Source organism: Lactuca sativa, chromosome 1 (genome assembly GCF_002870075.4).
Source record: "Lactuca sativa cultivar Salinas chromosome 1, Lsat_Salinas_v11, whole genome shotgun sequence".
Classification (NCBI taxonomy): Eukaryota; Viridiplantae; Streptophyta; class Magnoliopsida; order Asterales; family Asteraceae; genus Lactuca; species Lactuca sativa.
The window spans coordinates 55,121,010-55,181,957 of record NC_056623.2 but is presented as its reverse complement, the minus strand read 5'-3'; the positions used below and the strand labels follow the sequence as shown (position 1 = coordinate 55,181,957).

The following is a 60,948-nucleotide window of genomic DNA, read 5'->3' as shown; positions in this document are numbered from 1 at the left end:
GATTGATCTTAATGGTTTTAAATTCTATGAGAAACATTGGTTTCTGTTACTTAGATGTGTATTTCTCAAATCTCCTTTTATCTTTTCTTATTGGTTTTCGAAATCCTGCAGCCTATTTAGGAATCGTGGGAGCAGCGAAGAGGTGGACATATAGTAAAGGTTCATCTTATTTTTATTGATTATGCCCATTTCTTTTAATTAAATGCTTTATTATGTTGTTAATTGCTTATGATTTAGGGGTTGATGGCTTATATTTGATGATGCTCACCAAGTGTTTATTAAAATGCCCCATTATAGGGGTTTGTGAAAGCACACACCTACGATGTAAGACAAGTTTATGTTAGTGCAGCTTTGCTATAATATCAAAGTAAGTCGTTTTGTTTAGGGCTTAACTTTAATCGAATGTTGGTGTAGTTATTCTCTGATATGCAAACAAGGCGATTTGGAAGGTTTGGTGTGGTAAAAAATGTCTACCTCTACCCCCCTGATCCACCTACCTGTAGAACTTTAGATTTCTTGAGCAATGGATAATTGTGAAAGAAGTGGAAGTGGGTATCTTACACAATCATCTATTTAATATATTTTGATTTGCGTAGCCTTCTTAAGTTTTTTTCTTGTGATAATTTGTAGATTACACGAATTTATAGGATAATGTGTGTCGACTTTTAGTGCAAATATTGAGTTATCTTCAACGCTTGAGTGAATGCATAGGGAGGGTTTGAGGGAACGATTGTAGATAACTAATTGAATCATCTTGACACGTCACCTTGAAATGAATCATCGGCAGAAAAACGTTACACATGTATGTAACATTTATACGCCTATTTCGAAAAGGTTTGTGGGTTTGTTGAATAATTAGATTAATCACATTATGTAATACAATGAAATATATGTGTGTTCCAAAAAATCGTATGTCCTTAAACGTATGAAATATATATAAAAAATCTACATCAAATAAAACAAACGCAAACAAACACCTCCATACCATATGAAGCATGTGCTAACCATCTAGTTATAATATGTAATGGATTCACAAAGCAAACTGCAACCTTTCAATCTATTAAAAACATTAGATGACCTGGAATGATTTTGGGCTTATGTGTCATTTGAAAAACCATTTGCAGGAAGCAACTCGGAGCAACATATACTCTTATATATAATTAGAGTAACCAACATATACTCTTATATACAAATAGAGTGTAAAAACACCAAAAGATGAATCACAATGCTCCACCACAGAAAATGACATGATTACAAAATCTAAAGTGGACATGATGAACATGTCAATAACTAAAATTAAGGTTTCCTTATCATACTTCCATTACATTGATAAAATTTCAAAATTTCCAATTAAATATAATATCAAAAGAAATACATATTTTACTAATCGGGTAGCTAAAGCACGATGACAAAAATAAATGAAAACTTTCGGGGATAAAGAACGACTAATGTATAAAGAAGTAATCATGCATTTAATTTTTTTGTAGGTAGTTAATTACCTATTCAAACGTTTAGTAAATCTTTCTATACTAATAAAAGAATAGTTATTAGTGTCACTTGTCATTTTCATATAATTTATGTTTTCTTTTCAAACGCTCTATAAAAATGACATTTGTCAATTTCTCATCATTTTTTTTAAAATATTGATGTTGATAATAAGTTAAACAATTATTTATTTGATCTTTGATTTTCAGAAATTGATAAAACAATTATTTATTTTCATTTTCTCATCTTTTCAAATGCTTTGTAACACTGTAAGTTAGGAATTGATTGTTTTTTATAAAACATAGTGAATGGCATAATAACATAATATAAATTATTAGTAAATTAGATATAATTAAAGGTTTAATGACTAGGGTGTGTTCGGTAAAACTAACCGGTAGTGAGTAATGGGTAGTTGGTAACAGGTAGCGTTTTGTTAAACGCTATGAGATGTAGTTTTTATAGTTGGAGCGTTTTGTGTAAACTAAACGTTAAAAACATGTAGTGTTAAACGAGACTTTTTTTTGTTAAAAACAAACATTTTGGCAAATGCTAGAAACCAGAAGTTTTCAAACCCGGTCAAAAACACCCTAAAAACAAATAGAATGTTACTTGTAGCCATTTTATTACATTTCAGATACAATCTACATTGCTAAAAAAATATATTTTAAATTTCAAATTTCAAATTTCCAAAATGTATTTTAGTCAGTTTGAATATATCTAACTTCAAATAAATGCATTCATGATATTTAATAGATGTGACAATTAATGACACGATACAACAAAAATACATAATACAAAACGAAATTTGGACGAAACTAAAATTCGAATTTGTGTTTTTGTCGTGTTCGTGTCAAGTGTAAAAAACACGATGCCGTATAATTTCGTGTTCGTGCTCAAAGAAACGAAATTGACATGATTTAACATTTATTTTTCATATTTTCGTGTTTGTCGTGTTATATATGATTAAATATTAATTAACTAAATTAATTGTTATTTTATGTTATCTTTGTCATGTCGTGTTGTGTTTGCCGTCTTTTAATCGGTTCATTTTCGTGTTAGTTAAAAATGTGATAACTTAAATTTAAGGGGTAAAAATATATATATATATATATATATATATATATATATATATATATATGTAATTAGATTTTATCTTTATAATAAAATGATTAATGCAAGGAATAAAAAGGTAATTAGTAAAGAATTATGGAGATTAATGGCAAAAACTATCATATTCAATAGGACTGTAAATTCGAGCATATGAAAGGGGTTCCTCAATTATGGACATAGGCATTATATAAAGCTTGAGAAATCAAGTGAAAACCCCACTGGAATTGCAAGAAACGACTGAGATTCAAGGGAGAATTCAGAGATTGAAGGTTGCGAAAATATTTGAGATTTCTTTAGAAATTAAGGTAAGTTCTTCTAATTTTAGTTTAAATTAGTTGAAGATATCACTTTAGATTATATATGGTGTGGTCTAGATCGATCGTATGTCCTTGGTTTGGCTATGAAGATGTTGAATTTGATGGTTATTGAAAGAGTAAAACTTGATATAAAATGATATAAATAATCTTTGATTATATGATTCTACTTTAGATTAAAATGGATTTAACTTAGTTAGCAGCGGAGATAACTGTTTAGTAGGGGTGGCGATTATGGACACGACACGAAAAAAATACACGACACGAAACGAAATTGGGACGAAACTAAAATTCAAATTCGTGTTCGTGTCGTGTTCGTGTCAAGTGTAAAAAACACGATGTCGTGTCGTGTCGTGTTCGTGTTCAAAATTCGACACGATATTGACACGATTTAGCATTTATTTGTCGTGTTTTTCGTGTTTCTCATGTTTGTCGTGTTATGTATGATTAAATATTAATTAAATACACTAATTATTATATTATGTTATTTTTTCGTGTCGTGTCGTGTTTGTCGTTTTTTAATTAGTTCGTTTTCGTGTTAGTTAGAAAAAACACGACATCGTGTCATGTCGTGTCGTGTTATATAAAACCTTATCGTGTCGTGTCGTGTCAGAGAAAAACACGACACGATGGCCCGATTTGTCACCCCTACTGTTTAGGGGTTTCACCCAATAATTTGATGTTATTTGGACAAAATCAGAGCCGATAAAAGAAAAATAAGAATGGCAAAAATAGAAGAAAAAAAATAGCGGGTTAAGAAGGAGGACAATTCAGGTCAATTACTATGGGTGAGCTTACAAAACGTGTCATTTGATTTATAAATACAGTAAATTTTCTTAGTGGTCCAGTTATCAAAAGGACTACCTGTTTGATTGTTCCATCTATAGGCATTTACATTATTTTTGCAAATCCAACTGAAAAGGCCCTTATGGTTTAAATCACTTGTCATCTTTTTGGACTATTACATATTTAGTCGTTACAGTTTTGGCATCTTGCAGATTACTTTTATTGCTATTAAGAGTTGTATTCTAGCCCTTGAAGTTTTGGTAATTAAATATTTCTACCCAATTTATTTAATAAATAATTATTTTATTATATCCTTTATAAATTTTCCGCTTTAATATATATATTTTTTTAGCATGATAACTGAAATATTAACTAGCCAACCAAGGCGTACAAATAGTCGATGTAACACTGTAAATTTCAAAACAATTTTTTGCATTTTATAAAAACTTAATTCATTTAGTATTTATAAAAACATCAGTGTTTGAAACTCAAATCCATAACATATAAAAATCCCAAGATCTCATAACATAAAAATCTCGTGTGTGTACTGATCATGCCGACGCCTTCCCGCGATCCTCACTAGTACCTGAAACAAATAACACCAAACACTGTAAGCACAAAGCTTAGTGAGTTCCCCAAAATACCACACATAGCACATATTAGCCACTCGAGGCTATAACTCTGTGGGTCCGTGCACCCAAACTCTATGAACCCTCAGGTTCTAACTCTGTAAACATGCACAACATAAATCACATAGAATAATGCAGTGCAACACATAACACATAAATAGCATACAAGCACTGTATCACATAACTCTAGTTACCTACTCAAGGTAAAGTATAGTGAGAAGACTCACCTCGCGTATCTCGATAACTCGTAAATCCCTGAAATCACTAGTGCTCGATCTCCCGAGCTATAGCCCTCCTATAACACAATACATCTCTAATTAACACTTTCCCAACTAAGGTTGACTAACCCTATCAAGTCAACACCGGTCAACTCGGGTCAATGGTCAACGGTCAACTCAACTCGCCGAGTCTGGCGTGGACCCGCCGAGTCTCTACGGGGACCCGATTCCTCTGAGTCCCTTCCGACTCACCGAGTCACTCACCCGACTCGGTTACTCAAACCTTGGTTCGAAATCACTGAACAACCCGCACCAACTCGTCGAGTGCATTCCATGCACAACCCCAAACGACCTTCTGAGGTCAGATCTACTTCACTAACTCATAGATCCAGTCCTTCCAAGATTATTCATCACGTAAAGTTCATGTCTTGGCTCTCATAACACACCTAATGACTCATAAATGGTGTTTTGACCTCAAGCACAAAGACCCCAATCCAAAACCTTCATGGATTCATAAAAAGCTTGGACAAAGGGACACTCTGGACCTCCAAGGGTCCAGATCCAGAACCTAACTCGCTTAAGGGACCAAGGAAGCACTAGATCTAGCCACAAAAGGGCTCAATAAGCCCTAAATCAACATGAACATCACCATAACAGAAAATGGTTCGAAAATAGTACCTCAAACGTGATGTTCTGGACCTCAGATCTTCAGGAAGTTGATCCTCTTGTTTCCCCTTGGCTATAGCTTCCTTTCCCTTGCTAGATAACACCTCCAAGGTCAACAATGGCGCCTTATCTCACTCCAAACGCTCAAGCTCACTAGGGTTTCACTCTGGGGACTGGTGAGCACAAATGACGGCCATAAGGCCCTTTAAATAGGCCCCAAACCCGAGAAATTAGGGTTTATTTAAACAGCGCAGACTCGCCGAGTCCACCAATGTGACTCGTCGAGTCCAATCATTAATCCGGGTGAGAAATCGCGTCTCTACTCGGCGAGTCTTCGCACCAACTCGCCGAGTTCTTCCACAAAACTCAAAATAAAATGAATAAATATAATACCTGAAATTTCGGATGTTACAATTCTCCCCCACTTGAATCTGACTTCGCCCTCGAAGTCTCATTCCTGAAATAGCTCCGGATGCTACTCCCGCATCTCACGCTCTGGCTCCCAGGTCAACTCGGATCCCTTCCGATGTTGCCACTGAACCTGTACCAGAGGCACCTCCTTGTTCCTCAGAACCTTGATCTTTCGATCCACAATTGCAACTGGTCTCTCTGCGTAGTTCAGGATCGCATCCACCTGAATGTCCTCTAACGGCACTACCGCCGACTCGTCGGCTATACACTTCCTTAACTGAGACACATGGAAGGTATTATGAATCCGCTCTAATTCCGCAGGTAGCTCCAAGCGATACACTACCCTTCCCACCCTCGTGATCACTCTGAACGACCTAATGTACCTGGGCACTAGCTTGCCCCTCTTCCTGAATCGGATCACTCCTTTCCAAGGAGATACCTTCAGGAGAACATAATCACCGACCTGGAACTCGAGCTCGGATCGACGTCTATCCGCATAGCTCTTCTGGCGGCTCTGAGCGGTCAACAATCTCTGTCTGACCCGCTGTATTTGCTCTGTCGTCTGAAGCACAATCTATGTGCTACCCATAACACGCTGCCCGACCTCTCCCCAACAAATGGGGGTCCGACACCTCCTCCCATACAACAGATCAAAGGGTGGCATACCAATGCTCGAATGATGGATGTTGTTTTAGGAAAACTCTGCCAAGGGCAAATACGTGTCCCAACTCCCCCCCGAAGTCCAACACACATGCCCGGAGCATGTCCTCGAGCGTCTGAATCGTCCGCTCACTCTGTCCGTCAATCTGGGGGTGATATGCAGTACTAAAATGCAGCCTAGTACCCAACTCTTCGTGAAACTTCTTCCAGAATCTGGAAGTAAAACGCACATCCCGGTCTGAAACAATTGATATCGGCACTCCATGCCGTGATACCACTTCCCTCACGTACATCTCTGCTAACTTCTCTGCGGAAGAACTCTCACTGATAGCAAGGAAGTGGGCGCTCTTTGTCAACCTGTCCACAATCACCCAAATTGCATCGACTCCCCTAGCAGTCCTTGGCAATTTGGTGATAAAATCCATGGTAATCTGTTCCCACTTCCATCCGGGAACCTCCAACGGCTGCAACTTACCATGCGGTCTCTGGTGCTCGGCCTTAATCCTACGGCAGGTTAAGCACCTCTCCACAAACCACACAACATCCCTCTTCATACAGGGCCACCAATACTCTCTCCTCAGGTCTAAATACATCTTAGTGGCCCCAGGATGAATCGAGAATTTTGACCGATGAGCCTTTTCCATCAAAATGGTATGCGTCCCACCCACAAATAGTACCCATATACTCCCGTGAAATGTCATAAGCCCCCGACCATCGGTAACGAACTCCGATACCAATACAATAACTCGCTCTCTCTTCTGGTTCTCCGATCTCACAGCCTCAACCTGTGCTCCACGAATGGTGTCCAACATTGGAGCCATCACGGTCAACCGCAAACATACATCTCGCAATGGGGTGCTCTCCGCCCTGCGACTCAGGGCGTCGGCTACCACATTAGCCTTGCCCGGATGGTATAGGATCTCACAATCATAATCCTTGACCACATCCAACCACCTCCTATGCCGCATATTTAGGTTAGGCTAATCCATCAAATACTTCAGGCTCTTATGGTCTGTGTATATCGTACACCGAACCCCATACAGATAGTGACGCCAAATTTTGAGGGCGAACACCACTGCCCCCAACTCTAGATCATGGGTGGGATACCTCGTCTCATGAGGCTTCAGCTGCCTCGATGCGTATGCTATCACATGCCCTCTCTGCATCAGCACTACTCCCAACTCGAAGATCGACGCATCACAGTATACCAAAGTGTCCTCCATCCCCTCTGGGAGGGCTAACACTGGGGCTTCGCATAACCTTTGGCGAAGTGTCTCAAAGGAGGCCTGCTGCTCGGGGCCCCATGAAAAAGCGACACCCTTCCGGGTCAACCTGGTGAGTGGCACTGCGATCTTAGAGAAATCCTTGATAAATCTCCGATAATAACCTGCCAACCCTAAGAAACTCTAGATCTAGGAGGGTGACCTCGGCACCTCCCAACTCATCACTGCCTCAACTTTGGCCGGGTCGACCAATATCCCTTTCTGGTTAATGAGATGCCCTAGGAACTGGACCTCTCGCAACCATAAATCACACTTGGAGAATTTGGCATAAAGCCTCTCCGATCTCAGAACTCCGAGGATCTCCCTCAAATGCTCCTCATGCTGCTCTCTATATCTCGAATATACCAAAATGTCGTCGATGAATACAATCACCGACCGATCCAACATGGGCCTGCACACTCGGTTCATGAGATCCATGAACACTGCCGGGGCATTGGTGAGCCCGAAAGGCATCACCACAAACTCGTAATGCCCATAACGCGTCCTGAACGCTGTCTTCTGGATGTCCTTATCTCTCACCCTCACCTAATGATATCCAGACCTCAAATCGATCTTGGAGAACCAAGATGCTCCCCGTAACTGATCGAACAAATCGTCGATCCTCGGCAACGGGTAACGGTTCTTGACCGTCAGCTTGTTCAACTCCCAGTAATCAATACACATCCGGTGTGAACCATCCTTCTTCTTGACAAAAAGGATAGGCGCTCCCCACGGCGAGCTGCTCGGCCGAATAAATCCCTTTCCCAGCAGCTCCTGAAGCTGTGAGGATAACTATTGCATCTCTGGAGGTGCAAGGCGAAAAGGCACCTTGGCAATAGGCGCGGCCCCCGGAACCAAATCGATACTGAACTCCACTTGCCTCACGGGAGGAACACCCGACAACTCCTCTGGAAATACATCCGGGAACTCACGCACTATCAGAACCTCCTCAACTGACCTTGGCCTCTCTGAATCAACCCGCGTATCCATCACATACGCCACAAAGCCCTTACAGCCCTGCTGTAGACACTGCCTCGCCCTAGCGGCCGAACAAAACACTGACCCAGAACGTGTACCCTCGCCATATACCGTAAGAACTCCCCCACTAGGGTCTCGTATGGTCACCAGCTTCCTCTCGCAGTCGATAACCACACCGAATCTGCTCAACCAGTCCATGCCCACAATGACACAGACATCACCCATCGCAATAGGAACCAAATCAATCGGGAACTCAACACCAAAAATCTCGCATACGCACCCACGGATCACCTTCGTGGCATATATCACCCTCTCGTCAGCTATGGAAACTCTTAGAGGCCGACTCAACGCCTCACGACTAATACTGAAATGCTGACTAAAAGCCAAAGATACAAAAGACCGACTCGCACCCGAGTCAAATAACACCAAGGCAAGTACAGAATTCACAAGAAAAGTACCTACGCGTAACATAATATAAGCATAATATCTCAACATCAAAATAAATACATGAAAGAATACATACCAGCCACGACATCGGGCGCTGCGCGGACCTCCTCCGCGGTCAACTGAAAGGCTCTCCCTCGTGCCCTCGGCGTCTCGGCCTTCACTGGCCGACTCTCGGTAGCTCAAATGGCGGCAGGGGCAGATCCCTGAGGTGCTCCCTGAGCTGATCCCCGCAACTGCGGACACTCTGCCTTCCGATGTCCGGTCTGGTTGCAGTGAAAACACACTGCAAACCCCTTGGGGCAGTCCTTGGTCATATGTGCCTCCTTGCCACACTTGTAGCAAGATCCAGCTCTACAAACTCCATCATGACCCTTGCCGCACTTTCCACAAGTGCGGCCCTTCTGGCTCCCTGATTTGGGATCAGCGGGCTTGGCCCGCTTGGCTGCCGGTTGGGACTGTGCCGGTCGCCGATCCCTCCCCTGAGACTCCGCCTCCTCCCTAGCCTGAGTCTCTAGCTCAATCTCCCTCTTCCGGGCATTTGCCTGAAGCTCGGAAAATGTCCGGTACGAGGAGTTCGCCACGAACTCCCGAATGTCTCTCCTCAAGATACTCAAATATCGGCTCATACGTGCCTGCTCGGTAGACACGTGCTCAGGGCAGAACATCGCCCTTTCATGGAACATCCTGGTAATCACCGTAACAGACTCAGTACCCTGTTTGAGGGTCAGAAACTCCTGAGCTAAACGCTCCCTCTCCACCTGGGGAACGTACTCATCTCGGAACATGGCAGTGAACCTCTCCCAGGTCACTGCCGCAAGCTCAGTAGGCGTAAAGTGCGCCGTCACAAACTTCCACCGGTCCTTCGCTCCCAAGCGAAGCTGGTTCAGCGCGAACCGGACTCTCAAATGCTCAGGGGATGAGCAAGTAAAGAAACACCCCTCTATGTCTGAAATCCATCTCATAGCCGCCACCGGGTCCTGGGTCCCGTTAAACTCCGACGGTTTTGTGTTGCTTAACTCTCGAAACAGCAACGCATCACCACCCTACGACCTCGCGACAACAATAGTTGCGGTGGCCGCTGCAACAGTAGCCTCAGAAAGAGCAGCATAACGCTCGTCGAAAGTCTCAATCAACGTGGTCTTAATAGACCCGAACATCTCTGGTATCTCTGCCCTGATGGCCGCAGCCACCTCCTCATGGATGATCCGGCGGATCTCCTTATCACTGGCCCCACTGCTCTCTGGCATAAGATGTGTCCTCACCATGATCAACCGCTGAAATACAACATACAATATATTAGAACCCATTCGAGCATACTCACACTTGACAACTGATCCCTCCTTGATCTTTGGCATTCCGAAGATTCTTACTTGGGCTGTACACCGCCCCGGTGCTTTCAGTAGTACGGGCCCAATACTACTGTCCACACCATATCAGTATACACCCCAAGTCCTCCGCTTCGGATCCCAACTTCCAAGTGATCTATTATGCATAATCCATTCTCTAACAAATCTCTCATAAGCTCCTCGCTGCTACCTACTCACTCTCAAGCATCTCATAGCAGCTCACCTCTCCCTAGGCTAAGGCATCACAAATCAGACCACTCTAGTCCTAATAGGAGTACCTAGTCTACTCTAGCATGAGAATACATCATATCAATATCATAACACATAATGTAAGGGTATCTTGGGAAATCACCGTTCGGGCGCGGACTGATCGTACACACGACTCTGCTCTGCGTTTTCCAAAAATCTTTTACTCTTTTTGAAAATATTTCTCAAATCCTCAGTTTGAGTTCAAATACGCCCGAAGGTGTACTCGAATCCCTCAAACCAAGGCTTTGATACCAACTTGTAACATCGTAAATTTCAAAACAATTTTTCGCATTTTATAAAAAATTAATTCATTTAGTATTTATAAAAACATCAGTGTTTGAAACTCAAATCCATAACATATAAAAATCCCAAGATCTCAAAACATAAAAATCCCGTGTGTGTACTGATCATGCCGACGCCTTCCCGCGATCCTCACTAGTACCTGAAACAAATAACACCAAACATTGTAAGCACAAAACTTAGTGAGTTCCCCAAAATACCACACATAGCACATATTAGCCACTCGAGGCTATAACTCTGTGGGTCCGTGCACCCAAACTCTGTGAACCCTCAAGTTCTAACTCTGTAAACATGCACAACATAAATCACATAGAATAATGCAGCGTAACACATAACACATAAATAGCATACAAGCACTGTATCACATAACTCTAGTTACCTACTCAAGGTAAAGTATAGTGAGAAGACTCACCTCGCGTATCTCGATAACTCGTAAATCCCTGAAATCACTAGTGCTCGATCTCCCGAGCTATAGCCCTCCTATAACACAATACATCTCTAATTAACACTTTCCCAACTAAGGTTGACTAACCCTATCAAGTCAACACCGGTCAACTCGGGTCAATGGTCAATGGTCAACTCAACTCGCCGAGTCTGGCGTGGACCCGCCGAGTCTCTACGGGGACCCGATTCCTCTGAGTCCCTTCTGACTCACCGAGTCACTCACCCGACTCGGTTACTCAAACCTTGGTTCGAAATCACTGAACAACCCGCACCAACTCGTCGAGTGCATTCCATGCACAACCCCAAACGACCTTCTGAGGTCAGATCTGTTTCACTAACTCATAGATCCAGTCCTTCCAAGCTTATTCATCACGTAAAGTTCATGTCTTGGCTCTCATAACACACCTAATGACTCATAAATGGTGTTTTGACCTCAAGCACAAAGACCCCAATCCAAAACCTTCATGGATTCATAAAAAGCTTGGACAAAGGGACACTCTGGACCTCCAAGGGTCCAGATCCAGAACCTAACTCGCTTAAGGGACCAAGGAAGCACTAGATCTAGCCACAAAAGGGCTCAATAAGCCCTAAATCAACATGAACATCACCATAACAGAAAATGGTTCGAAAATAGTACCTCAAACGTGATGTTCTGGACCTCAGATCTTCAGGAAGTTGATCCTCTTGTTTCCCCTTGGCTATAGCTTCCTTTCCCTTGCTAGATAACACCTCCAAGGTCAACAATGGCTCCTTATCTCACTCCAAACGCTCAAGCTCACTAGGGTTTCACTCTGGGGACTGGTGAGCACAAATGACGGCCATAAGGCCCTTTAAATAGGCCCCAAACCCGAGAAATTAGGGTTTATTTAAACAGCGCAGACTCGCCGAGTCCACCAATGTGACTCGTCGAGTCCGGTCATTAATCCGGGTGAGAAATTGCGTCTCTACTCGGCGAGTCTTCGCACCAACTCGCCGAGTTCTTCCACAAAACTCAAAATAAAATGAATAAATATAATACCTGAAATTCCGGATGTTACAGTCGAACCCTACACCATGAGTTCATAAGATGTTTTTAGGATTATGGCCTCAGAAAAGTATGTTGGTTAAATGTAGGGTGGGTATAGCATAGCAAGTTTTGGTTAAGACCTAACGCTAATAAGGTGAGTTTCGTGTGAATTTTGTGGTTGCTTGCATGAAAGTTGATTCTAATTTATTTGCAAATTACATGTTATCGTTGTTATTGATATGAATATTCATGTGAATTTTATGAACTGGTACATGTAAAAGGGTGAAAAGGGTGGGTGACATACAAATAGGGAACATGTGTATTAACTACACAGTCTTATTATTAGTCGTCGTACAGGGTGTCAGTATGCGGCGGAGAGCTTACGCTCTGATTAATTAGTCGTAAGCATATTTGTTGTTCCCGATGGAGGGATTTGTTCTCTGAAAATGAGAGTAGTTCCCTAATGTGTCACCAATGGTGGAAAGAAATGGAAAAAAAAAATTATATTTGATTGATTGTTGCATTGTTTTCATTAGATTGACGTCAATATGCATGAAAACCACGAACTCACTAGGCCCTAGGCTTACCCGTTAGAATCTTTGAATGCACGCAACCGAGGAAATAACGTAGCGAGTGGCAGCGGAAATATGAAGGATAAAGCTCAGACTTGAAGATGGTGACAAACCTTGAGGAGGACGTAACACACCAATTGTTTATTTAAAATTCTATTCGCTTCCGCAATTATTATTAATAATGATACTAGTATTTGAATTTTCGAATTTTAGAAGTTTTGAGACCATGTTAAGTTAATATTGGTATTTGAATTTTTTGGGCGTTACAAAAAAACACGATATCGTGTTGTGTCGTGTTCGTGTTACATAAAATCTTATCGTATCGTGTCGTGATGATTTGCTACCTCTAATATTTAATTTCTACAAAAGTATTTTTTGTGTAACATATGTATATGGGGTAGTGCACTACCGCAATTATGGTATGTAATTAATTATGCTTTGTAATTTTTGTTTTCAATATAAATATAACTACCGAATTGGAGTTTAATATCACAAAAATAGAAAAAAGAAATCGAACTTTTATTTTACAAAGAGATAACCCATTATGTTGCTTTTATAAGTGGGCCAATTTGTTGGATCAAATAATCACAAAGAACGATAGAAATGGTTCATATTCGGTTAGATTTCATTTAAACCCAGTCAGTTAATAGACCCGATATAGAGTTTCTTTATTTAAAGGATAAAACAAATCCACTATATCCTACTTTTAAATCTATATATTCTATATAGTCTTAAACTAGAATTAAACACTTAATTTTTAGCTGGTGAACATCTTCAACTTATGATACCATTAGACTGTAAATCATTTGGTATAGACAACCTGAAAAGAATATATAATAACAGTGACTTCAAAAATTTAAAAGAAGTTATTGACTTCCTAAAATCATTATTATTTGTCATGTGCTTGTATGAATCCTTTTTATAATAAAAATGTGAAAAATGATAAAAAAAATATCACAAAAATGATCTAACTACATAATGATAATTTATATTTTCAATCATTTGTTTAGAACAAATCATACCTCTTGTAAACATTGATTTCGTATGACAAAACCAATTTTATAAAAATTAATAATAAACCATACGTATAAGATTTTCATAATTCTTACTTTTATGAACAAATCCTAATGAATTTAATAAGTTTTTAATTTTTTATTTATTCATTATTTTATAACCTATGAAAACCACAATGTATGTTTAAAATTATTATATAGACAAAAAAAAAAATTGGAAGAATATATCTATGATTTCTTGAGATATATTAAAAATATGAGAGATTTAATAGAATTTTAAAAAAAAAATAGATTTAGTATATTTCAAAAATATTATTAAGATAAGATTTTTTTATTTTTGACACTTTTAGATTAATATTTAATAGATAGGTAGATAAGGCTGAATTGGGTAGATAGATACCCTGAACCCTAGGTAGATTCGTTTGAATTAGCCAAGCCCATAAATTTTGCGGCTAATTATGTATTTTTTAAATTAAGCCCAATAACGATTGCTTTTATAACTCTATTCAACAATCTACATTCTACATAAGGTACATTTAATGTCAAAATGAACCCCATTTGATCTTTATTTGTATAGATAAATTCCACGAACGTTAGGTTCCTAATTTTATTATTATTATTAATTCAGATCATACTTATGATTTATGATTTAGTGTTGTTTTGATTTTTGGCCCTGATCAATTGATCAATTTAAAATACGAACACACCATTATTGATTATTTTAATTTTATTTTTTTTGTCTTTTCTTAACTTATTATAAGTAATTGTTAAATAAATATAACTCCACCAACCTCTTTATCCCTCCTCATCATGTGAACATTGGTCTCGGTCCTCACCTCATCATACACCTTTATCATCGACCATTTTATCTACTATGCATCCCTCTTCGCTTACCGAAATGCGCCATTGACAACCATCCACGACCACCACTTTTCTCTTACTCCCTCTAACACATTGAAGAATCCAACATCACATTGTCGTATATTCATAACCTTTGCCTTAGGAAGTGGCTTTGATACTGTTAAACTCCAACCACAACTAGAAATTCTCCAACCCCACACTGTCGTCACCACCACTCTATAAATCGATAAGAAAGAGATTAAGATCTATGATTGCGACATTAATGGTTGTTTTTATTTATGGTGATTCAGTTGACTAGTTTTTTTAGGGAATAAAAAGTTTGTAGTTATAGTAGGGGAGTGTTGGTCATTAATAATAAAAATCATAAAAAAAGAAATTGGTTATGGTCGCCGCTGGAGACGCCTATTTGGTTTTGTTTGAGTTTGATTTCAAAGAGATTATTGGAGTGGAAACTTTCATAAATATCAAATTTCCAACGAGTTTTAAAGGAATTCGAGTTTGGAAAAGGACGGTGGAGAAGGAGATGAGAAATGGGTCGATGGTGACCATGGCTAGGATAGTGATCGAGTGTTGGATTTTAATCTTGACAACTTGTTTTTAGTAGTAATTTAGTATTTATTTTATTTTAGTGAGTTAAATAAATGGTAGTAGAATGTGAGTTGAATGATTCATGTAGGACCGAGTATTAGGGAGTAGTAGAGAGTTGGATTTCACATGGAAAAGTGGGAACATGGGTTTACTGTTTCCTACTAGAGTTAACATGTATTGACTATATAAATAGTCACCTATTACTTGAATGAAATAAGAAGCTTTGAGTGCAGTTTTTGAGTTACTTTTACTTCTTCCTTCCTCCATATACCTCTCACATATTAAATACAAGGAGTTTCTTTGGTTTGTAAAATAGTATTGAAGGATTGTGTTCCAACATTTGGTATTAGAGCCTAGGCTCGTGGGAATGTGAAAAATAGAGATTAAAGAAAGTAGACGCTCTGTGTGAGCCGAACAAATTTCCGTGTGAGCCGAGTTCAAAACTAGAAATCTGTGCGATTCAAACTGCATCTATGTGATGTGTGATTGTGTTTTTTTTTTATTGAAGATTAATCTGTGTGAGAGGAAAGGTTGTGTGCTGAACAAGTTTAAAAGCAGAAAAATCTGTGTGATAGAGTTTTAGAGATCAACCTGTGTGAATTGAAGGGAAACTGTGTGCTGAATTGGAGTTTTGGGTGAACCAAGAAGATTAGCAACATGCGTGGTGAAACTATCCTTTGTAGAGAAGCTAGTCAAAGTGAGAAAGAAGATCAAAAGAAAAGAAGAAGATTGGAAATAAATCAGATTTGTGTGATCGTTATTGGTTATTCCAATATGAAACAAATGGTTATTCATGTTCGCTTTTCAGTCTTGATGAAGGAGGTTGTCGAGTTTTTTTGCAGAATCTAGCGTAGGTGATGGATGTGTTGGCGAGGAATCCAATGGTGATGAAACTTGGCTAAAGAAAGAAGAGAAGGGGAAGAAGAAAATTGCCAAGGTGATGATTGGTAGAGGTTACTCTAACTGTGTTAACTGTGAGGAAGATGATGCACAAGGTCGAGAATGATTTTAATCTTGACAACTTGTTTTTAGTAGTAATTTTGTACTACCTCCGTCCCATATTTATTGTCCACTTTTGACTTTTGAAGTCATTATTCTTCAATTTTGACCTTAAATATTTCTATTTTTTATACATAATATTTGATGCAAAATATATGAATGAATTGTATTTTAAATGTATTTTCATTGATATAAGTTTCATAAGTTAATATATAACACAAATAAAAATATTTAAGGTCAAAGTTGACGAATAAAGACTTCAAAAGTCAAAAGTGGACAATAATTATGGGACGGAGGGAGTATTTAATTTATTTTAGTGAGTTAAATAAATGGTATTAGATTGTGAAGTCATGTAGGACCGAGTACTAGGGAGTAGTAGAGAGTTGGATTTCACCTGGAAAAGAGGGAACGTGGGTTTACTGTTTCGTACTAAAGTTAATATGTATTGGCTATATAAATAAATAGTCACCTATTACTTGAATGAAATAAGAAGCTTTAAGTGCAGTTTTTTAGTTACTGTTACTTCTTCCTTCCTATATATACTTCTCACATATTAAATATAAGGAGTTTCTTTGGTTTGTGAAGGAGTATTGAAGGCTTGTGTTCCAACACGAAGGTGGGTGGAAAGTAAAACTTTAATCGTAATCACACAAAGAATATCAAAACATGGGGTCGGAGCATGGAAGTGGGTAGCCTTCATTGGTAGTGAAGGGAAATGGATTTCAAATGGTATTAGATTGTGAAGTCATGTAGGACCGAGTACTAGGGAGTAGTAGAGAGTTGGATTTCACCTGGAAAAGAGGGAACGTGGGTTTACTGTTTCGTACTAAAGTTAATATGTATTGGCTATATAAATAAATAGTCACCTATTACTTGAATGAAATAAGAAGCTTTAAGTGCAGTTTTTTAGTTACTGTTACTTCTTCCTTCCTATATATACTTCTCACATATTAAATATAAGGAGTTTCTTTGGTTTGTGAAGGAGTATTGAAGGCTTGTGTTCCAACACGAAGGTGGGTGGAAAGTAAAACTTTAATCGTAATCACACAAAAAATATCAAAACATGGGGTCGGAGCATGGAAGTGGGTAGCCTTCATTGGTAGTGAAGGGAAATGGATTTCAAAAGGTTGAGGTGGGTGGGCCCATTCAGTTTTTGAAGATTATTAATTTTAAACTAATAATAAATAAATTGAAAAAAAACAAACAAAGATAATATGGTCATTTTAGGAATTGTCGGAATTGATGTGCACAAATTATACCTATCTAGTTTTCAATTTATAACCTAACGATCTTAACTAGCTAGAATGCACCTAGGCAGTGTACCTATTCGAATTATAGAATAGTTTAGGTAAGTCGGGTGTCGATCACAGGGAACGGTATTTAATTAATAAAATAACTACTAAAAAATAAACTAAGAAAAACAACTAAAATGGGGGTTTTATATAATTTTACAAGTTCAGAAAAACTTAAATTAAAATAACAAACTAATTACTAAAGTAAACAACTAGAAAGACGATTTCAAATCAAGACAATGGATTAATTCCGCTAGCTACTAAATAATAGTTACTCGTCATCATGGTTAGACTAACTACCATAAGTCAATTTAACAACTTTAATCCCAATGGTCATATAAGTTAAGGACACTAAATTGATTTTAAAGGTAATTTGGACTCTGAATGATATAATCTACAAACTACTATTCTTTGGTCAAGTCTAGTAATCGAGCAAATATTATGATCAAATACTGCTCTCTAACACAGTTAAGCAACTAACTTATCACCTATAGTAGGATATGGTCATTCTCTAGCTCTAGCAATTTGATGGTCATAAACAACTAGGTAAACCAAGTTCATGCAGCCAACTGCAATTTAACTACACAAAAATTGAGACAAGGCAATAAGGATAGAAACTTTAACAAGCTAGGTTTAGATTTATCAAACAATATTTAAAGCAAAAATCAACTTCATCAATCCATAAAACTAGAAATCAGCACATAGTATTCAGGAGTTCATCTAATCTAAACGAAAGAAAATTTTTTAGTCTATAATCACAGTTGATGAACACATAAATAAAAGGTAAACTAAACTAAACATCATTAAACTAAGCAAACTGAATGTGTAGATGCAAATCCTTGCTCCAATCGACTTCCTATCTTCAAAATCGATCCCAAAGGGTTCTTAGAAGGGTTTTTGTCGTAATACTTCTCCATAAAGTCACCTCCAAGTCCCCCAATTCGTCATAATATTCGAATATATATACTTGCCTAAAATATGGCCACCACGACGTGGTAAAAGTACCCCTTCGTGGTCCTCGTGTTTATCCCGTATTCCCCAAGCCAGCGTCAAGAATCGCGAAGATTCCATTCACCACGTCGTGGTTATCAAGAATCAACATTTTCTTAAAACATCAACGTTGTCTGAAATTGTGTCTAGTTTTCAGATCATTTTGAATCACGTCAATCGGTTTTTTTGTTACGAGTCATGAGATATGGCCAAAATACTAACAAGGGGTCAAGCTGTCAAACAACATTCTTTTTGTGTCTTCTTCTTGCCTAAGCTCTTCATTCCTGCTTCCAGCTTCCATATTGCTTCCGAGAATGTCTTTTACGCTACATAACATATATTAAAGATAATAAGTACCTTTTGTTCTATAATAAAGATAAATATAGCTAATAATATTAAGATATGATGGAATATATATATATATATATATATATATATATATATATATATATATATATATATATATATATATATATATATATATGTAGATATGCAAATATCTAATTACCCCACACTTATCTTTTGCTTGCCCTCAAGCAGAACTAATTTTTTAAGTCTAAATTTCATCACCAATATCACATAAGACAATCCATTTTGAACTCATCCATTATACCAAGACCTCAATGCGCATATTTGTGTTTAAGGTTCCTAAAAACTTCCCCAATCCTAGCTACTCACAATCCGTATGAACCTTCACCCCTTAGATTATACGACACTCATTTCTGCAACCCTCCGAATCAATCCTCAGAAATATTTCTTAACCTCAAGGTATTTTTTGTTAAGCTACCAAAGCATACATAATCTTGACAAATTACAACTATAGATACCACAATGGAGCTCTCAGAATTCTTCACTTATTTGAATAACTAGTCTTTGATTTCTTTGAATTCACCACATTTTTGTTTGATTTTTGGTATCTTCAACTTTTGATTCTTCAGAATTTTTGATCTTTTGATCTTCATACTTTGATAGCTCCAAAATTCTTCAACTTTTAGGTAATTTCTCTCTCTCTCCCTCTCTCTCTCTCTATTTTTTAGTTTCCCACTTTTTCGCTCAAATCCTACATGCTTAAGCAATGAAGCTTAACTTCAACCTTTATTGGTTAAAGGTATTAGTCTAAGTGCAATGACTGCATAAGCTCTCCTGGATAGATTTTAGGTTTAGGCTGCAAAACGTATTATGCCATATAAACTACCAGATTACCTTTCATATATCATGACTTTTCACTAAGACTTGGGAAGTCACAAATATACTATAACATATATTGGCTTAGTTAAATATTTGAGCTTCATCGCATCATCCCACGCAACACTAAAAACTTAAGTTTAAACTAATACTAGATTCAATTTTTCGATTATTATTTCAAATCTATTTCTAATTTTTTAAATTTTCTAGCAATTTACTTTTTTGACCCTCTACCCCACACTTAAATGATGCAATGTCCCCATTGCATACTAAAAAAAAAATTAAAGAACATAAAAAAATAAAATGGAAGAATTGGAATAGACTCCCCTTGGGTAATAGTGGCGAGATCGAACTCTGAGACTTGTGTGGAAAGCTTAGACTTCTCGTATAATTGCTGGAAACAATACTTCTGGACCTTCATCTTGTGAATGCAAATGTGCCGGATCGAATGAAATCAAAGAACCATTCTTGAAAAATGTGCTGAACCGCTGCCACGACATGGGAAAGCAACGCCACGTTGTGGTGTCAAGCAAATGGTCATCAAGGTCGAACAAAATAATGTCGTCATAGCATGGATTAAGGATGCCACGTCGTGGTGTCTTCTCAGAGAATCTTTTAAGATTGAAATAGGTGGGCATCGACTCTTTGTAATGTGTAAAACCATTCCCACTTTTCTTTTTAGTAAATATGCTTCAGAATGTTTTTCTCTTCATTATGTGGGAACCCCACACTTATTCAAAAACTTGTTATTCAATTATGATCTTCAAAAATTGCACGACTTCTTCAAATTAAAGCTTCTTCACTGATTTACTTTCGTTCAACACTACAAAATGAGATCAAGAACTTGAGAAACACATCATTTCATTCAGTAAAACTAAAAAAACTAAGAATTAAAAATAAAAAACTTAAACAAATCAAAAGGAAACGAAAATGCAAACTCATAAAAATCGGGTTGCCTCCCGACAAGCGCTTCTTTTTGAGGAGTCGTGAGCCGGATTCCTTTTCACTCTACGTTGCGTCGGGTGGAAGTGTAACCTCCCCGTTCTCCATCATCTTGAACCTTACTCATTTGTAAGCAACCCTTCTATTGAATGCCTTTCCTGAACTTTCTTTTGTTGTTGTGTTGACATCTTCTTTATGTTTCTGCTTGGGTTATTTCCTCATTCTCATGTCTTTAGCTTTTTTCTTGTATCTTTTTGGGTTTTTCTTTTCAAAATGAGACTCATCACTCTCGACTTCTTTTTCTTCAATCGCCTCTGTTATTGGATTTGGTGGTCTTGTAAAAGCAAACACCTCAAACATCATTGGCGTTGCCACTAGAGGTTTTGAATAATTCACTTCTTTTTTCAGTTGTTCTTTTGGTAAAGGTTCCTCCCATTCCTCCCACTCTTCTTCCTTCATGCGTTCAAATTCATCATGCTTAAGGAACTTCATGTTTTCATGTTTCACCAAATTTGCATTGGCATGCGATGGGAAAGGAAGAGGTGATCGATAAAACTCAACAACTAAGAAATCATAATTTTCTTTTATCACCCACAACATGGCACTATTGTCTCCACGTCGTGGCGACTGGGAAGCTTCACAATGCTCTTCTTCTTTTTTCTTTTTTACTTCGAGTGACTAATTAGACTCCTCTTCAAGGTCCTTCATATGCTCCAATTCGTCTTCTTCTATATCAACGACCATGACTTGATCCATAGGGGTTGACTCGGTTTTTCTTGAAGGTAGATTCGATAGATTTTCTTGTAAAAGTTTTGTTAATTTCCCAACTTGTGTGTGGATGCTCAAAATAGATTCTTCTTGAACTCTAAGTGTTGCATCAGTTGCATCATATCTTTTTTCGCTAGCTTCCATGAATCTGAATAGCATTGACTCGAGAGCATCTATCTTCTCGGATTGGACTCGTTCTAGTTGGTAGAGATTATTCTCTAGTTGTTGATATTTTTTCGTGTCTTGAGCTCTCTTGTACACCAACTCACAATCCTTAGTAGAATGGGGTCCTCCACAAGCTCCGCATCTATCTTGAATTTGTTCACCCAATTTTGTGATCTTTTCTTCCATTGCATCGAGCTTTGCAATAACTGCACTAATAGCATCTTGAACTCTATCTTTACTTGACTTTCCTCTAATGAAATCCTCCTTTGAGTTGTGGTACTCTCTTGAATGCTTAGCGAATTCTTCAATCAAAGCTTTATTTGTTGTCGGATTCTTCTTTGTCATGGGCCCTTGCGAGTCTAGAAATTGACGAGTGCACACATTGACTCCATCATAAAATATCGAGATTTATTGTTGCACATTGAAGTCATGTTGAGGGTAATGTCGTAACAATCTCTTGTAACGTTCCCAAGCTTCGTATAACGACTCCCCTTCTAATTGTTGAAAATTTTGGATATTTCTCTTAAGCTTTGCCACTTTTGAAGGTGGGGTAAACTGGTTGATGAACTCGGTCTTAAAATCAGCCCATGTCGTGATTGCTCCAAAAGGAAGTGATTTTAACCATTCTTTTGCTTCACCCTTCAACGTGACCGGTAAAATTCGAAGCATTACCGCATATTTACTCACATTAGGTGCATTAAAATAATGTGAAATCTCCACCACCTCTTCTATATGTTCATAAGCGTCCTCGTGCTTCTTCCCATAAAAAGGTAGTTCCCTTAACATATTAATAATGTGCCCCGGAAGTTCAAAATTTGTCGTGGTTGGGATTTTTGGTGGATCAAGACCCCATCTGTTTTCATTCCTCATATGTCGCTTGTACTCTTCCATTAACATTGTCGTGATGTCCCCCATATTTCCTGCTAAAAAAACTACAAAACACACGCATAAAAAGGAATAAAAAACGAAAAAACTAACTGAAACGGGACCACGACGTGGTTGCGTTTCAGAGTAAAAAACTAAAATAAACAAATGAAACCGAAGTAACTTTTTGTGGTTTTTACCCCACAAAAAGGATTGAATAATTAAAATCAATTAAACTAATAATCAAATAAGCCGTTCCCCGACAACGGCGCCAAAAACTTGATGTGCACGAATTATACCTATCTAGTTTTGAATTTATAACCTAACGACTTTAACTAGCTAGAATGCACCTAGTCAGTGTACCTAGTCGAATTATAAAATAGTTTAGGTAAGTCGGATGTCGATCACAGGGAACAATATTTAGTTAATAAAATAACTACTAAAAGCTAAACTAATAAAAACAACTAAAATGGGGGTTTTATCTGATTTTACAAATTCAAAAAAAGCTAAATTAAAATAACAAACTAATTACTAAAGTAAACAACTAGAAAGACAATTTCAAATCAAGAATAATGGATACTTTCGTTTAGTTTCGAATTGCTCCTGTTTCCTATGGTTGATTTCATGACAATGGATTAATTCCGCTAGCTACCAAATAATAGTTACTAGTCATCATGGTAAGACTAACTAGCATAAGTCAATTTAACAACTTTAACCCCAATGATCATGCAAGTTAAGGACACTAAATTGATTTTAAAGGTAATTTGGACTCTGAATGATATAATATATAGACCACTATTCTTTGGTCAAGTCTAGTAAGCGAGAAAATATTATGATCAAATACTGCTCTTTAACACAGTTAAGCAACTAACTTATCACTTATACTAGGATATTGTCAATATCTAGCTCTAGCAATTTAATGGTCATAAACAACTAGGTAAACCAAGTTCATGCGGCCAACTGCAATTTAACTACAAAAAACTTGAGACAAGACAATAAAGATAGAAACTTTAACAAGCTAGGTTTAGATTTATCAAACAATATTTAAAGCAAAAATCAACTTCATCAATCCATAAAACAAGAAATCAACACATAGTATTCAGGAGTTCATCTAATCTAAACGAAAGAAAAAGTTTTAGCCTATAATCACAGTTGATGAACACATAAATAAAAGGTAAACTAAGCTAAACATCATTAAACTAAGCAAACTGAATGTGTAGATGCAAATCCTTGCTCCAATCGACTTCCTATCTTCAAAATCGATCTCAAAGGGTTCTTAGAAGGGTTTTTGTCGTAATACTTCTCCATAAAGTCACATCCAAGTCCCCCAATTCGTCATAATGTTCGAATATATATACTTGCCTAAAATCTGGCCACCATGACGTAGTAAAGGCACCACATCGAGGTCCTCGTGTTTATCTCATATTCCCCAAGCCAACGTCAAGAATCACAAAGATTCCATTCACCACATCGTGGTTATCGAGAATCAGTATTTTCTCAAAACAACAAAGTTGTCTGAAATTGTATCTAGTTTTTAGACCATTTTGAATCACGTCAATCGGAGTTACGATTCATGAGTTTTAGCCCATTCTTTTTGTGTCTCCTTCTTGCCTAAGCTCTTCATTTCTGCTTCCAGCTTCCATATTGCTTCCGAGAATGTCTTTTACGCTACATAACATATATTAAACATAATAAGTACCTTTTGTTCTAAAATAAACATAAATATAGCTAATAATATTAAGATATGATGTAATATATATATATATATATATGTAGATATGCACATACCAGGAATCAAAACTCAAAAAAATGAAATGTATATATGGTCTAACTTAAGAAAAGAATTAGAGACTAAACGTGCATAACATCCCTAGCCACATGGAGCATTCATATAAAGGAAAATTACTTATCAGGGTAATCATCTTTGTCGTTTTGTTTACATTTAGGTAACTTCTTTATTTTTGTACACATTTAACCATTTAACTTGTTATATGTGTTCACATATTGCCATTGTCACCGGCTATCGCAGGTGACAATGGTAATATGTGAACAAATTAACAAGTTAAATGGTTAAATTTGTACAAAAAAAGAAAGTTGTCTAAATATGAACAAAATCAAAAATCAATTACCCTGATAAGTCATTTTCCTCACTTTTAATAGCGATTTTATTTTTCATATTCGTTTGTATTATTTTTTTTCAAACGTTGTTTTCAAAATATTCCATAATTTCATAAATATTAATTAAATATTGATCAATTTTAAAATTTACTTTTAAATTAATAAATATGTTTTTTTGTTTTGTGAAATATATTATATAGCTTCTTATAAATTTTTTCTTTTGTTTTTAAGCATATACAATTTTTTTAAAGCAAATAGTATCGAACAATAAAATTAAATAAATTAAATATGTTACAATAAGTATGGAGAGTCTTTTAAAAAAATAAAAAGAAAATATTACTTAGCAAATAAAAAAAAACAAAAAATCTATATAATGTAAATGTTTTAAAATTATTCCAACTTTTTAGTAATTTGAAGTTTATAAACTTTTTTTTAATACAACATTTTAAACTAGTATTTAAAGAAAGTATTTTAAAATATTATAAAAAATATATTAAAGTGTTATACAAAATCTGTGAAACACTTTAAAAATATTATAAAAGAAAGTTTAGAAATAAATCTATGAAAGTTATAAAAAAATTGTATGAAAATATAAAAATAAAAGTTAAAAATTGTAAGAAATATTTAAAACATAAATAAAATATTTGGTCTGAAAACAGTTGTATTAAAAATATATGAAAGTTTAAAAAAAGTTAAAAAAAAAATTATAAGCAAAGTTTAAAACATTGTATTAGAAAACCTATAGAAAAAAAAATATCATAAAAATGTTATAAGAAATTAAAATTTTTTTAAGAAATTCGTAAAAAAAATTGTTCACATTTAGACAACTTTATTTTTTGTACACATTTACCATTTAACTTGTTAAATGTGTTCACATATTAACATTGTCACAAGTTAAATGGTCAAATATGTGCAAAAAAGAAAAAAGAATTTGAAGTTACCTAAACGTGAACAAGACGAAAAGGTAATTACATCCCAAATCATTTTTCCTTCGTATAATTTACTTTTTATAGTATTTAATTAACATTTATATAGCATTACATTTGTTATATTTCAGCTAACCGTAAACATTTTCAAATAGCTTTCGTAGAGATATGTCAACGGTTGGAACCTTAGATGTATTCTTACTTCATATAATTTAATTTTCTTGATGTTCAAAATGGACCTATCATGTGAACACACAAAATTTAATAGACTAAGACTAGAAAAATGACCAAATTGGTAATGACTCGAAAAAAAATGTGTAATTAGAAATTGGTTTGAGGTGGGATTAGGGTGAGCAGGAGGTATCCACTTTTATTGATAAGAAACTGGAACCGGAATATAAAGTTCTTGAAACCTTAAAAATGAAATCGGAATTGGTTCATGCAAAGAACATATGACGATTAGACTCAGTACCCCCATTACACACATTTTACATTGATACAACAAGGAAGGGATTTCCAACCCTCTTCTAGAAAGACTCAATCTAGTAGCCATGGTTGAAAAAACGTTCGACGGTAGCTTAGCGGTCAACTGAGGTCAAATGATAAATCGATCTAAGCGGAGATTAACCTGGGATAAAACGGGGAACATAAATTATTAACAAAACTATTTACAAACTTAAAATATCATAAGGAAATAAGTATTTGAAAATTTAACATTTTGAAAATTCGAAATCTGTGGTGTAATTTAAAATTTTGAATATTTGAAATTTTAAGAATTGGAAATTTTATAAATTTTGTTATAATGTTTGAAAATTTGATTTTTTTAAAAATTTTTTCCCGCCTAGGACCGTAAAGGACCGTCAAGCTTGAGTTTGACCGATAGACCAATTTCCATCAAGCACTACTAATCGTAATTGGATGTAGACCACCAAACAATTACTCCCCAATTAATCGTCTGTCAAGGCTAATATCTACAACACTGTGTGTAGCCAACCTATCCAAAGAAAAACGCCATAAAAAATATTAACCGTAGTTTCGAGTGGAATCGTCCACCTGGTCACTCTATCATCCGCATGCAACATTATAGAGACTATTAAATTAACCACACCTTTGAATGAGGTTGAGTGTGTATATTTATATTCAGTTGATACAAACTAATCTCCTGTAAACTAGGAGAGATGAGATACACGATAAGTACAACAATAGGATAAATACATATTCTAAGATTTATCTAATATCCCCCCTCAAGTGAATAGGTGGTGGTCCAAGACATAACATGGTGCGAAAGTGTTCGAACTAAGGACGTGGTAAGCTCTTGGTGAATATGTCCACCACTTGAAGCTTGGTTGGAATGAACTTCGTGTATAGTTTCCCAGAAGCCACAAGTTCACGAATAAAGTGATAGTCAAGATCAATATGCTTTGCACGCTTATGTGAAACTGGGTTCTGGGACATAAACAAGGCACTTTTGTTATCACACAATAGTGTGGGCCAATCAGGTGGTAAGGCATGAAGCTCACGTAGTAAGTGAGTGATCCAGACAATCTCTGCAGCTGTATTTGCCATTGCTCGGTACTCGGACTCACAGCTAGAGCGTGAGATAGTAGGTTGCTTCTTTGCACTCCATGAAACCAAATTTCTTCCAAGAAATATCGAATAGCCATAAGTGGAACGAAGGGTTTCAATACATCTGGACCAGTCAGCATCGGAGTATCCAAGAATAGAATTTGAGACTGGGCGTTTAAATGTTAAACCAAAGGCAATGGTGCCCTTGAGATAACGTAAAATTCGCTTGACTGATTGAAAATGTGCAGTTGTTGGAGCATGCAAGAATTGACTAGCTCGATTTACCGCATAAGAAAGATCAGGTCTGGTTATAGTGAGATATTGAAGTGCACCTACTAGTGATCGATAGAGTGTAGGGTCCTTAAAAGGAGGTCCATCTGATGTAAATAACTCGTTAACTGCCAAAGGAGTGAAGACTGGCTTGGAGTCAAGCAGGTCAGCCCGGCTTAAAACGTCTTTTGCATACTTGGTTTGGCTGAGAAACAAGCCATCTTCAGTATGATTCACTTCCAGACCCAGGAAATAATTCAACTCGCCAAGGTCTTTGATCGCAAACTCATGATGTAGTCGAGTAGTAAAGGAAGGGAGCATAGTCTCATTGTTTCCTGTTAAAATCAAATCATCAACATACAACAATAAGTAAATAATGTTTGAGTTGTTGGTGTACACAAAGAGAGACGTGTTGGCACGACTGCACAAGAACCCATATGAAACAAGAAACGTGCTAAGCCGATGAAACCAAGCTCTAGGGGCCTGTTTCAGTCCATAGAGAGCTTTGGATAATTTGCACACATGATTTGGAAACAGAGAATCAACAAAACCCGGAGGCTGTTCCATGTATACCGTTTCATGTAACTGCCCATGAAGAAAGGCATTTTTGACGTCTAATTGGTGAAGACGCCACTAATGGAGAACAACAAGTGAAAGTACAATTCGAATGGTGGATGACTTGACAACCGGACTGAAAGTGTGTGAATAATCCAAGCCCGGAATTTGGGTAAAACCTTGAGCAACAAGCCGTGCTTTGAATCGCTCAACAGAACCATCAGATTTAAATTTCGTTCTGTAGACCCATTTTGATCCAACTACATTTGACGCATAAGGACGTGGAACAAGGACCCATGTCCGATTTTGAATTAGAGCCTCCATCTCGTCGCGCATAGCAGCCATCCAATGAGGATGCTTGGCTGCAGTTTTATAGCCTTTTAGTGTAGCATCCGATAGAAGAGCCACATGTAATTGGTCAGAAAGAAGTGACAAGAAATCAGGATTGTGCTTTTTCAGTACAATACCAGATTTTAAACGGGTTTGCATTGGGTGAGTAGATGGAGGATTCACCGGTGGACGATGAACAGGGGAAGGTGGGGACGGTGGGTCATCATTATCGGATAAGGAGGGGCCTTCTTCATTGTAGTCATCGTCAGGGTGAGAAGAATTAGGCTGAGCATCTGCAGTAGTAGCGACAGTGGTGTGCGGACAAAGCCCGCAAGGTGAATGAGACCGGACAGTGGGTTGTGAGTCGCGGGATTGCAGAGAAGTTGTATGGGCCGGAGGAGCTGTATGAGTTGGATCAGTAGCTGACTCAACAACTAAGTTATCATCTAGAAAAGATGTGAGCTCAAGTGTAGAGATAGCATTCTGAGCAGCTGTTCAGAAAAAAGGAAAAGTGGCCTCATCAAATCTAGCATGTCCGGTGATGTATACTCGTGATGTTGTCGGGTCCAAACATTTGTAGCCCTTATACTGATTATTATACCCAATAAAAATGCACGGTATACTACAAGGAGCCAACTTATGAGTGGAATAGTCACGTAAATATGGGTATACAAGACAGCCAAATGTTCGCATATTCGTGTAGTTTGGAATCATGGAGTAGAGAAGCTCATATGGTGAGTGATCTTGCAGAACTTTAGTGGGGATCCGGTTGATTATATATACAGCAGAAATGAAGGCATCCACCCAATAAGATGCTGGCACATGAGCATGAAATAACATTGCTAATCTAGTTTCGACAATGTGTCGGTGCTTACGTTCAGCACGCCCGTTTTGTTGTGGTGTATAAGGGCATGAGATTTGATGAAAAGTACCGTTTTCTTTAAATATTTGATGGACGGTGTGATTTACAAATTCTGTTCCTCCGTCACTTTGGAAAATTTTAATCTTTCGAGACAGTTAAGTTTGCATAAGAGTAATGAAAGATTTTAAAACTGCATAAAAACAATTTTTGGTTTTTAACGGATAGAACCAAGTAAAGCGAGAGTAGTCATCCACAAACACAACATAATATGAGTAATCATCAGAAGAAACTGGAGCCGGTCCCCATAAATCACAATGAACCAAATCTAAAGGATGAGATGCACGTTTAGGATTCAACTCAAAAGGTAAGCGTTGACTTTTAGAAATTTGACAAGGTTTGCAAATAACAGGTTTAGGAAGAACAGATGTGACATTCAAAACACCAAGTTTATTAAGAGAACTAATAACATCAAAATGAATATGTCCTAAACGATTATGCCATAACTCAAAAGAAGCTTTTCTTGAGACACCAGAAGTTGCCATCAGGGCCATTGGAGCATCTCTAAGAACATATAATCCATCCTCACATAGGCCGCGTGCTATCACTTGTTTTGTTACCCTGTCCTGAATGTGAAAGAAGGGTTGAGAAAATAAGACATCAACTGGATGGTCCATTGTGAGTTTACTAATTGACAAAAGATTTTTGGTTAACTTTGGGATGACCAGAACATCACGAAGTAATAATTTATTCGAAATATGAGAGTGACCAATGTGAGAAATAGGTAACTTATGACCATTGCCAAAAAGAACTTTCATATTATCGTGATGTGGGGCCGAATGAGAAGTTTTTTCGGTGGAGGGTGTCATGTGAGCCGTGGCACCCGAATCTACGTACCAGTCTGGAGTCCCTTGATTAACATGGCATTGAGATGTAAAGGCTTGAGCTAAGAGTGCATCCGATGAAGGTGCATTAGATGCATAGGTGGAAAGAGATGGACATGAGGAGGCATAATGGCCATTGGTTCTACACAACTGACAATGGGGTGGACGACGACCACCATCCCCTCTTCCCTCATTCTGATTTCCTCCACGATTGCCCCTTGAAAAACCTTGTTGTCGTCCTCTGTTGGAACCAGATCTATTTTGTTGAGATAGAAAAGTAACAGGGGGCGTGACAGAGCTGTGAAGAGACTTGAGAAACATCTCATGGCTTTCAGCCTGGGAGAGAAGATCTCGAAAAGAAGGAGAGGGCTTTGATGTGCGAATGGCAGTAGAAAATGTTTCAAACGGGGCTCCTAAACCACAGAGGAACCAGTGGAGCTTGTCCATCTCATCTACCGGCTGCCCAATGGCAGCGAGTTTGTCACACACTGTTTTGAAATTGCGACCAAACTTTGAAACAGAAGAAGATCCCTTAGAGAGGGTGCGAAGGGAATCCCTTAGAGAATGAATCCTCTCTACAGACGAATTGCTGTAGGCAGATTCTAAGGCGACCCATATGTCACGAGCTGTGGTGAGACCCAAAACCTCAGCCGCAGCTTCCTCAGTCAATGAGGAGTTGAGTAAAATGATGACACGCTGATCACTATCATTCCAGTTTTCAAACAACGGATTGGGAATGGACTTGTCTTCAACTGTAATTATGGCGGAAGGGGCAGTACTGCCGTCAATGTGAGCGGAGAGTTTCTGATAGGAGAAAAGTGGGAGCATCTGATTTTTCCAGAGCAGGTAATTGGCGGATCCCAACTTAATTGGGATCATGTGAAGAATGGTATTCATTGGAAAAGTACCATCATCAGATGAAGACGTAACCATTTTCAGGTACCAGGAAAAAAAGATCGGTGTTTGTGTAGGGTTGAAGAAGAAATCGGAGATTTGAGGGAGGGATAGAGAGAGGCTGATACCATATAGAGACTATTAAATTAACCACACCTCTGAATGAGGTTGAGTGTGTATATTTATATTCAGTTGATACAAAATAATCTCCTGTAAACTAGGAGAGATGAGATACACGATAAGTACAACAATAGGATAAATACATATTCTAAGATTTATCTAATATGATATCATCCACCAACCTCTTTTCTGAATCCATCGAAAAATCACTACACTATCAAGAGACCAACTTCAGAATCCATTTAAGTGATTTTATTTTCTATTATAATATGATGTCTTTTCATAGCTTTGAAAATCTTTCAATGAAATGCCACAATTAGAAGAAAAAAAATGAATGTTGACAACATACTTTAGAGTTAAGATCATTTGTTGTATTCCAATTCTAAATATAAAGATAAGAAAAGGGTTATGTTCAAAAAATACAAAGACATAAACAAAAATAAAGAAAAGACTAAACTAATATAATTGGAATGAATATATTAAAAATTAAAATATTTTTATTGAAAAACAGATAGTACTCTATTGGTAATAATTCTAAAAATAACAATAGAATGGGAATCATAGCCAATTTCAATCAATTCAAAACTTTAGGAACCATAACAAGAATAAGGAACACTGATCCAATTCTTAAACTGACAAAGAATTGGAACCGGTAACTCTAAAACAATCACAGTTCCAAAGACAAATATGTTATCCGATGCTCGCCCTAGTTTCATTTAGATTAGATTTTATTTATTTCCCAAATTATATTATAATATGTGTTGAAATAAGTCTAAAAAGTTATAGTATCATAATAGTTTTGTTTTCTTAATAAAGCAAGGATATTTTTTTTTATAACAACTTAATTTTATAAAACCAACAAGCAACTCGAAAAATTGAATAAATACAAATGGAAATTCTGGATAAGGTTTTGTAATCATGAAATCCAACATATTTTAAGTTTTATATTTCTATGCACATAGTTATTAACAATAATACAATGTTCTCAAAGATATCATTCCTTCTAATATTTATAGTATCCAAAACTAGCAAATTTCGGTACCTCAAAATGCTCCACCAGGTCGTCATCCAAACAAGTTGTGTTGGAGGAGATCTCAGAAGAAGAAACGGTTGAGCTTCCATATAAGCCATAAATAAGCAGAGGTTATGGAAGCAGTGGGAGCTCAAAAGAGGAGGAATATTATGTCTTAAGTGGGACCAATAAAGAATAGATAGTTACTAACAGCGAATCAGTAATTCCAAAGTCAGCAACTGCAGAATCACTAGCTGCAAAAGGACTCTATAGGTCTACTAGATCAAGCATACCTCCAGTGAGACATCCCTCATGAAGAAACTTCTTATTGATTATAGATAAAGAAGATCCAAATACGTACTTAGAAGCCTTGAGGATTAAAATTTTCATATAATGGAAGAAGGCCATGGAAGAGGAGTTATGCTCTCATGACAAGAACGAGACATGGTCTCTTGTGAAATTACTAACAAAGAAGAAGACACTTAAGAAAAAGTATGTATTTTGGGTGAAGGATGAAGTATACAGAAGCAAGAGATACTAGGTTAGATTATTGGTGAAGGGATTACAACATAAGGAAGGTTTTGATTATAACAATATTTTCTTTCCCTTTGTAAAGATGACCACAATTATAATAATCCTTGGTATTGTGGCTTCAGAGGACTTACATGTAAAGGAAATCGATGGAAAGACTTTTATCCTTCATGGAGACCTTGGTGAAGATATCTACATGGCAGAACTATAAGTTTTTAAAAAATTTCGTAAAGAAAACATTGATTGGATTATTTGGTTTCAACAATATGCACAATGCAGAAAACACTTAACAATTAAGTAGGGAACATGCAACCTAAAAGGATCTATATATTACACTTTTAAGGAAACATACGTTGAATAACAAAATCTAACATGAACCCTAGCAATTTCGAAATTAGGGTTACACACCTCAAACTTGTTATAGCAAACAAGTTACTTGAATCCTTCATTTAAAGAGCTTGGAAAGCTAGCACCAAAAAGATGATGCATCTAATGGCTCACACCCAAACCCTATAACTAAAAGACAAGTGAGGAGATAGGAGGAGAGGTATAATTTTTGTTCATAAGCTCCATGGAAAGAGTAACCATGAAATTTGATGCCCAAGGGGTCTTATTTATAGTTTAGATAACTTATAGGCAAAACCAAATTTGAATTAATCAAACAATGGATTTACTCCCAATTAAAATCTTTTCGTTATTAGAATCCAGGAGGCTTCTGGAAACCCTAGAAAAGCTCTTAAAACCGTCCTCCCTTGGATGGTTCTAGAATTGTCTCTTTTATTTAACTATTGAACAATTACAATTCACCCCTTTCACCTTCAATTAATTCTAATTAGTCCCGAATTAATTACAGATTAATTTCGATTGATAATTAATTAATTCTAATTTATTTCTCATTAATTTATTAATCTTATAAATTAAAAAATCAATTATTTAACAATTGAACTCATATTAATTTATTAATTACATAATAAATTAACAAATCAACTATCTACTTCCAATTTATATATTAATCATATAATATATTTACAAATCATTTCCTCATAATTTCTAATATGTTTATCAATCATATAATAATCTAATAAATCATATATTTTCTCACTACAAATGTCATTCTAATTAAGTTTTAGTTATACGAGCAACCCAAAAATAATTTTTCTTCCAATTACAAGAATATACCAATTTAGTTATGAGCTTAAACACCTTAATCCAACAGTCTCCCATTTGGATAAGTCTATAACTACAATTGCAAGTATAACTGAAAGGATGTTTAAATTATTTTTTGATCAATCGTAAGTAAAATTAGAGTAAGTTTGAACACAATGATCTAAATAAGATCTGGTTTCAGCTCAATTAATTCTGAAATGAGTACAAGAGGTATTTCTATGAGAGAGAAAGTTCAGAGCATATAAGTTCCCAAAAGTCCATTAAATGTACTTACCCTATTTATAGGATACTTACGGAAACAAAAAATACTTGGACTCGACATTACATGGCGAATCTCTAATGTGCCGGTACATGGAGAATCTCTAATGTGCCTAGTAAATACATTACTTAACGGATTATTGTAGGCCTTCACTATTTACAAACTATTCGACATCTAAGAAACTACCTTAGGTTCGACATATCACAACATAGATAGACTCTACGTTCTCCCTCTTTGTGATCAATAACGAATCTTCAAACTAACGGTAGTATCTTTATGGTCTGCAACAAAACTTTTCGAATCTCTATGTACCAAAAGATGATCTTCCTAATCTCTGCCCTGTATTCATTCATATTTCTCTAACAGTTGTTGATGTGAAGCAATATACTAGATAGATGTTGGCTTGAGTATACATCATCAGTACGAAACAAAAATTTCTTCCTTCCCCCTTTCTTGCCTCTACCCTAGAACACAACACCTAGTGGTTTGTGGATGATTTCTCCATCTTCAAAATCTTCAATGTTCATCTTCCCTGTCAAGAAAGCTTTGGAACTTTCAACTTTCTATTGAAGGCGACAGTAAGATCAATATCAGTTAAGGCTAAGTTAGAAAAATAAGCATCCAAGAAAGCCTTGATATGCCTATAACCAATGATGGAAGTGGCCTTGTCTAGAATTTGGGATTTATTTAATGAAACATCCCAAAAATACGGTCCAAAAAAATTTCATTTTTAATTCATTATTAAAACCATAAATATCATCATCAAGTAAACATTGTAAACCATGTATCTCAAAAACATCATCATATCTGTCAAAGTATCAAAATATCATATCAAATATCAGAGTGAAATATCCCAGGCTAGAAAACTATGGTGTGTGTGTGTGTGTCATGCGATCACCTCGAGCCCTTCCCTTTGCTAACAGAAGTACCTGAAACCAAAACTGAAAACTGTAAGCACGAAGCTTAGTGAGATCCCCCAAACTACCATATACCATACACATAACATATCACATATAACATAAAACGTAACTTTGGGACTCCGCCTAACTGCATCGTGACGAACCCGACATCAGCTTACCCGACATCGGACTCATGCCCGACATCAGACCATGTCTGGCATTGGGCCTCCCTCGACATCGGGCTTGCCCCGACATACACACTGCATAACACATATCATAAACACATAATATAAACATATAACATACATCGGGCTTGCCCCCACATCGGACGAAGCCCGGAACACATAACACTTATAAGCTAACATACACTAGGCTTACCCCGACATCGAACCTAGGACCGAAACACATAACACATAACATGCATTAATCACAAAGACATCAAGCATACATAAATACTTCTCGGGACCGCCCTGACATCAGACCGATGTCCGGAACACATACTCTACATCGGGCTAGCCCCGACATTAGACCAAAGCCCGACACATACTAACATACATAAGCGTGCCGGCATTGGTGCCTTCGACCCGTTCCTACTGGAGGAAAACTCACCTCTAAAACTGGATGCTGAACTCGTGCGTGAGGAATCTATGCTAGCTACTCCCATGACTCCCCAACTAACTCTATACAATAATACTTAGTCAGAAAACTGAAAATCCATCTAAGGGTAAAATGACCATTTTACCCCTAGTCAAAGTCAATGCTTTGGTCAAAGTCAACATTCTGGGTTGACCAACTCACCGAGTCAACCTTTCAACTCATCGAGCTCTTTAACTCATAAATCCTGAAACTGCGATCCTACTCGCCGAGTCGTTCCTCCAACTCATCGAGTCCTATCAAGCTGCTCATAGTCGCGACTCGGCGAATTAACTCGTCGAGTCCCTCTACAGACTCGTCGAGTTCTACCATAAACTGAAACGGGACAGCACGACCCAACTCGTCGAGTTCCCTTATGGACTCGACGAGTCCTTCTGTCTGATTGGCCATCTTAAGAGATTAAGCCCTTGCTCTCTAGATCTATAGTCCATACTGTAGGGTTTTGAGCATTCTAACACTCCTAAGTGTACATGCAACCCTAAATACCTTGGATCTATGTTTTCTCTATTATACATGCAAATAAGAATATCCAAGGTATTATCCTAATCTAGCATACAAACACAATGACTATAGAAAGATAGAATACATACCTCTTTGGAGAAGAAAGTCTCCATGAAGCTTGAGTGTCTAGTGCCCCAAGTGTGACACCTCAAATGGAATCACAATCATCAAAACACTTGGAATGAGTTGAGAGAATTCTACACTCATCAAAATCGGCTAGCCCTTTCTTCACACACACTAGTGTGATTCTAGTTGCCAATTTTGCCAAGAATAATATCTTTATATAGTGTTACAATTAGGGTAAACCCTAATTGTCATGACTTTCCATTTCCTTGGATCCATGGGTACAAATACACCATGGAGCATCCATGAACCATCCTATGGGTTTTAGCCCAACTTGATTATCCATGGAGCATTAGCCCACTATACAAGTATGGATGATTTACACAATCAACCCATATATTTAATTAGTCTTCTTTTGATCACTTAATTAATCCTAGATTAATTCTTGATCAATACTAATTAAATAATCTTATTATTCTTATTATTAATATACTAGAACTTATAATATATTAATAACCATAAGTGTCTTATTTCTCTCATCCAAGTGCATGATGGTATGCAACCCAAATGGACCATGCCGGGTCGGGTCAAGTCTTACCAATTATAGTTTCGGACTTAGACATTAATCCAACAGTCTCCCACTTGGATAAGTCTAAAACTATTATTGCGTATGACTTCAGGAACCAACTGGCAATCGTAGCTCTCAAAAAGCTTCTGTCGAACTCTGACCTTGTAGATGAACTCTGACCTTTGTCAATGACTTGTCCATTAGATAAGGGATCATATATTCCTCCATTCTAGATATCATATGGACTGAGACATGGATTATAATCATTCTCTCTGTCCATTTGTTGTTTCCCGATTTCCGATTTATGACGACTGACTAATTGAACAAATCAAATCAGTCCTGGCCCGGCCAAGCACTTCCATTTGTCATCATCAAATCATCGAGGGGCCCACAGATATCACTTTTATCTCGAAGGTAAAAGGAACGGATAAACTTCGACTCATATGGCTTGTTCTACTACTTGTTGAATCATACACAAAAGCACGTTTTATAGCACCGAGTTACCAAATGCGGTTTCGTGCAATCAATGTACTATCAACTCATAGTAACAACTCATATCTTTAGGTTTGAAGAATATAAGATATTATCGTCTCATGATCACTCGTGATAAAATCCATGAAGTGATTCCAATGAGCGCGGGTTGAATCCAATACTCAGAACTTATGAGCACTCATGAGTGTTGTAGCCTTGTCCAACACCTTAGACCTCTACAAGCCAACCCATGACAGTCTTAATTCATATCTACTTCCAACATATGACCGACTGTGGATGGTTTGGATAACTTAGTCATTCCGGAAGAATAACCCAGTTTATTCGGGAAGTCAAAACATGCAAAGTGAAACACAATAATAATTGAATCCAATATGGTATCAACTCTTTGAACATAAATAAAACACCTTTTATTTATCACCATATGATTACACATTATTCATTGTATACTGTTTCAGCTATCAACTTTATTCTTGAATTTAAAACAATAGTTGTCCCATGCTCCAAGCATGTACACTATGTTTTCTTAAACACTAGTCATGCCACACACCAAGTATGCATACTATGTTTGTCTATGATCTTTACTTTGTGAACTAGATCAATTGAACATAATTTCAATGATTCTCTTTTCACACTCCCAAATCCTTACCGCAAATGCAAGAATTCCAAATTCATGCCATTTACTGAAATCTGTTAGATTCTAAACTTATATGCATTGATCCTCTTGTAATGATTATGCACAAAGTCATAAAGACTTGGCAACAATCATTACAGAGTATTCCAAAGGAGATCAACTCCTTGGAAATATTCTTCTTGCATTAAGTTTCCTTAATCTTACACAGATTGAAAATTCTAACTTTGAAACATTTCCAGATTCCATTTTGACTATCACTTCTGAACAAGAGTTGCCTCCTTACAGATTATGTCAATATGGTCCTTCCAGAATTATCACTATACTTCCAATTGTCCTTGAGTAACCAATCTTTGGTAAACCTTAGATTGTCCTCGACAATTGTTTAATCCTTTTAGTCATATCCAGTTCTAAACCTTTTCCCTTCTTAATGCCCCAGACATTTGGAAAATTTTAGAACGGATGAATATAGCACATGTAATCGATCCTATATCCGAAGCATATGGGACACGATTCATGATGTCTTACATAAAGACTAAACTAGTCTTTTGCTATAATATGTCCATTTCAATTTGCCAAGTTCTCATAATTCAGATTATGAAAAGGGATGCCGTAATCATAATCGAATTTTAGAACGCAAATAATGGACCCATATACAGAATTTCCTTATGTTGAGCCATTCCAACATGAAATTCATATATATTTCCTTGACTAAATGATTAAAACCTCACGATCTAAGCTTATAGATTTGAGATAATGATTAAAACCTCACGATCTAAGCTTATAGATTTGAGATGAAGCATAATTTCCTCTCCCTTAATTATAGCAAAACAACTTTTTCCCAATTGAAACTTTTGTTTTCTATAATTAACATTACTAGCTTGCAATACTTAACATAATTATCATGCTCCCACTAACATGATGATTATTAGCATATCACTTATGCTCCCACTAGCTGTGACATGTACTCAGAAATCAGCTGGACTTCTAGAAATCAATACTTCATTGACTTTCTTACCAAAGTTCAGATTTCTGATGCTAGATTGTTTTGATAAAGCTGTATCAAAATCATCCCTTAGATAGCACACTTGTGTGTCTAAACAATTATGAAGAGGTATGCCGTAATCATAATGGTTAGACCTTTTTGCCACTTCTCACAAGTCCATATTAGTGTGCCGGTTAACCACACGCGCTCCACTAACGACTTTGAGAATGCAAATATCACAATTGCTATCTAGCTAAAATCTACTTAGTGAAAGTGTTTCCTCACCATCATTTTCATGAATCGGAGAGAAACCTTATGACACTTAGATTTACTGGTGTATGTGTTCTTATCCATGTGAATTGTCAAAATTATAGTCACAAGACAAGGATAATGACAAATCCAAACTCATATGGACTGAACTCAATCTTAATTTCTTACCACCTGGCAGCTCAAGGGCCTGCCATTGCTTCCAAGTTGTTTATGCGACAAACTGAGAACTCTAAGAACTCATATGCAAAGGCAACTTTAACTGGAATGGGCACAGAATATGTCAACATGATAGGTTATAAACCTCAAGTCGTGTGCTAGTGAAGAACTTCAGGTTTTATTCTTGATTAGTTCTTGAGACTTTCAAGACCTTTAAGACTCCCACTGTCCTCTTGACATATAAGACTTCCTTGTCAAACATCCAAGAGATAGTGCGGATTCTAATCAAGACAAACACTTCACACAATTGGCCTTAGTTGGTCTTTGTTTTATCCAAAACATCACAACTTACCAATTTCAAATGTACAAGAGTAGAAAACTTTTACTCTTACATTTGACAAGTGTTTTAAACCTTCTTTAAGACATGTCACTCAAATTACAATCTTGGAGTATGACTCTAAGACTTGTATTGGAACGAAGTATGACTCATCTTCTTGATTTAACCACTTCAACAATTCAAGTTCCTCTTCTTAGTCATAAGAATGCACTAAGATTTTCTTAGAGAACTATTTGTGCTATGGTTTCTTAATCATTAAGATGATCACAAAACTGATACTCAAGTACTCTCCCATCTTTTCAGATTTGAGAAACTTTTATCCTTCTGCCTAATTTGATTCTTCTTATTCGCTCTGCCTTACATTGGAACCATTTCCAATGTCTCAGAGTTACACTTAAGCTTGTAAGTATAATCATATTTACTGAGCTTTAGTAAACTATGACGAATAGTCTTATCAATCTTTTGTGGTGGACTTAATCAGTGCACAAGAATGTGTACTCGATCCCTTAGTCCTTTACTTGACTCACACATCCATGTGAACAAGTAATTAGTCTTAATTTTTTCCAAAACTTGAAAGTTCTCATTCATCATGCTATACAACTTGCATGATTCCAAGTTCCGGTCCAATTGAAACTTGGGTGATGAGAATCTTTCCTTATTTGGTAAATTTAGACATTACCACAAATGAAAGAATCAATTTCATATTTCCACTCTTGCTGTTAATGGAATCATATAAGCAACAATTTTCCCTCAAATGCAATTGTAAGGATATTTTAAAATAAATAAAATAAAAAATTTTTCTTTTATTTTAAAACTTTGCGGAAAAAAACTTATCCTTACAATCCATAAGCACATGAAAACTTGTTGTTATCTATTCCTAAGCAATATATCATAACTCCTAGGAAGTAGCTCAAGAATCCGATTTTTCAAACTATGCGATAGAAATCCATCTATGCGATCAGATTCAGCATATTCTTTCTTTAAGTTTCTTCACTTTTCTTTGATTCTTAAAACATCACCATGTGACCCAGTCTCATCATGTATCAAGAATCTCAGAATAGAAACTTAACAGAGTTAGATAGTGGAATTTACCTGAAGTAGAGTCAAACTTATTGACTTTAACATCCTTAGGTAAATTTGGCAGCTTCGCAACCAATGCCCCTTTCTTTGGCAATACAAACATATGGACCCTTTGATAATGGTACACGAGACTATCACAGTCTTAGCTTTGTCTCTTTACCATTTGGTCAATCGAGTTGACTATGGCCGATCCCTTTCCATTGGGAAGAGAGAGCTTTTCTGGATTTCCTGTGTCACTATTGTCAATGTCCATCATGTTTTAAGGAAGTTGATCTTAACGAATAGATAAGATCATTGAGGGTCTTGTCATAGTCGGTTTCATAGGTGTTCCAAGAGAACTCACTATGTGACTTAGAAAGTGATTGAACCACCAACTTTCTCAAGACTTTGACACCCAACTCTCCCGGCTTGTCAATATGTGACTACATCTCCAAGATGTGACCACACCTAGACCTTGCCTTGCCAATAGGGCTTGAGTGACCTTAAACTTTTCAAGAACTTGTGGGTTAGGGAGAATAATTGGAAGAGGTGAAGAAGTATGATATCCATGGGACATCATCTTCATTAGGAAAGCTTGTTTCAAGAGATTTGGGAAGATCATAAATGTCTAAACCAGACATCTTTTGGGAGATATTCAAGATAGTTGATCTTAAGTCCTTAATATGACACCCAATATGAAATATTAAGGCTAGGACCCAACAAACTATTTTATAACTTAGAAGAGGTATGCCGTAATCCAAGGTATAAAATATTTGAAGGTAGGTGAATGACGATTCACCAATTTCCACCAAGATAAACGAAATGTATAATTAGGTTTTAATTGGATTTGAAACTCCTAGATCTTTGAGATTCATTGAACTGTTCAATGGCATGTTTCAATCTCGAGTGTGCCCTTCAGGTTTTGTGACTGGGATGCCGAGGATCACAAAACAAGGTGTGAAGTAACCATGCAAATTACTTGGTACCCTTAAGTGTTTACCCCTCAATCGATGTGCCGGTTAACCACACACGCTCCATCGATACTATGATAAATATTAAGTCACCCTTTACCTCTTGTTAAGTCCAAGTTAGTGTGCCGGTTAACCACACACGCTCCACTAACGACTTAGACAAAGTGTAAAGTGTAATTTCATGGATTAGCACCTTATTCACATTTTTCCTAAGTAACTAAGATTGGGTATTATTAAGAGTTTAGTTACTTAGTATTATCATTAATACTTTTAATGAGGGAAGAATTCTAGTCCTGTCAAACCCGTTCGGCTAACGACCCTCCACCAGTCAAGCAAGCGGTGGGTGAGAGTGGACACCCATTAAGTTGCCATTTTATAGGCAACAACCTTATACCCACCTTATAGACCGGCTTCGTGAATGAGGCGTACTAGCGGTAAGACTGACTTTACTCTTATACATATATATATTATTAACTTATAATATTATAAAGTATAAGGGTTGAATTTTAACTTTTAAAATTCTAAGGGCTAACTTGGAATTAAAGTATTCATAAGTGAAAACTTTACAAATTCCAAAACTTGAGGGCAAGTTTTGAAACTATTCAAAACTAATTAATTCCATAACTTATGTGTTTAAAGTAGTTTTAATCCAAAAACTCTTCAAGTTCCATAACTTGAGGACAAGTTATGGAAGACTTTAAACTAATAAAAGAACTAACTTTTTCTTTATTTTATAACTTATGGATTTAATTATGGTTACCTATTTTTCTTTTAATGAAGTGACTCTTGAATTTCCATAACTTGAGGACAAGTTATGGAGTCATAAAAAATTATTCAATGACACAAGACACTTCATTTTGTAACCATTGCCAACTTTTATGAATTTTATGAGTCTTTAATGTGACTCTTCATGTAACTTGAGGACAAGTTACACAAACACATTTTATACTCAACTCTTAGATTAAAATGGATTGAAAACAACTATTTCACTCAATATTTCTATTAATCTAAGCAACTCATAAGAACAAGATAATTCAAATCAAACTTTTTCATGTAATTAGTCTAAACCTTAAACTAATACAAAACATGAATCTATTGACAATTATCTTTGAAAATGGATTAGCATGAACATTACCACATCAAAAACAAGTTTATAAGTTCAAAAACAACTTAGGGTAATGTTCTTAGTCCAATTCCAGCCAAAAAAGTCGAATATATGCTGTCTGGGGGTCCAACTCGTCGAGTGCACGAACCAACTCGGCGAGTTGGATGCATTTTGCCTTGGACTCGGCGAGTCCATTCATGGACTCGGCGAGTCTGCTGGGCAGACAACATCAAAACTCGATTTTCCAGCTTCTTTTGCAAGTATAACAAGAAAACAAGCCTAGGCTCTGATACCACTGTAGGGTTTTGAGCATTCTAACACTCCTAAGTGTACATGCAACCCTAAATACCTTAGATCTATGTTTTCTCTATTATACATGCAAATAAGAATATCCAAGGTATTATCCTAGTCTAGCATACAAACACAATGACTATAGCAAGATAGAATACATACCTCTTTGGAGAAGAAAGTCTCCATGAAGCTTGAGTGTCTAGTGCCCCAAGTGTGACACCTCAAATGGAATCACAATCATCAAAACACTTGGAATGACTTGAGAGAATTCTACACTCATCAAAATCGGCTAGCCCTTTCTTCACACACACTAGTGTGATTCTAGTTGCCAATTTTGCCAAGAATAATATCTTTATATAGTGTTACAATTAGGGTAAACCCTAATTGTCATGACTTTCCATTTCCTTGGATCCATGGGTACAAATACACCATGGAGCATCCATGAACCATCCTATGGGTTTTAGCCCAACTTGATTATCCATGGAGCATTAGCCCACTATACAAGTATGGATGATTTACACAATCAATCCATATATTTAATTAGTCTTCTTTTGATCACTTAATTAATCCTAGATTAATTCTTGATCAATACTAATTAAATAATCTTATTATTCTTATTATTTATATACTAGAACTTATAATATATTAATAACCATAAGTGTCTTATTTCTCTCATCCAAGTGCATGATGGTATGCAACCCAAATGGACCATGCCGGGTCGGGTCAAGTCTTACCAATTATAGTTATGGACTTAGACATTAATCCAACACATACTTATCTTGTTCACTGGAAATGACCTTTTTAAGGGAAAATTTTCCAACTTTACCCGTTGATAACCCTTTTTGAAGGGTTTAGCTAAAACCCTAATTACTCTATGACATAGATCTTGTCCAAACAGCCTTAGTATTCTAAACCAAAGCATGAAATCCTAGATCTAGGGCCTAGAAACTAGTTAACCACGTAAAGTCTTGAGCTTGCTTCCATGCATGGCCCCTTTGGGGCTTAAAAGGCCATAACAATATCCTTGTTGCATGAGACTCAAATGGCATAAAGTTTGCACCTTTATGCCTTTACAACCCTTAATAACTCCAGATGTGAAAGTATATTCAACTTGGGACATCCATGACTCATAAATCATGCTACATGGAAAAAAAAACCCCATAAAATAGACCACAAAGAGATCTAATGAACTATAAGGCAAGTTAAGAGCTTGATTACCAGAAAGTCATGAGAATGGAACCAAATCCTTGGATGTATAACCTTCTCCTTGAACCTTCAAGCTCCTTTTTCTTCTTCTAAGCTTCAAGAACACACAAAACACTCACAAATGGCAAGAAATAGGTCAAGATCACTCAAGGTTGATTAGGGTTTCGAGATTAGGGTTTGGAGGTGATAGAGGCTCGGGTGGAGGCCAAATATGATGCTTAAATAGCGTGCAAGCACTAAAGATTAGGGTTTCGTCCAGGCTGTCCTACTCATCGGGTCAAGACTTTGACTTGTCGAGTAGTTCAATTAAAACCCGCACATATTCTACCTTCTAATCAACGAGTTAGGGCCACCAACTCATCAAGTAGCCCTTCAAAATGAATAAATAATTAAGTTAAATGCATACCAGGAACCAGATGTTACATTTACATAACCCATTAGTTTCTTTTTTGTGATGAGATCATTGACATTCATTATAGAAAAGTCTACAATGGTGAAATCAAATAACACATTGTTCGCCCTCACAACAAGGTGTCAGAAATTTTGTAAAACTCCTTCATACAAAGCATCTAGAGTTATCAAAACAAGCTTGCTTATCTTCACTAATGACCATGCTTCTTCCTCACTCTTCCTAAGCACCACATGAAAACGAATTTTCATCTTCTTGAACTCATCTTTATCTTTGTAACATTCTACAACCTTGACCTGAGGAAAGACAAACAACAAATATTTAACTGGGAAGTCTACTTGATTGAACTCAATATCTTCAACGTCATAACTGTTCTTTAACTTCATAATAAAATACTATTCGTCACTAAAAGTTATGTTATCAATTGTTTCATAGCACCAAACTTTGTTAGGATCGTATTTGTTGAGTCTTAGTGGATCATTCTCAATTTGCCTCATAATGTTAATTGCCTAAGTATTTCCATTTCCAGTTCTTGAAGATTTTTCTTCTCTTCTTCCAAGGGTTCTACATGGACACCCTTTCCTTTGTCTTTAGGATCATTGGTTGTCACAGGTTTTGCAGTTTGCGAACTTGATCCTCTTTCCCTAATAATTATCCCTTTATTCTGTTGCAACTTGGATAAGTCTTCTTTGACATTTGGAACAAAAATTGTAGTCGAAGAAGGTGTAATTATTGGCTTCATAGGTAGAGAAGTAGGAATCAGGGTAGAGATCAACTTCCTACAACTTTCCCTTTGTCTTCCCCACTATCTTTTAACGAACCAACTCCCCTTTCTCCTCTTTTTGACACGTTTGCAACTGGATGTGGAGCATTGGTTGGGGGACGAAGGACTAAATCCAGAATATGTGAATGCCCTTTCTTGAAACAAAATTTGAAAGAGGAAACCATTGAAGACATCAGATCTTGGGAAATCGAATATTTTGATGTAAAATCAAACTTCGATAAAGTCTCTTGAAAGCTAGTAAGAGTTTTCAAATTTGGAAAGCACATGACCATCTGCTTCTTTCTTTTCTTTCAACTCCCCAACATAATCCTTTTTAAAAGTATGAATATCTTCAATCATGGTCTGTGTTTCTCCCAAAAGAACTTGAACTTTATCTTTAATACCTCCACAAAACGTATCAAGCTTCTTGACTTTGATTGATTCTTTAGAAGTTTTCACCAACTTCTCATAAATCTCATGTCACTCATGAGCAACATCATGTAATTTTTTGTTTTCATGTTTGAAAGTTCGAGATTGAGTAGCCAAACATTCATAAACGCCCTCAACAACACTATCAAGTAAAGATCTAAATTGTGACTCGTGAGATTTTAATAAAAATTCTACTTCTTCTCCACCAAAATTTGATTTCCCAACACTTTCATTCAAGAATTGAAGAATTGAATTGAGTTTAGAGTTGAGAATTTTGTGTTGTTTTCCAGATATGATGGCATTGTCATCGAGATTTTCTTCTTCTAGATTAAACTCTAACTCTGTGAATCCAACCATTTCATCTTCATCCACATCTTTGTAACTCTATATCTCTGGTTTTGTGGATTAAGAAGAGAATAATGTAGTCATTGGTTCATTCATAACGCCTTGAAATGTTGGTGAGATAGTTGGAACTGATGTTAGTGCGATTTTTGATGTTTGTGGTGGTGGAACGGTTGTAGTATTGATTGTTGATGTCGAACTCCTTTCACCCATGATAACATTTGAGTCCTATTTATATAAGTTCTCAGTGATGTTTGGAGTCCTACTATCCTCCACATTGGACTCAAAAATAGGAAGCTCAGGTGGTGTGACTATTGTCTACTCAGGGAGCGAAGTGATAACTGGTTCATTAAATTTAATGTTTGTATCTGCATCATATGCGTTCACAGTGACATCAGAAATATGTATCTCCTCGAAATTCGATTTGAAAATGGTTTCCTTTCTAGGTGAATCACTAAAAGTTTGACCATCATTTCAAAAGAAATCATCTTCTGTTTCTTCTCTATCTCTATCAACCTCAAAACTTTTTAATGGTGACGAAGCTTTGGTTGAAGGCTCATCATCAGCTAAAGCCCTAAGCTTCTTAATGCATTTTAGGACACCAACAACTTTTCTTTTTCTGCATTCTTCCTCATTAATTTACTAAATAACCACACCAGAAGACTTTGACTTCGTCTTTAATTTGTTGGATTTCCTGAGAACAATCTTAGGAATAGAAGTCTCCTTAACACCTTATTTAATAACATTTTCAACATCCTTCTCGAAACCAATTGCAACAGACTTCTTAGGAAACTTCTTTTGTAACTTTCTTAGATACCCCTTCCCATACTTCTCAGGAACATTTTTTGTTGAAGCTTCTTTCTCAACAGCTTTAGGCTTCGCTTTTGACTTCTTCTTTATAAATTGCGAATCTGTGGAAGTTCCTTCTGTGGCTCTAAAAGTCATCTTCTTTGGGATAACACCTGTAGAAGTTGATTCCATTGAAGATTTATATTTTAACAAAATGGAGGTCTTAGGAGATACCAAATTTAACATGGCATCTGAAATGCAACCAACGGCTGGGAAAACAATAGGGTCATTGAGTGCTGACTTAGGAATGTGCAGATGAGAGAATGTGGAAACGTTAGCATCTTCTGAAACAAGAACACTTGCTTGACTATAGACTTCATGTAAGATTAAAATCCAAAATATTTCACTGGAAATCTCAATAGTTTTCTTGGAATGCTTTACCGATGAAGCAAACTTCCACCCATAATAGCGAAGCATAATCCACACTCAAGCCATAGTAGAGTCCAACCATATCCGACTATAATTGGAGTTTTGCCTTATCGATTCCAAAACTCCTTCCAGTCAGGCATTGTAGAGTGATTCCAAAGAAGAAGTTCCATACCCCAGGAAGACTCGACTTCCTGATACTACTTACAAGCGTAATTGGAGGTTGATACCCCACTTCATTGAACATCAAGAGTACCTATTCATTCGTGGGAGTTTCAAACTTCCCTTCTGATAGTATTTGAAGAATTTGTAAAAATTTATTCTTATTCAACCTTTTAGTCTTTTATGAATCCATCCGAAATATGATGATGATTGCCGAATTGTTATACATGGCTATAGAAGTAGCAAGTGATAACTAGTTCATTGGAATAGAAAACGAAGCACACAGAGCATGTGCAAGACATGCATCCTTCATTATCTGAATGAACATCTTCAATTCATCTGGATACTCATAAACAATCGTATTGAACCATAAGTTGTTGGATTGAATCTTCATGTGTGGCATAGAAACACCGTTATTGTTGGTAATGAATTGATCAACAACAGTGTTGGCAGTAGACATGGTGATCAAAAGAATTTTGAATTTGATCGCAAATTAGGGTTAGGGTTCTTGCGTAAATGTAGGTAATCAGAAAGATGAAATTCAATGATCACATCTCCTTTTATAACCAACGTTAAATTCAACTTCAAACCACATTCCAATTAATTAGTGCCACGTGTAAAGTAAGTAACTGAAACGACATTTCCCCCTTCTGCCATGTGTAAAAATGATCACTTTTTCTCAAGCCATGAGAAAGCACAAAATGTCACATCCAGCAGCTACTTCGTCATTCCCGGTATAATCAAACAGTCACAAAGTTTCTTTAGGAACCAAGAGCCAATCTTTGTGAGTTAAATATGGGCCTCATTCACTTATGGGAATAATAAATGAAATCATAAGCTAGACTTGCAAAATCAAGGTCTGAGTTGGTTCCCAAAACCTCGAGGATTTCAGTGCTTTTGTGTACCCAAAAATGAAAGATAGAATCAAAATAAGAAAATTTTGGAGACTGTGATATCAAAGAAACTCTTATATAAAAGCAGAAAAATCCTAGGAAAAGATACTCTTCCTTCGACATCAAAAGAGATATCAAAGTGCTTGTGTGGTTTCCCGTGAATTACAATCAATTATTTATAGAGAAGTGTCGAAGGGCCTCTTTTAACAAGATTCGTAGGTGGCTTAATTTTCAAACAAGTTTGCAACTTAACATAAGAGCAAATCCTTGTAAGAAAAGACTTGTGTGATCAGTGTAATTAACAACAAGTAAGCATTGGAAAATTCTAAAGTGGCTAAAGATCTAAGTAAATGTTCAGATGGAAACCTCATTTCATAAGAAAATTAAAAAGTTGGATCTACTGGGAAGAAATTACTTGGGATTAGTGCATTTCATCAAGATCTCTCAAAAGAAAAGAAAATGAGATTTTGAACATTTGAAATGGTATAATGAAACATAAGGTTTTGTTAAAATTTTGAAAAATAAAATTGTTCACCGCCAATTCCTTAGGTTTAGGGTTTGACGGGTCTCACCCTCATCAAGAAAAAATGATTTAGGATCATTAACATAGAGTTTTGCCAAACCTATATCCTAGTTATTTTTTTACTAGAGATGTCTTGGGATATGCGTCTTTGTATGTGCAAGTGTAAGAATTTTAGGGTGAAAAAGATTGGTTAAGAAAATCCATTGTCCCTTTACGAATGATAGTGACCAGGCAGACATCTCTTCAATCAAATTGAGAAGAGAAATTCAGCTCGAGGAATATTGTTAATACATCCTATTAGGAAAAAAATTTCAGGAGAAAATTTTCATTAAGGCTTCATAAACAATGACTCAGTGAAGCTTTGGACAACATGTTGCATCATGTTTCTAGGGACACCTAACTAGTTATGAATTACAAATGTTACATGTTCTTTGTTTGAGCTTCACTTATGCATGCTTATGAGCAACATATTGTTACAATGGACTTCCTAATCGTAAATATAAGGAAAATATTTTTTTGTTTTTGATTTTTAGAATTAAAAGACGAAAGTAAAGAAAATCTTTTTGGATTTTTGATTTTATAGAAATAAAAGAAAAAAATAAAGAAAATCTTTTTGGATTTTTGAATTTTAGAAATAAAAGACAAAAATAAAGAAAATCTTTTTGTGTTTTTGATATTTTTAAAAAAATAACAAAAATAAAAATAAAGATATCACCAACATTGGACTTTCGTTATTGATAATGAATAGTTATGTAGAGAATCTAGGATTAAACCTTCTCTACTCAATTAGGAAACTTAAGTAGACCTACGCTCCTCATTTACTATTGATAACGAATAGTTGTGAAGATTACCATCGTTTCCCATTCGTTAGCACCTCACATAAATGTAAGCTTCCCATTCACTATTGCATCACACAAGCCTTATATTCCCATTCGATATGACATGACACAAACCTTAACTTCCCATTCGTCATTACATGACACATGCCTTAGCGTCCCATTCATCATTACTTCCATCAGTCCTTCTCTACAACTTTGATAGTTGGAAACATTTTCTGAACGAGTCAAAGCTAAAGTCGAAAGCAAAGCGTATCACAACGTTGTATGTGAACAGTAAGCTCTGAATGAAATTATATCAATAACGAATGTTAGTCTAAAACTTCAAAATTCAATTTTTAGAAAAAAATAATTAGAGATTGGAACATAACAAGCTTCCATGAGTCCCAAACCATTTAAAATTCTCAAAAAGGATTTCTCATCAAGTGGTTTTGTAAAAATATTTGCCAGGTGGTTTGTCATTTTAACAAAATATACTTCTATATTACCATCCGTAACATGAACTTTGATGAAATGGTATCAAAGTACAATATGTTTTGTTTTGGAATTTTGAACTCGATTATGTTAAACGCGAATTTCGCTTTAAGGATCACAGTATAAAGGAATTTTCTTTATGTTAATCGCATAGTCACGTAATTGGCTTCAGATCCAGATCACTTGAGAAGTAAAGGCCGCAACATCAATGTATTCAGCCCCAATTTTGGATATCGGTACACAAGTATGCTTTTTCGACTACCAACTCACTAGCTTCCCATTTAGGAATTGAAATCCACCAGTAGTACTCTAGTGATCTAATTGAGAACCCCCTAGACCAACATCAAAAAAATGCTTGAATAAAGAATCATGTGTTCGCTGGATACCACAATCCAAGAGTTGGTGTTCGATGTAGATATCAAAAAATATTCTTAACGACAATGAGATGTGGTTCTCTGGGATACACTTAGTATCTTGCACAATTACAAACCGAAAACATGATATCAGGTCGACTTGTAGTTAAATACAATAATACACCGATTTGTCTTCGATATGTCTTTAAATCCACGACTGGCTTATCTACTGAAGGTCTTAAGCGAGTCACGAATGTCATGGGAACCTTCGCATTGAGCAATTCATCATTCCAACATGTTCAATTAGATTTCATGTATAGCTTTCTTGATTAATAAAGATTCATTCCATGCTTTGACAAATGTTCAGTCCTAAGAAATGGTTGATCTTCCCCATCATGGTTATTTAAAATTGACTCTTTATTATATCTTCAAATTCTAAGACATGATCAACATAAACTGTCTATTCAAGTAAACCATTGAAAAATGCACACTTTACATTCATTTGATAGACGTCGAAATTTTTGTCAGCTGCATAAGTAAGAAAAATTCATATTGCCTCGAGTCTTGTGACAAGGGCAAATGTTTCATCATAATCAATTCCTTATTGTTGAGAATAACCTTTAATGACTAATCTTTCTTTATTGCGAACCACATTAGCTTCTTTATCCATTTTATTTTTAACGACCCTTTTTAAACCAACTATAGAAACATTTTTAGGTTTAGGAATTAGCCTTTAAACTTTGTTTCTCTCAGATTCCGCCAACTCGGATTGCACTGCAACAACCCAATTAGGATATTCTAATGCATTCTTGAATGTGTTTGGTTCAATTTTTGAGATAAAAACATTATACAACATTAAGAACTTCAATCCTAGCTCTAATATGTGCATGTTTTAAAACAACGGAAATAGGATTACCAAGAATTTGTTCTTTTGGATGATCTCATGTCCATTTCTCCAAAGGAGGATAAGATAGATCAAACTACAAATGTGCATATTCAAATGTTTCTTTAGCTTCATAGAATTCTTCTACAAAAAAAATATTATCATTAATGTTAACATCTTTATTTACTGGCGTGTCGTTATCATCTTCATTATTTGTTCCACTTGGCTTCCCCTCAACCAATGAATCCATTGTTTTTTGCTCCCCCTTAAAACCAACTTGCGAATGTAATGACTCCCCCTCTACCTAAGATTGATAAGTCAAGTGCTCCCCCTCTACATGACCAAATGTCAAATTTTTTCCTCCTTTAACATTGACTCTTGGCGTTGATGACAGATATTCATCTGTCTGTTCGTTAGTTATTTTTGAGTCATCAGAGTGCTTTGATTCTTCCTGAACTTGATTGTCTTTGAAATTGACCTCAACATCAATAGGCTTAGCAGGTATACCAAAGAGAATCAAATTAACATCGAAAGTAATCATTTTTCAGAGTCTCCATTTGACTTAGTATGAATTAGTTTCTTAGGAAACTCATGATCAACTCTTTTGACATAATAACCATAGAATGTAAGATTTAAAGTTTCTTCAACCCTTTGCGATCTTTTGTTCATCACCCTATATGCAACGAAATTATGTGAATATCCAAGAAACATTCCTTCATCTGCCTTAGTTTGGAATATTGAAAGATTATCCTTGAGATTCTTGATAAAGCATCTGTAACCAAAGCACATGGAAAAATTTTACATTATTTTTCCTTTTGTTAATCCTAGCTCTGATAATTTAATAATCACTAAACTACTAGGAAAACAAGTTCATACAATTTAATGGTCACTAAACTACACTTAACTTGAATAAAATCAATAAATATCAAAACTTTAACATGTTAGGTAATGATAATCAAACACTAACATAAACCAAATTCATATAATCCATAAAATAAGAAAACTAGCACATAGTATTAGGTTTCATCTAACTAAACGAAAGTCTACTAAATTAGCTTCTCATGACAGAAGGTAAACACATTAGATCATAAGAATTCAACATGATTGAGTTAATGCAAACCGAATGTGATGTGTAGTCTTCAAATCTTCAAACTCAAATGATATTTCCTTCACAAATTGAATTTCGTAAGTTTCTGGCCTCTAAAATCGACTATCTCTCCAGAATATCTCTAATTCAACCTTTTAAGTTGAATGTGCAAAGGCTATTTATATTTTCATAAAATCTTAGCTCACGACGTGAGAATTAAGATCTCAAGTTGTGAGCTCCGTAGAATCTGTGTCTGACAAGGAATTTGGCTACCGCGTAGTTATCTTCTAGAATCTCGCTCCTCACATCATGAGATTGTTATAATCAAGTTATGAGCTTGGTCTTTTGCTAGAATCTTCTTCTTTTAAACTTCGTTAGGCTCTTGTTTTAACTCCCGTCCTTCCAAGCTCCAATACTTGTCACGCCCGGTCCTTATTCTTCAAGAATGTCATATTTGACTGCAAAATGTAACTTAATTCAATAAGTATCAAATATCTTTGCAATTAACCAAAATATTACTTAAAATGTATTAAAATATTTCCTATATATATATATATATATATATATATATATATATATATATATATATATATATATATATATGACAATATCATGGTACTTTCACCATGTACCCACCAAGTTATGTAATTAGGGGTGAACCCATATTGTAACAGGTGAAGCTCTACATCATCTTTTCTCCTATAGGGAATATTCTTGCATTTACTAAAAGGACACTTGATACAATCCTTATCGATAGTTGCTTCATTAGAAAAAGCAACATCCAAAAAGTAGTCAACTGATGTCTTATATGATGCACTAAGTAACCCATCTTCTTTCCTATTGTACTTCCATCCTCAATCACTATGTATTGAGATAATGACCACAACTACAAGCGACTATAGATACAATATAGAATATTAACCTAGTGGTACGTACGATATACCTCGTGGTGTCGGTTGAACAAAGAAATTAAACAAAATCAGTCATGTCAACATGTGGTTACAATTTGGTAACTTTTTAAATACATTTAAAAATTGAATATTATAATAAATATGTCAATAAAAAACAATGAATTAAATGTTCCAGTGAACACAAAAATCATTTAAAAGTTCATTGGATATCAACACTTTAAGTGATCTAATTGTTTTCTTTAATAATATTCTAAGTTATTTGTCTTCAGTGTCTTAAATTGTCATTATTATATGTTCAGATTATTTAAGTGGTCAACTTTTGTCTTTAATGTAAGTATAACTTGTTCAATGCATTTCTTTTTCCATTCATTAGTTATCATTTTTACTTTTCACCAAAAATGGAAGTACACTACCATTATGGGTTGAGGTTTCAACTACATAACCATTTTAGGGTTGTTATTTGTATGTTTTGTATGTCCTCTATTTTTCGGACATATTTGCCACTAGACAAATTTGCCCCTCAACAAGAACGTAACCATTTAATTTTTACAAATTAAGATAAACATGTAATATATGTAATATATGTTATGTATATGTATGTATGTAAAAAAATATTATGTGAGTTATTTTTGTTTTATATATTTGGATAGATTTGCCTCTCAATATGAAATTTGGTCCTGATACGTCTCAAGAGGTTTAAATTTTAGATGGTTTTTCAATTGGTTGTTAAAATGTTTGGAGAGCTAGGAATTAATGATTATATTATCAAATTAGATCATTATTATACTTCTATAGGACTTCCTATATGTTTTGGGTTTGTTCTTTGTATGTTTTGTATGTCCTCTATTTTTTGGGAAGATATGTCCCTGAATAAGAACTTAACCATTTAATTTTTAAAAATTAAGTTGAACATGTAATATATCTTATGTATATGTATGTATGTAAAAAAATATTATTTATGTTTTTTTTTATATTTGGACAGATTTGCCCCTGAACAAGAAAGCGTAAGCTGTTCCATATCCACCACAAAACAACAAGGTGACAGAATTCTGTGAAGTGATACTAACAAACATAACCAAATTGATAATGTTTTAGGAAAAAATAAAGAGAAAGAAGTCGATCCAGTAGTATTTTTGTTGGATTGTGTTTCAAACTGATTCTCAATCGAATTCTTTTGTAGAAAAGAATCAGGTCCAAATCTATAAAATAAACAACTCTAAATCCCTATACAAAACTATTCCAAGAAATCGGAGGAAATGAGGGCTTACCTATGAGAAATCATTGGTGTTAGGGGTGGAGCATGAACCTTCCCTTTTTGTATCCCGGTGGGGAAAGAGTTGGTTTTCTCGGTGATGGTGAGCGACGTTTGATTCATAGGGTGAGTGACGACGACCTCAATTTGGAAGGGAGAAGAAAAATGTCGACTGAGAGGGAATGTATGGAATTTGAGGGAATGATAAACCTAAGGAGGGAAAAGATAACTTTTTGTTGTGCAATTGAGGGGAATGAAAAGTGGAATTAGAGGGAATGAAAACCTAAGGAGGGAAATGAAAATCAAGGACCAATTTAAGTGTACTTCTGAAGTATTTTCAACGGAGGATCGAGCCCATCGCAAATTCAACGTAGATTCCTTGATAATCTCTCGTTACTCCCTTGTTAAAGGCTACAATTTAATAAATATGAGTATTTTTTATTCCGTCGCTGAACCCTCGTAATTCCTTCGCTAATATAGCTATGGAAAATTTTTGTCGTTGATTCCATCCCTAATACCTTTTATTTAGTAGTGAGAAATAGCAATGCACTTTGATAGTTTTTGTTTATGTTTGATAGTTTAAATTATAAGTTTATAAATGTTGTTATTTATTATGTAGTTGGAAAATTTTAGTGCAATGCTCAACGACCCAGCGTGCTGGGATGAACTTTATGCAGTTTTTCAATCGGGAAAACTACAGAGTGATGATTAAGGAGGAAACAAGCGGAGCGACGATGATGGTTCGTTGGATAATTAGTTTGTGGTTTGTATGTTAAACTTGTTGTGACACTTTGGTACTTTTTGGAATTGTAACACATTTGTTGTTTATTTTTGTATTTGTATGAAATTATAACAAGATTTGGTACTTAATTGGATGTCCTTATGTAATTTTTTATTAATGTCGTTACATGTTAGATTTTTTGCACCCGAAAAGTGTTAGGTTTAAAAAAAATAAAAAAAAAATGAAAAATAGTATTATCGGCGACACGGTTATTAACAACAATAGAGAGTATTACCGGCGACAGAAGTATTAGCGGTGACATTTTGAGCAACATCGACGGGGGTAGTACCAGCGATTTTTTTCCAGTGACGTGTCGTCGCTATTGCAGGCGACTTTTGTCGCCGATGTCACCGCTAATGTTAGTTTTTTTTTCTTGTAGTGTCAATCTCATGTATCAAACGATGCCTAAAAGCCCTAATATGTGATCTTTCACATGGGATGATGTATGGATTTGGAATTTATCCATGTCAGTCAATGAAGTTGATCAGACTTCAAAAGCAACCTACCACTCACTAAGACAAAAATATAAGAAATGAGTGGACCCAAGAATTGAAAGAGAAACCCCAAGCCTTAAATAAACACAAGAGAAACAGTGAAAATTTTCAGCAATGTGGACCTTCTCTTTCATATAAGAATAATATCACCATCATCTTCCCCTCTTGTAGAAGGACAATGACCCTACGTAATTTGCATGCATCTTATGTAACACAAAACCCTCCAAAACGTATACCATTCTCGCATTCTTCACTTGTACCTATAAGCTTGTGCGAACCGTGGTATAAATTACACGTGTTTGTTATTTTATTCGTACTTATAAGTACAAACTATAAACCCTGGTAAAAATGTTAAACCTTTTAATTAATTGTGTAGGAAAACATGTACAACTCCAATATGTATGTTGTATTGTTCTATGAAACTTAATGTCTACAAGTACTAACAAGTTACCTACATATTAATATATTACATATACATCCATGTAAACGCGCGTGTGTATATATATATATATATATATATATATATATATATATATATATATATATATATATATATATATGGTAATCATTGTTAATTTAATTTGCATATAGGGATACAAATTGTCCCAAGCAATACGAATTTTCAGAAATCCAAAAAATGACAGTGAGATATTGATTTGTCTTCTGCAATGCATCTGTGAATGAAGATATGGAGGGTTTTGTGTGTAGTGTGGACCTTTTTCAATTCATTCAAATCTCTAAAAGACAAATTCTCTTCCATTTGACAGCCAAATTTGGGAATCCAAACGTTTAAGGACATCTTCTCTCACTACTTTGCAAGGTTTGCAAAAATAGGGCAATTTCTAAAATCATTTAAAAAATAGGGTATTTTGCATAAAGTGTGTGGTGACCCCACCAAGTCACCACAGATTCATCTAGTTTACACTTTCAATTTTTCAAAGTTTTAGGTTTTTCCGTTTTAATTTCCATAATTTTATAAAATAAAAATGAGTCCTCTATGAGTAGTTGAATAACACTCACCACCCCATATTTACAAACGAAACCCAAAAGAATATACTTTTACAAAATGATTTCCCAAAATACCCTTAGGTTTACAAATGCTTGTATTTTGCAAACTTTTTCATTCACCGATTACGGTACGGTAACACCGTACCGCCATTAATTTATATCCGTTGGTTGTATGATCAATGATTGATCTTACACTCTATGTGCATGCTTCAGTTGTTATCTTAAGATCTTCACCATGATCTATATTGATTGTGGAATTTTTGGGAAGATGGAATGAAGCTATTATATGGGCCCTTGATTATACTCTATGATAAAGATATAATTTTTTTAATAAATACTTTTATATAACGAGTGAGATGGCAAATGGGAAACAAGTTGTGTCGTTAAGTGTTTTTGTATAATAGAATTTAATTTTGATGAAATAGTAGTAGTGTTAGGTTTAGTTATATTCTTTACAATTGGTGTTTTTATTGAAATAAAAAGAAAAGAATAAGCATTTTGGAAAGAAGGAAATTGTTAGAGTGCAGTGAATATTTCTAAATTGCATGGAAAAATGGCATGCATGGCATTCCACTGATTACTACAACTGCATGCCATGTCATGCCAATCTATACTTGCATTTAGATTCACATGCACATCCACTCTCTCAATGGCCCATCACTGCTACTAATCCCGCTTACATTCCAACTTTCACCTTTGATTCGCGTGTTTCACGCGCTGCAAAACTATGAAGAAGAACGTTGCGTTAATTAGAAAACGTTTTTCTTCTTCAATTTGTATAATTGATTAGTTGTGGGATAACTAATATGATGATGCACAAATACCATTGTTATAATTAAAAAAAAAAAAGACAAAACGAATGAATGATTGAGAGTCATGAGGTATCGCATTTCGCAAGCAAACAAGTTTGAACTTTGTTGTATAAGTCTTTAAGTTTTGCATTTAAAATAAGAGGAAGGGCATCAAAGTAGTTAATTAACCATTATTTATTATTTTTGTAACATCATATTTATTTTTAAGTTAAAAATGTATAAAAGTCTTTATATTTTAGACCTATATATTGACATTTATTTTATTTTATTATTTAGTTATTTATTTATTTATTTTACAATTAAACCATTGAAACCGACAATACCAGGTAGTTGTGTTTAGTTTTCAGGTCACAACAAATAATAACAAATTTCGATGGTTAAATTGTAAACAACATATTAAGGGATGTTTATTTGTCATTATGCCAACATATATGTACTTTTTTTCAATGCATAATAATTTTTAACCTCAGATTTATCTATTTTAAGATTAAGAGTATGTTTGAGATTTCATTTTGCACCTTAAAAAGACTTATTGACTTATGGTGGTGAGAACAATAATTTTTAAAAATGTTTGGATTAACTTTTATGATAGAAAAAAATCAATAAGTCAATAACTTATTTTTTCAAAAGTGTTTGTCTTAACTTATACATGATTTCATATTACCAAATATTTTTTTAACTTATTGATTTTTTAAACAAAGCTAATAAATCAATAAGTTGTTTTTAAATGAAATCTACACCCTCTAAATTATAATCTAATTTGGCTGAAACAACCATTATAATATGTTTGATTTTTAATATAGGATAATAAATAAATATAATTTTTAATTATACTTCTATTTAATAAAATATAAAAACCAATTAAAATGTAAAAATATATTGATATGAAATATATTGTTGGTTTTTTTATGATGAAACTAAATCAAAATTTGATATTGAATACATTCATATATCAAGTACTTGGTTGAAAAATATCCATATGGATTGGTGTCTATTAAATAGGTTTTTAGACAATTATGAAAAGTATTCATGTGGGTTGGTGTGAACAAATATTAATGTGATTGAAAAATATGCATAAACAGGTTTGTAGACAATTATAAAACCACTGTCTATATTGGTAATCATTATGAAAATCCAATAAAGAAAAGAACGTATGTCTTTTCATATCTTCTCTATCGATATATGGATAAATTACATCTTGTGTTTTCAACCAAATACTTGGTATTTTGATGTATATGTGTTATCTAATTTTTATTTTGTTTCATCATCAAAGAGTGATAGGTACATTTTATAACAAGATTGTTTCATATTTTTATCGGTTTTATATTTTATTAAATAGAAGTATAATTAAAAAAATATATTTATTCAGTATCATATATTAAAAATCAAATAATTTGTAATGGTTGTTTCAGCAAAAATAGATTTTAATTTCGAGGGTGTTTGAGATTTCTTTTAAAAACAATTTATTGATTTATTATTTTTTTGAAAAGTCAATAAGTTAAACAAATGTTTGGTCATATGCAACATGTATAAGTTAAGACAAACACTTTTAAAAAAATAATGTATTGGCTTATCGACTTTTTTGACTACAAAAGTTAATCTAAACACTTTTCAAAAACTTATTTTCTCATCACCATAAGTCAATAATTCATTTTGAGGTTCAAAATGAAATCTCAAACATCATTTTAATCTTAAAACATATAAAAATTTAAGGATAAAGGTTATTATGAAATGAAAAAAATACCTATATTTTGACATATTGATAAAAAAAAAACCACAATTGATATGTTGTTTAAAATGTAACCATCAAAATCTGTAATTGTTTGTGTTAATCTCAAAATTAAGCTCAATTGTAAGTAATAACCCATTTCAATGGTTTAATTGCAAAAAAAAAAAATAATAAATAAAATAATCAAAGGTAATTTTTTTGTCAATAAAACCAAAATATATGATTTTTATGCATATTTTTCTATCTTAATAACAAAAACTAAAAATCAAATATATTTTTCAACGTTAATCTTTTCCTAAGGAAAATGTAAAATTTTAATTAAATATTATTTTCACTTTTTTTAAATGTTTTACAAAAGCCTATTATAAGTTCGTTGCTTTTTAAACAAACTATGTGTGAGACCCATGTATTACATAGGTTCATTTAAAAGAAAATTTAAATATAAAATTCAATATATTTGAAAAGTTTGAATTTATAAGAAAAGTAAGAAAAAAATTGAATTATAAAAATTAAAGTGTTTTTTTTTCTCTTTTCAATTTAAACAAATAGTTTAGATTTAGATAAATAAATAAAGGAAATTAATGAAACTTTAATTTAGTAGTTTTGAAATTAGAAGGAAATACCATTAATGAAATTGATATGCATTTATTTTTAGATTTAGATAATATGTGTAATTTAATAAAATAGAAAAAGCATAAAATGACATGTGGAATAAAAGTTAATTTAAAATAACCATAAAATTACATGTGACAAAATGAATAAGAATAAGACATGTGACAAAAAAATCTTTATTTATTAGGGTAGATAATGGTATTTGAAATAGACATTTCAAAAAGAAATATAAGTATTTGCCGTTGAAATGTAAATAACTAAAATGATTACAATAAGGGAATATAATTTTTAATTTTTAATAAAATTAATTATTTATTAAAGAAATAATAATACTAAAATCATACTATATTATAAATGAAACATTTTTCCTTTCACCGCATTAATTTGAAACTCACATGTATTTTTTCTTTCACCATATTCATTTGAAACTCCCTTAACTTTTCAATTTCTTTCTAATAATAATTATAAGTTGGTTAATAAGGTTAAATAAATAACAAATCTAAAGTGTAATCATATATAAACTAAATTTAAATATTAAAATAATATCTTTACTTCTACTATAAAGTTATGCTTTTTTAACTTTTAATATATTATACTTAATTTATCAGTTTTTTATATATTGTTGGATGTAAACTATTATCATTTTAAAGATATAATTTTGGAACAATTTGTATAAAATATTTAAGTTATTAACTGTAATATAACATTACAGGGTCAACTTAAATATAAATTTTAGTTGAACTTAAACAACCCA

General features: G+C 35.1%; 1 protein-coding gene and 1 non-coding gene across 2 annotated transcripts; one reads left to right on the top strand and one right to left on the bottom strand.

Annotated features, from left to right (window-relative positions):
* Positions 1 to 22,110: 22,110 nt before the first annotated feature.
* On the top strand, positions 22,111 to 22,217 carry LOC111911604 (small nucleolar RNA R71). The gene has a single exon (XR_002856923.1). It is a non-coding gene; the product is annotated as a small nucleolar RNA R71 (small nucleolar RNA).
* A 4,673-nt stretch (positions 22,218 to 26,890) lies between these two features.
* On the bottom strand, positions 26,891 to 27,997 carry LOC111911587 (uncharacterized mitochondrial protein AtMg00810-like). Its single transcript, XM_023907340.1, has one exon. The coding sequence runs from the start codon at positions 27,995 to 27,997 to the stop codon at positions 26,891 to 26,893; it is 1,107 nt and encodes a 368-aa protein (XP_023763108.1).
* Between the last annotated feature and the right edge of the window lie 32,951 nt (positions 27,998 to 60,948).

What these genes read in the sequence shown, in the direction of transcription:
- LOC111911587 (XM_023907340.1), bottom strand. Translation starts at nt 27,997, where the DNA reads ATGGAACAGCCTCCGGGTTTTGTTGATTCTCTGTTTCCAAATCATGTG.